The 64,775-nt window shown below is 42.4% G+C and overlaps 1 protein-coding gene across 3 annotated transcripts; it reads right to left on the bottom strand.

Moving 5' to 3' along the window:
* Nucleotides 1-4,980: 4,980 nt before the first annotated feature.
* GRAMD2B (GRAM domain containing 2B) lies at nt 4,981-64,125 on the bottom strand. Of its 3 annotated transcripts, none has more exons than XM_053407650.1 (14): nt 63,918-64,124; nt 17,661-17,783; nt 16,140-16,227; nt 15,325-15,391; nt 14,795-14,898; nt 14,143-14,238; nt 13,032-13,103; nt 12,863-12,943; nt 11,289-11,400; nt 9,910-10,032; nt 8,669-8,759; nt 7,650-7,754; nt 7,133-7,226; nt 4,981-5,192 (listed from the first exon to the last, which is right to left on the bottom strand). In XM_053407650.1, exons 1-14 carry the CDS (start codon nt 64,043-64,045, stop codon nt 5,151-5,153), a joined length of 1,326 nt encoding a protein of 441 aa, XP_053263625.1. In that variant the 5' UTR covers nt 64,046-64,124; the 3' UTR covers nt 4,981-5,150. The 3 variants fall into 3 exon arrangements, with proteins under 3 accessions (XP_053263625.1, XP_053263626.1, XP_053263627.1); XM_053407651.1 differs by lacking the exon at nt 63,918-64,124 and adding an exon at nt 34,117-34,399; XM_053407652.1 differs by lacking the exon at nt 9,910-10,032 and having other exon boundaries at nt 63,918-64,125.
* Nucleotides 64,126-64,775: the final 650 nt, after the last annotated feature.

Genomic DNA, 64,775 nt, shown 5'->3' with positions numbered 1-64,775 from the left:
CTGCTGTCCCGCGCTCCTCCACATTTGAACTTGGCGCGCGCGCGCAGCCTCCCACTTTCCTTCTGACCGTTACACTTGTGTCACTGCTCCCTCTTTCGGGGAGGCTAGCTGGACCTGGCCTTCCCTCCGTTTCCCCACTTCCCGATGGGGGCGTGGTTACCCCTGACTCATCTTCTCTCCCCGCTGGAGAAGCTGGTCCTGACTCATGTGACTCTTCCCCCCCACTGTGCTCTGGTGGGGGAACTGGTCCTGATCCTCCGCTGCTCCCTTGGGAGTCCCCTCTGGTCCCTTGTTTATGGAGTGTCCCCCCTGGGACCCCCCTCGCCCTTACCATAGGCGCCCCCTTCTGGGAATCTTCTGATTCGCTGGAGAAGCTCATGGAATCTCTCGGGTCACTGTCATATTCCCCTACGCTCCCCTCTGATTCCTCTCCTCCGCTCTCTATTTGCTCTCTCCCCTGCTCTTCTGCTCCTGAGCCTCTGACACACACATATACAAAGAATTTACAATCTCATACTACAAAAAGAAAATTAAAGAAAAAACAATTAAGAAAAAAGAAAATACAGAAAAAAGAAAAAGCAGATTTACGTGCATAAAAAAACTTAATCATTCTAATTAATACTTAAACACTTAAAAAAAAGGACTTCTGACAAAACGAATCTTCCAATCATTCTCATTGTACTGTTTATACTGTCGTTGCTTTTTTTGCACAGTTTTATATTCTTTAATATTGTTCCAGTCTACTCCACAAATGGTATTTGTTGTGTTTACAAGTGTCACTCAAGTTCTGCTGATATGGTGTGGTTGGTACAATATGATCTTATATAATCCTTAAATGTTCTCCATTCTCCCAATATTTTCTGGTTCAATACTCCTCTAACTCTTCCTGTCAGTTTTGCTAGTTGTAAATATTCTAACATAATGTCTTATGTTTTTATTGATGATAAAAGCCACCCACAGTCGCTGGGGCAACCCAGTCAGATGGGCAGGGTACAAATAATTATCATTATTATTTAGTCCACCCCCCTGCAAGAATCTCCGCTAAAGCATCCATGACAGATGGCCACCCAACCTCTGCTTAAAAATCTCCGAGGAAGGAGAGTCCATCACCTCCCAAGAGACCGTTCCACTGTTGGAACAGCTCTTTCTGTTGGGAAGTTCTTCCTGATGTTTACCGTAGTTGGAATTTCTTTTCTTGCAACTTGAAGCCATTGGTTGGAGTCCTACCCTCCAGAGCAGGAGAAAACAAGCTTGTTCCCTCTACCATGTGACAGCCCTTAAGACATTTGAAGGCTATCCTATCTCCTCTCAGTCTCCTCTTCTCCAGGCTCAACACACCCAGCTCCTTCAACCGTTCCTCATAAGGCTTAGTTTCCAGACCCTTGATCATCTTGGTTGCCCGCCTCTGCACACGTTCCGGCTTGTCAACATCCTTCTTAAATTGTGGTGCCCAGAACTGGACACAGTATTCCAGGCGTGGGATTCTCTGAGTGGAATTGTCAATGTCCTTTATACAAGGAAATTGAGAGATATAGAGTTATGTTTAAATAGGGTGGTAGCTTTTTTTAAACCAAAGAAGTCTACACGCTATTATCTAGAAGCGTCTTTTGTCTGCTTCTGCTGGGGCTCATGCAGTTTGTTTAAAGTGCAACACACCTGCAAGCTTAAATACATAACGATTAAGTCAGTGTCCAGATCTTGCCATTGCACAATATCCTTACCTAACATGTTTGCTCCCATTTGGACTTACCTTTGCTGGAATGTTGCCATGTAGGACAAAGGCCACTTTCTACACCCAGTCCTGGTTTGCTCAACAGCAGCAAAATGACATCTTGGAAATCCACAATGTGACTTGCATGTGACTTGCATCAGTATGGTAAAACCCAGTCAGGTGCAAGGCATCTTGGGTTTCAATGATGGGAAGGCAATAGCATGAAAAGAAACATGGCTCCCAGGCGAACTCTGTTCCACCTGTAGCCTTTGTGTGACTCAACCTATTTTTTAAAAAATAACTTAAAAATTATGTGCCAAGAAGAGCCAAATTCTACAGCTCTGCATAGCTGTCCCCCCCATTAAGCTGATTTACATATCTTTTGCATTACTCATTCTGTCTTTGATGGCCATGGAAGGGGAAACTAGCGAGACTATTGAGTCAGCAGGCATCAGAAACCCTGTTTAAACTTTGTAGTCCAAAACTCTTGTTATTTTACCAGGTGATGCCAGCACACTCCCAAGCCTGTCCTGGCAAGGTTTTAAAGAGGGAGAGCAGGGATCTTTAGAAGTCTGAATTTTGCTCCCAATGCCACATTCCATACCTTTGCAGCAATTGCACAGAATCCCAGTGTGCTCACAGCTGCTTGTGAGCAGAAATCCTCGAATCCTAGAGTTGGAAGGAACCACGAGGGTCATCTAGTCCAACCCCCTGAAATGCAGTAATCTTTTGCCCAAAGTGGGGTTCAAACCCACAATCCTGAGATTAAAAGTCTCATGCTCTATTGACTGAGCTATCCCAGTAGTCCAATAACAGTATTTGCAATATTTGTCTTCGGAAACCATTTCTCTAAAACTGTGGTTACATAAAATTGCCTGGCATCCTCAAGCATAGCCAGAGGATGTTTCTTCATCCTCTACTCAACACTTTGCAGTGAGGGAGATCTCATCACCTCCCTAGGTAACTGGACCCATTGATGAACTGCTCTTATCGTGAAGAAGTTTCTCCTAAGCTTCAGCAGAAATCCATCCTCCTGTAACTTAAGCCTCTTAGATCTAGTCCTGTCCTTGGGGGCAGCAGACAGCAAGTCTTTGCCCTCTTCTATATGACAGTCCTTTAGGTATTTGGAGAGTGCTGCTAACATATTCCCACTCTCCTCTTCAAGCTAAGCCTTCTCTGTGCCTCCAATGTTTTCCATAGTGCTGACCACCCTCGGAGCCTGCCTCTGAACCCCTATTTGTCAATATCCTTCTTAAAGTACAGCAGCCTGAACTGGACACAGTACTTCAAATGGCATGAGCAGAATTAAGTAGAACTGCTACACCCCTTCCCTGGAAACTATGGTTCCCTTAAAGCAGGTTTTGATCTCATTGGCCTTTTTTTTTTTTTGGCAGCCATTATCACCCTTCTATCTCATGTTCAGATTGTGATCAGCTAACCACGTGCAGAATAAGCTTCAAGGTTAGACACACTTGAATACATACTCGCACACACACTGCAGTTTTAGAAAGTTTATTTTAAAAATGAATAAGTTACATTTCACAGAAATGATAAGGTAGTTTCTCTACTATGTAAAGAAAACACTGCATTTTATAGATCCGAGTTATTTTAAATAATATTAATATGAACCAACTCAACTGGCTAAAACTAATGAATTACCAAGTTTTTCACTGGTAAGGCACTGTGAAGACAGTAGTATGCGGCAGAATATGGGCTATGGATATTCTAGTGGCAAAAAGTGTTGCTGTGTCCTTTGTCCTTCAGTTTCTCAAAAATTTGTTTCCTATGTAAAAGAAGCTTCCATTTTTTCTGTCCTATTCTTAGGGTACTTGAAAATTTCTGTAGAATTTCAGTCAATACAGGGTTTTGAGCTAATTTTAAGGATGGTGCATGTGGAATTTTTTTTCATTCCCAGGGAACATTTCTTCAGCACTCTCCAGCCTCCCTGGCTGCCTGCACTTATTGATGAAAAAGTCCCATGTGAGGACTTACCTCATGTCTTAGCCTGGGCTTTAATTGAAGTGCAGACACCCAGGAAGGCTGCAGAAGTGCAAACTAGTGTTGAGATGGTTTGCGGACTGAAAGACACTTGCAAACACCTCAAAAGTAAGGTAAGCACATCCGAAGCCTGTACCCTTCTCCCAAAAGTATTTCATCAAAATTTCTTTCATCCATTTGGAAATGTCCTAATGCAATTCCTTTTCATATTGATGGGAAATGGTTGGAATAAATGCAGGAGAAATTGCCAACACAGCACTAAAAATAATGGTTCCATCGTAGATCAAAATACCATGGAGTTACCATTAATAATAATAATAATAATAATAATAATAATTGAATTTATACACCATCACATAATCTTTGAGAATTTGTAATCACTAGCTAGCCATTCTTCCAACAGAGTGAATGAAAGCAACACAATTGAATGACAGATTGCAATCCTCAAACCTAGTAACACATGTACCTAGAGTCAATATGATTTCATTTTTTTAAAAAAACCCTTCCTTTGGAGTACTTCAAGTGCATTTTCAAAAATAAATATGGTAATTAGGTGTCAGATATCCTGATACGGAAATTAAGTACATGAAAGCAATTATTAATTTAGGTATCTGCAGACCAGTTAAATGGGCTAAACTCTGCTGGTATATTCCTGCTCCAGTAAAATTTATGGGTTAGGCCCAGACCAAGTTAAACGCACCCATCCATCATCTGGACCAACCCTATGCAACTAGGGTTGTCAGCTTTTCAATTAGCCTTGCTAATGAGCCTTCAAGAACATTCTGACTTGGGGGGTGGCCCATTAGCAATGGACACTCTTCCAGAAAAACTTTACTCATTACTATATTTCTTTGACAGCAGAATGGCATGCAGAATAGGGCCATTTGGCAAGTCTGCACGGAATGTGTCCCCTCCTACCAGTGAAGAACATGAGCAAAGTGGGAACGGTGTTTTGCTCAGCACCTCGCAGAATGAAGCCCATTGGGTCCTGCTGCTTAACACGTTGGTCACGTGCCCAATTTCTGTTTCGGCAAAAAAAGAAAAGTGAAACAAGCTGGGCAATACATGCATGTGAAAGACAAATAACTTTCCAGACATGATTGTACAGCAAATGTTACATCCGCACCAAGCATTACTCTTAGTCACACAATATTAAGTCTGAAAGTCACACAAAAAAAGTAGAATTACTATGGATTTAAGTAATATAACAAAGCACCAAGATCAGTCTTCCCAGTTATTCACAACGTTATAGGTAATAGAAAGGCATCATCCTCTGAATAGAGACACTTTATTGCACAGATTCAAACTTCCACGGTCAAGTGGAGAGTGAAGTTTTTGGAGTCAGTTGAAGGACATAACACCCTGGCCAGCAGAGTCTGATGTCACATTTAGAGTTGCTTATCAGGAAGGAAACGAAGTATGAATGAAGGTAGCTGGCAACTCATTCGCCATCTTCAAGTAGCTTTTGTAAATTGCTTTGGATCTTTAATAAGGAAAGAAAAATACAAGAGAAAGGATTTGGATAAAACTTGCAGCCACTTGTACAACAGATGAACAGCCCAGTGTCATACGCTTTGCTTAACTGGAGTATGTTCTCTGAAGTCAAGGCACTCAATCCAGTTAAATCCAAGCAGCCCGTAAATTAAATTCTATAAACTCTGTAGCAATGGTTTGCACAAACAGTTCTTATCCATCCTCAGGGATGTTTTTAAATGGAGAATCACTGGGGAAAGTATCCTGAGGTCAACTAGCATGCTTTGAGTGCCTCTTCCCCAAAGTCTATGAAGATTCTGTTCGTCTTTGTGTGATGAGTATTTGTTGATGGGCAACAGAAATACCTTAGCAGGTTCCTGTTGTCTGTTTCAGGAGTGAGGAACCTGTGGCCTTTTGAGATGCTGCAACTCACCACTGCTGGCTTGGGCTGATGGAAGCGGAGTCAGCAACATCTCAAGGCCACAGCCTCCCCATCTCTGGTCTATTGCCTCTATACTAGTGAACATATTGCAGAAAAGCAGCAGCAAATAGACAATGTGTTCTGTGGTTTCTGAACCACGTCATCACGTAACTTTTTGAATTTTGGATGTGGAACTATTCTTGGGGAAGTACAACACTGAATAGAAAAGTACTCAGGGGGAAACCTCTCGGTCTGAATTAACTTGATTGTAACTGAGATTTGTACATTGCAGTGTGAAGGGGCCTCCACACCTAGTTTTAGGCGCCGTTCAATCTCCCTGGTAGAGGTTAGCAAGTTCATTTGTTTCGACTGTTAGCAAATGAACCTTAAATGGGTACCATCTGCAGGGAGCAGGAAACTAGACAAGCAAATCTCCTGATAACAAATGGCAGAAATCAAGCCCCTGTCCATTGGAAATACAACATTGTTTGGGAAACAGAGTGACTGATTAAGGCTTTTCTTTTAAGTAGAAAGGCAAGCTTTGCAGTTTGTCATACAAATATGAAGGGCTCGTTTGCACATTGCAAAAGGGCTTAACGTGTTCTGTTCCAGCTGTCCACAAGGGCAAATTTTCTGTCCTCTGTAGAAGCCTCAGTGCCATGGTAACGATTAGAAGCTCTGTGGAAGTCTTATGTTGTGTTTTGCTAATGCAAAATCATTCCCACAAAGAGCCCTTTTATAGTGAGCCGTAAGAAATTAGGAAAATTAATTGTAAATAAAACTCACAAGAGCTTTGGGAGCTAGGGCAGGTATGTGACAGGTAAGGATGCAGCTGCAAAGGAAGAATCTAGCCATCTTAAAGTGCACCTGAGATTGTTCCTTGTCAAGCAGGGCTTGTATCTGCCGCCATTTAAGTTGGCACCAATGCAATCCCCACTGGGATTAGTGCCACTCGGAGCTGCTATGTGGAGCCAATTCTGGAAAAAAGTGAGACTTGCAAGCCCTGATTTCTTTGCACAATTCAGTTTCATATTCCCTTTGACCACCATGGTTTGAAATCAAGACATATATGCAAAGGAAAATGCTTTGCCTGTCATGGTGAGATTAGGCGACTGACAGGTAGGCAGCCCTACCACCTGTCAAAGTAGCCTGTGGATCCAGTTCCCCTAACCTTCAGGTAGGAATTTCCCCCACTACCAAATGGGCTGGCACAAAATCAGTGCTAAGAGTTTGGGAATGGTTGCTAAGTACCATGCCACCCTTATAAACATTAATTTCACTTTCCATGCTCATGCATACCAGCAGCTGTTTCTTAGGACAGGAATGGGGAACTTTTTGCCCACCAGATGTTGTTGGACAACAACTCCTGCCATCCCTGATTGTTAGCCATGCTGTCTGGGGCTGATGGAAGTTGGAGTCCAACATCACAGGTTCCCCATCCCTCTTCTAGGACTTGGAAGGTCTGGCTACCTTGGGAAACTTTTTTAAAAATGCAACAATTCTTAGTTACACAGTTCTCTATTAGTCACCTTTTCCAGTTTGATAAGATTAGCTGTTAGCTCCTCAGAGAGACCAACAATGTTAAGAGGCAGTTGAGATCCTAGACCTTCTTTTATTGGATATCTGAAATGGAGAGTAAATGCGGGGAAAGGGAAGCAGAAGACAATTTAAAAATGCACAAAGGAGATGTCTGGAGTTTTGTGTGATAGTGAGGTAAGCAACTAGAATGAGAATGTACAGAAAGATAGCACTGGATTAAATTTTACAGTTTTACCTCATGTCAGTTAAAGATCAAAACGCCAAAAATAATGTGCACTATGCACATGCAATCGTATACATGTCTATTCAGAAAAAGTCCTATTAAATGCAATGGGAATTACTCTCATGTAAGTGCAGATTTAAAATGACTGCTTGAAGAAGAGAATGAAAGCCTAACTCCAGGGGAGAAACTATGGGATAGATGATGATGAAGCTAGGTCTAGCAGGATGACTATAGTATTAAAAATGGAAAGATAAAGAAGATTCCAACAACAAAATCATTCTTACACGTGGGGATGCGAATCCACATAGGAAGCCATGGTGCCAAGCTGCTCTTCCAGAATGTAGATTTTATATCTCATGTAGAAAGTCGAGAAAATGAGTACACAAACACTGTAGGAGAGGTGGATTGAGGACAAAAAAACACACACTTGATCACCACACACCAAATTGCTGTTACATTCATTTAGCCATGTAACATTATTAGGAATTTAACAGTTAAATTTCCACCCCATTAAGCTGATGTGCCTCAATTTCAGACAGCAAAGCTCAATTGTGCAAGAAGACTTTCAGAGTGACATTGCGGGTATTTTTCCTCAAGTGTTTTCCATTTGGTAATATAAACTCATCCAGATCTTCACTCTTTACAACAGAGGTGACTAATGTGGGGAACTTCAGAATATAATGTTGGACTAGAACTCCCATCAGCTCTAGCGAGCACAGCCAATGGTCAAGAATGATGGGAGTTGTAGTCCAATGACATCAGGAGGGCAGCAAGGTGGCTATGCCTTATTTAAAAGATGCAATGGTGCTTAACCCTCCACTGCTTGCTGCAGCCAGGGAACCAGCTGATATCACCCCAGAAGACTGTATACAGTGAAGCTCTACTGCTGTCTACTCCACCAACCTACATATCTGCAACCTGGTTTGCAATGTTGTTGGCTGTTTCAATTCACCCATGGTCTTTTAAAATATCTCTCAATCTCCTTTCAGTTAGCCTCCAGGAGTCCGGCAAAATGCTTTTAGAAAATCACATAAGCCTATTATCCATATAACACAACTCTGAGCAATTTATAAAGGTCACACATTTTTTGCTTCCATTTTCCGCAATGGAAATTTGTACTGTGGAACATATTCAGATTCTTTACTGGTGTGCAGCTAATGGGGGGGGGGGGGAATGTGCAAACCATTTATTTAGCCACAGGGAGCCCAGCATTCTGAAAGCATCCCAGATTTAAGCCAGCAAAGTTTCCCAGAGTCTTGCTTTTGCAACCTTGCAGTTTGGGGAATGGGTTATATATACTTACAGAATTGCATAGAGAATAAGTATGTGGTTCACAGTCAAAAACTTCTGGTAATTCACTCTGTAAAGGACTCCAAGGATTCTAGGAGGAGGAGCTATGAGAAGAATAAAATATTTATTGAAGAATCTGAAAATGATACGACCAGACACGCTCCATAAGACAACAACTGCCAAATGACTATAGGGTGCAAGTTGACTGTTGTTGTTGTTTCTTCCTCACTAATTAAAAATATTACAATATGTTAATTCAGGTTATGCTCTGAGGCCACTTAATGAAGGGTAACTGGCTTGGTCTATTATGCAATATGATTATGCTCTAAATCAACTGAGCACATTGTTTAGAGTTAAGCCATCAGCACTGGGCACCTTTATACCTAAGGAAGCCTTGATTAAAATCTACAGCTTAAATATGTGGTTAATAGACTGATGAGCTAATGTTCTCAGCCATATGTAAGATAGCATTCCAAACTGTAAGTTGATCTGAATGGGATATTACTTAGAACAATGGGGCAAAGAAAGGAATTCTAGAAATATGCAAGGCTATGATTGTACTAAATGGAGCGGAACCTGCACAGAGCAAGATCTGGTGTCATAAGTAGACTCCAGTTGTAAACCAAAGGAACACATAGCTGGGAGAAGTTTCCAGTTATGGGTGCAGTCTTTGCCCATTCCTTCCTCACTTCCTACCTACAACAGGCATTCTCCCTACCAAAATGCTGATTTTCACCTTTCACTTTTCTGCTTTGTATGTCACATTCTATCGGGAGGTCTGCATATGTGATCATCTCCTGCATCTTTCCAGAATTTTGCCTCAAAAATTAAGATCAAATAAAACTGTGAAAGTCTGTATACATTTTTATTTTTTTTTGCCACTGTGAGCTGGATCCACAAAAATGTGAGAAGAGAAGCAGATGCTAGCTTTGTTTGACAAATACTTTCATATGAGTTAGTGCTATCAGAGGTAGATTCTGTAGCAGTTCTCTGGCTTCTGCTTGGGCAAGAGGTTGCATAAGTTCTTGCACAAGTAGAAGAACACCTGCAGAAGTAATTTCACTTTTCACTCCCAGTGTTCTGCACAATGTGTAATATAGGGAGCCTCTCTGTGAGTAGAAGATACTTTCCTCATATAGAAGGCCATTTCTGGATTCAACCTATGGTCATTTTTAATTGCTGAAATCCAACCCTGCCTGGATCTATCAGCCTAGCCCGCAACACCAGCTTCAAATGGGGATTTGCTCTATTTACCATTTCTTGGAAGATTCCTGATTTTATCATCACACAAATATTTAGCCTTAACATCTGTATGGACAGCCTTTGACTCCACCCTGGAGGTTTTCAGATGAGTCTGGGTCTCAACAACATGGTAATCTGTTGAAGAACAAGCATTTCAAACTAAAAACAAATGCATGCAGTATTGGGATAACCAATGCGGTGTACTTCAGATGTTATCAGATGACAATTCCCATCATTCCCGGCCAGCATGGCCAATTATCAGGCATAATGGGAGTTGTGAACAACTCAAGGCACTGCATAACACCACAAAGTGCAATGCAGGTGCATAAACATTACTGTGAAGTTAGCCTCATTTCAGTAGGACGTGTCTTACATCCATAATTTTTGTGGTTGTCAGAACCATGGATCAGATGCTTAACAACCAGATTGATTAAGATTTTAGTGTAGTCTGCATAATACTTTAGCACAGGATTCCAAGAGGCAAAAATGGTTTGCCTGGATTCTGCACATTTGTGGAGGGTGGGAAGAGAGGAGATGTCCGATGGTGGTGGCTTCAAAAAGTATGAAGGTGTTTGATCAAAACACTGACAACAAGTGGCCTGTAGCTCAGTGTAGTGTACATGTTTTGTATGGTCCCGGGTTCAATCCCTGGTGTCTCTGTGCAGGGTTGGGAAAGGACCTGGCAGAAATCTGGAGATCTACTGCTAGTCATTATGTAGACAACTCTGCGCCAGAAGGACCAATGGTTTGACATGGCATAAAGAAACTTCCAGCGTTCCTGATCAGCATGAATATGTTGAGAAGACATTGATTTGGCCTAAGTAGTCGAAAAATGAATTTGCAACCTCAAGATGAGGCTTCACACAATTATGTTCCCTTGGTGCTACTGAATAGCTAATACTTCAATCCACAGTGTGATTTTACACAGAGCATGTTGGGACTAACCCATTAATTCTCTTGGACAAGTGCCAATATGTGTCAAGCTGTGCCTGACCCCTCCCCTCCATACAATAAAAACCAGGCCTTATATGGACAGGTCTTACATATGTGTTGAAACCACTACAAAGAATTTAAAGCTTTTTGCACATTAAAAAGTACTACATAAACAACAACCACATTTCCCACTCTTTGGCTCCATGCACACCATACTTTTAAAGCATATTTAAAGTACATGGCATCTCCCAAAGGAAGATGGGAAATGCAGTTTACCCCTCACAGAGCTATAATTTCAATTACTCTGAACAAAGCACAGTTCCCAGCACTCTTGGGAGGAAGTAATGAGCTTTAAATGTACAGAGTGTATGTAGCCTCTGGGAAAGTGCTCTAAATTCCTAGATAAAAGGCTGCAGTTTCTGCTTCTGGATAGTAAAGAAACGGTTTATTATTCAAACCTTGGAAGGCTTCCAGTTCTGGAGTTTGAGAACCAGTGCTGCTGGATTCTTCCATCTCTTGTCTGCGCTGTTGGATGATGCCATCCAATTCAGAAAAATCTTCATTGAAATCCTGAAGAAAAGATGCATCAGAAATGTTAGTTAAGAATTAACGGTCTGTTCAATATTCTGCAGCCACCCCCCAAATGTCACTTTCAGTAATATGGATCAATAACATCACAATAGTAACAAATATTAAGCATATCTAAAGCAATGTGGCGCAGTAGAAAATAGAAAACTTAGGTTGCAGTTCCTTAAAGATTTTGATCCGTCAAGTCAAGCTCTCTCAATCTAATCTAGTTTTCAAATAACTGAATTCACCTGAAATTCTTGGAATACAGTTGGAAAGGATTCCAGAGCTTCACCAGATGTTATTTAACCTCTTAGTACAAATGTACTAGAAGTTACATTCTTTTACAATTGGCTTAGCTTGTTGCCCAAACTAGGGCTCTTGGTTAAGTTCTCTTTTCACCAACCACAAGCCTGGGTTCAGATGACCCATTAAGCCACACCTGGGCTTATTTCAGGGCATCATAGAAGTAAAACAAGGACTGGGGAAGGGGAAAGTGGCTGCAAGCTTTTCTCCAGGAACCCACATTTTGGTGTGGTCCTGGAAACCCATGTCTTGAGAACCAGGCCACGGTGAGAGATCTATGATAGCTTTCTGCTCAATTTATATGGAGACTGAAAATTCTGAATAATTATTGCTTTTATACCTGAAGATATTCATCTAAACCTCAAGCTTAAAATCTGGTTTGCCTGGGAAAAGGGCAGAACTAGATCTAAAAAAAGTGTGATCCACCTTACTCAAATACATAAAACACTGATTAGCTCATTTAAGGGGAAAATGCATCTACATTTGATACGCCACATTGAATTCATGAAAAAGGATGTATCTTTGAAGTCTACATGCTCACAATGACATCTGAAAGGGGAAGTCTCTGTGAGCATCTACTTGTCCATGCAATCAAGACTGTGGACTGGTATCAATCATGTGGAAGCCTATGCATGAACAGCTGTTCATGTGGAAGCCTCTCTTTTCAAATCTCTGTACTCATGATGAATGTTGGAATAGAGCCCTAGTGACTTGCCAGAGGTTGACCAGGGAGCTTTACAAGTAAGCAATTAGTGAAGCATTTGATTGCAGTAAGCTTTCAGTAATCATAATGACACCAAGTCTTCAACAATGTTAATAACATCAAGTTCAGAATGTACATGCAGGTGTGCATCATGCATGAAATGGTCCATTAATGCCTTTGTCAGCTCACTGCCCTCCAGATGTTTCTGACTACAATTCCCATCAGCCCCAGCCAGCATGTTCTGGTTGGGATTGATGAGAGTTGTAGTCTGAAATGTCTGAAGAACAGCAGGTTGGCAAAGGCTGGCCAAGAATCGGAGAAAGGAATTTCCTACAAAGCCTACAATACGATCTCAAAACAAAAATCTTATTACTGAAAATTATATTGGCTCACAGCCATTTCATATTGTTCCTCATCAGTTCTTTGCTTTTAATTTTATTAAAAAACAAAACTTACCAGTGGTAAAGTTGTCGGGCGATTTGCCCGGAAGCTATTTTCTGGAGAAGGAAGACTGGGACTGTTGCCAACACTAACATCCTGAAAACACATTTTGAAATGACACCATTTGATCAACTACTAATACTGAGAACACACAGAGACGCACCTGAAAAAGGTTTTCACTCACCTCTAGATGTTGACAAACTGATTTTAATAGCTTGTAAGCAGTGTCTCTGGACAGAAAGGACACGAACATGTACTGAAAAGAAAACCACCAAAATTATTATTCAGCATTTGGGGAGACTGCCATAGCTTGCTTTAGCTAAGAACAAAGGCACATAAAAGTCATTGTGTGTCATCCAACATGGCAAGCTACTTTTTATCATCTGCCTTGATCATTTGTATCCAAGATTGCTGCTGTCAGTATTGAGTTCCCCTACAAGCTGACCACTACTAGGATATCTCAATCCTATGGTCACACTCAGATAAGCCTGCCCAACAGCTGGTTTTCCTAGACATACTTGGAGGGGCAAAATAGGCCTGTATCTCTATTACCACTGATTCAGTTGACATGCTTGCATTCCTGAGGGCCCCAGCCACCACCATACCACATAGCCCAAAAACTATCTTGGTTAGACAACTGCAGAGAATGGCTCTTGGGTGGCTGGATTTTGCTGAGGGACCACCAGTTGTAAATCTCTGCATTACAGGGGGAGTGTTACTCTTTCCACAACGTTGGTTCAGGGTATTTTTAATTTTATTATTTATTAAATTTGTACACTGTCCTATACCCTTAGATCTCAGGGCGGTTCACAACATAGTCACAATATAAAAAACAGAAAATACATAATAAAAGCAACCCAATACCCCCCCTTCCACAACACACTTTAAAAGGGTAACAGATGTCAATCAGCTGAAGGCCTAGTTAAAGAGGAACATTTTCGCTTGGTGAAAACACTTCTTTTGTGTTAAGAGTTCCAGATATTTTCTTGGCAACTGCTCCCTGATGTTTCCAGTAACTGGGGCTAAGGTTGGGTAAAAACATGAGGCGATGAAGAGCAAGCCGTGTGTTTATTTTATTTCATTTTAGTCCAAGTTAGATCTTACTTTTCTTTTCTGTATAAATGCAAAGTGATAATAAATAAAAAAATAAGTAAAAATCTAACCTTCAATAAAAACCAGGACAGCCAATTAACAAGACCAACAGCATAGGAGAAGGACAGGGAAAGGGGAGGAAAATCAAAACAAAATGGGGAATTAAAAGGTGCTAAGAAGCTTCTCCCAAAATGTGCACTTACCCTATCAGAGACTGTTGTTATAACCAGGGCATTTGGCACTAGAAGGGCGGTCTTTGTTTTCTTTATCAGTGTCACTGACAACACAGGTATACTAATCTGAAATGAGATTGTATCAGTTATTAGAGTATAAAGATGGCAACTTGGCTCCAGTAGCTTTTATGTTTACTGAGAAATAACCCATTGTGAGAAAGCTGATTCTTGCATAGACCTGTCACAAAGCAGCTGACACCTGCTTCCTGAGATACTTTGAGATATACAACTAAACATGCAAGTCACACCCTGCTCCATCTCCAATTAAACCCTTGCTTAGAAGGGAAGCAGTATGCTGCTTCCTTAACTCAGCTTCTCCAGAGAGAAACATCTTGAACTGAGAAGACTAGTCAACTTACGTTACCACCACCAGGTGATTTGTGGTTCTTTTTGTAGACCTAATGCTGCATTAACAATTTATATAGTCACTTCTATTAATAAATTCAACATTATTTTACCCAGGGTTGTGGAGTTGAAACCACAGGATCATTTTTAATTTTCTAAATCTACAAGTGTCCCATTGTTTCCATTAACATTTATATCATCACCTCCAACCATATTAAAAAAAGAATTAGGCAAGAATAATCAATTCCAATGCATCATAACACTTGACTTCATTTACCTTAGTGTCTTTGCCAAAGACCTTAGAATGGAAGCAAATCCAGTTCTCCGATATGAATAGCTTCCCTTGGTACAAGATTTCTTTTTGTAACGCACAGGTAAAATCTGAAAGGGTCACAAGTACAATATTATCTAACAGCTGCACTTGTGCAATGCTGTAAGCAATGTATTAAATACCGTCTATGAAATGTAAATGCTGTTATTCATGGAGGGGGAATCACTCTGAAAAAGTCAAATAGTTTTAGATCAAATCCTAAATCTCTTGTAGCTGAACTCTGATCTATTAGGAGAAAGCTGCTCAATACAAGATAGTCGTTGAATTATATTTAGGAAAGAAAACATCTTGGCTATGAACTAGAAGAGACTATCAAAAACTAAACATCCAAATTCACGTGTCAATGGCCAGAAATCTCTCACTAATAATTTAGCTAGTAATAGAATTCCTTGCAAAAACTTTGAGGCATGCCAAAGCGTTAGTATGACAGAAAATTCTATGTAACAAAACAGGAAAAAATATAGCATTCAACTTACTTTTTCTCAAGGGTTCGTCAATTGGGACATCCAGAAACAGCTTGTGAAAGTGAGCATTTGCCTTAAACTAAAGTTGAGGAAACAAATGGATACATTTTGGTTATTGCTGCATAAACATTACTATATACACCAGCTGATGTCTATCTTTGCATTAAGCAACTAACTGTAAGTCCCTTTTCTGCAGAAGATGCAGGAACTGGGGTTATATTATGCTATTCAGGAACAGAGGTACAGTTTGAGGGCCTAATATTATTGGAAGGGAGCAAAGTCCCAGGCAATGGATAACAGTGGCAGTGGAAACAGATTGGGTCAGAGGCCCAAAATGCGACTATTATGTCTGAGGGAGAATTATTTTGATACTTTGCACAAGGTCCAAAAATACTCGAGTTCATCGTTGTAGTTTGGCACAATAATACAGCCAACTTAAACATGCAATACACTTTGCCTAAAGTGGGTATTTATTAAAAATAAAAATTAATACTGGTCTTCATCAGAAGATCACAGGGCAGTTCACAACATAAAAATATAAAATGAGAATACAAAATACATTGTAAAACAAAAACAAACCAAGCCCCCAAACACATTTAAAAGCCCATACAAGAATGTTTAATCAGCCAAAGGTCTGGTTATAGGGAAACACTTTCGCCTGGCAATTAAAGATATGTAATGATGGTGCCAGGTGAGCCTCCTTGAGGAGAGCATTCCACAAACGGAGCCACCACAGAAAAGGCCCACTCGTGTTGCCACCCTCCGGACCTCTTGTAGAGGCATGGCTGTAGGGTCTGGATCCCAAACAAATAGATTCTCTCCAGTACCTGATTTGAGGCACTCTTCTTCCTTTCGGGCTTTGAGACGTTCTTGCCATCTGTTGCCAAGAAGGTATTATCCACTATTGTCTTTGACCTAGAGCAAGGCAACATCCCATGAATATAACACTGTTTTCAAAATGAGGTTTTTCTTTTTTAAAAAGCTCCCAGGCAGCATTTCTGCTGCAGGGATGGGAAGCCTGTGGCCCTCTAGATGTTGTTGGACAACAGTTATCATTCTTGACCAATGGCCATGCTGGCTGGAACTGATAAGAACTGGAGTCCAACAACACCTACCCTTAAAGGTCTCAGGGGAGAGTTCTTTTACATAATCAGCTCACATTTGATACCTGTGTTCACCACACTTTAAAAATAAATAAATCCAGAGAAATAGTAGGTAGATACGGAGCCAATATGCTTATTTTGAAGTTTTCAAATGACTACTACTGGAAGCTTTGCAAACACCCGCTCAGTCACAAGAACCATGCATGTAAATTACACATTTTAAGGAAACCATCACTGAAGTACAATGTAGCCTATGGTGTGCTGGGGAGAGTGGACACCAGGTCATGCCAAGCCTATGACTGAAGACTCCTCCTTTACACAGGCAACATTCATCATATGAGCTCAAATGAATTCAAACCCAGAGCCCTAATTAACTGATAATGGTCCCTTACTGCCATTAATGATGCATAGGAATAGGTTTAGTTCTGCCCTGGTATTTATCTCATCTGGGGGAGAAGAAAGCTAGTTGCTCCATCCATAATGGAGGTTTTTCCATCAGGGAGCAGATTGAGGATGAGTGTAGCTGCATGTAGAGAAGAAGGAAGGAAATACAAATTGGGCAGGGAGGAATGCATTTACAAAAACTATGCTGATGGCAATACTGTGAAATGTATATGCAAAATGGATGTACAGAAAGACGAGTATGGTAATGGCACACATATATTATTACATAGGTGCAGTATAGAATTTTGGGCCAGCTTATGATAGGACAAACTGAAGAGCTGTAAGTCAGTAAGATCTTATGTTAAGAACCCAGAACATGAATATCTATCTAATGAACTGGCAAAACACCAAATCCTATTTCCAGATTTGTATGGCATTGCTACCCTTGTTTCTAATTACTAAGCTACGACTTTGGAGAATTAAGTGAGAAGCTGAAGATTATTTATAGATTGAGACTCACTGGTTACTCATATGATATCAATTTCAGGTTTGTTTATGTGTTCAAGAGAATTAAAACCAGATGTTTAATAACTGAGAGGAAGGGGATGTGTCTGTGGTTAGTTAGGGACCCTCCACTCATCTCTATTTACTACAGTTTGTAGCAGGGACAGGTAACCAGGGCCAGAGTCTGGATCTGGTGGCCATCTGGACCAGCCTTTCAAACTCTCCTGAGCCCCACACCACATTGGCAGTGGTCCAAATGGGACTGCAAAAGCAACATCCTCTGGAACTGTGTGTTTAACAGCTTTCTTTGGAAGTGTTACACTATTGAAAAGTTTGTATATTTGGATTCTTTATTACCGTGAAGTTATAACCTTCTTCTGGTCTTCAAAACATTCAAGATCACTTGGTGATGTCTGTGACAGCCCAGGAGATGGTTTCCCGCTCTTCTTTTTTTCTTCTGTCCCATTTTCACTTTCTGAACTGCAGGAAAAATGACATTTATCATCAGTGCCACTGCATAATTCCTTAAATTCCAAGCCTTCTACATTTTAAAAGCAAACTTTAATAAACAAATAAGCAAATCCCAACCCATCACCCTAAAATCTAATACTGAAATTGTGCACCTGCTTGCCTGTTTATCTAGTTAGGATTTAGCACCATGCTTTCATAACAAATGTAACATTTTTATACCAACTGCAATATGTACACACCAGCTAGTTCAGTTCTCTTGTTGCTAGCTGGAACTTTGCACTGCTGCTTATCACTGTGGAGATTTGCTCCTGCCACCTTTGATCTATTCTGGTTCTACGATCTGAAGCACTTTTAAATATTTATATAATCTAAAATATCAATGTTATCTAATACTGCAGACCTAATCATATTTTAATTGGGCATAATCCAGTTGAAATCAATGGGATGTTCAAAAAGAAATGTGGAATGGGGCCATCATTGTGAAATATAAATATGCTTATTCTTGGGAAACGTGCAATAGGAAGATTTTTTGTCTGCTGCTGCACTGAAGACAACAGTTGTTCTTGGATGTAAGACAAAAAAACAGGAATAAACAAGGCCAGCCCAAGACATTTTGCTGCCTGAAGCAAAAACTAAATAGTGCCCCCTCCTGCTGCAGAAGTCAGACACCAATTCCTGCTTTCATCTATCACCCCCCCCACCCCATGGTGCCACCTTGGCAGGGCAAGTGCTAAAACAATAGCCTTAGAAGTCACAGTGTGCTATCATAGCAGAAAGACCACTGTCTGTATATCTGTAAAGAAAAGATTCTGGAGTTTGTTGTGTGTGAATATTGCCAGTACAAGCAGGATAGAAGGTAAAATGACTTGTGGAAAGACAAATAAAGCAAGGTACTGGGTGTGTTGAAATAAGACGGCTTTGTTTTGCTAGTGTAGTGAACAAATATTGTATCTCTCCCAAGCAACATGAGCTGCCCGTTGCAATTCCCAGCAAAGATCAGAGAAGAGATAGCCGCCTCACTAAGTCTGCAGCCTATAAAGGTTGTCTGCAGCATATAATCACTTTACTAATTTGAAGGAGGGAAGGAGCAGATCCAGACTGAAGTGCAGTTAAGGCAGCAAAAAGCTTGGGATATGCACTATGCTCAGTGCCAATGCATTTATTTACACGGAAGCCTCACTGCTTTCAGTGGAACCTACTTCCAAAAGCATTCTCAGGAATGCATCCTTAAGTACAGCCTTCTTCAACTTTGGGTCCTCAAATGTTGTTAGAACTATAACTCCCATCATCTCTGATCACTGGCTAAACTGGCTGGGGATGATGGAGACTGTAGTTCAACAATATCTGGGGACCAAGCTTGAATAATTCTGCTTTAGTGACTGGTAAAGAGACATGGTAAAATGGAGCATGTTAAATTTTTCTGTTATGATTAAATGAACTTTGGCAGGTTCTGCTTACTTACGGCTTTCAAATGGTCACTCTTTTCACAGTCAGGGTGGTCATTTCAACCAACAGTGACAAAAAAAAAGAAAAAACAACCAACCCATTCGTCTCTTCCTCCCTAACATTTTCATTCAGGTACACTGAGTCAAGTTCCCTTCAACAAAAGAGCTGAAGCTCAAGAATTCATCATACTTGCACTCAATGACAATGAAAAATGATAGAGTGCTGTCCTCTGTAACTTGACAGCTCGCATCCTTTTTTTACCAATAGAAATTGATTCAGTGTTTCTCATTCTCTAGGAACAAAACAACCAACAGTTCAGAATGAGAACTGTCACTGAAAAGCAGCTTCTTTACATTTTCTCTTTCCCCTTTCAGATCTCTTGAGATAGAAAAGCTTTAACAGTTCCACTGGCAGACGGTCTTTCAGCTGTGGGATTCGTAACCCAAGTTGCAAATGGCACAACGTCAAAGCTGAATATTTTCATTCTCACTAGACAATATGATTGCCACTGCTTCAGAGAGCAAGTTTTCTAAGGTGAATAAAATTAGTCTTCTTACTCATTCAAAAGCAAGCCCCATATTGAATTTAATGGGATTACTTTGTAACAGCACAAAGGACTGCACTGAGAGTCAATCATATCCGTGGCATGTTTGTTGTATTGTTAGGCTTGGGTGTTTGTTTGTTTTGAAATCTTGAGATTTAAATTTTTATTGCAAGCTGCCTTCAATTTGATTTTATAACTGGAAAACAAGATAAAAATGTCTTAAAAAATAAATACAGCAATGGAGGACAGGATACAACAGTAATCCTGATGGGAGACATCTAGGAATGCCATGTATGTGGCCCCAAAGATGGGACATAAATGTACAAAATGAAATATTTAAAAACATGATGGCCCCAATCACACCCAATTTGTTTGTGCTTTTTAGAGACCTTCCAAATGGGTTGGAGCTACTTAGTTATACTGCAGACATAAAAAAATAAGTTTATTTTATTTTGAAGGGCTGCAGAGTAGCTTCTTCTTCGGGGACTTCAACTGAACTTTGTGACAATAATTTTCATTAGCATTATGAGAAAGCAGAACTGAGATATTGATTTTTGCTTGATGCTTGTAATGCAACAGAAGTGAACGAGAAAAATCACAGGAAACATACTGTAATTTTAAGGTATGCACTGTGAAAAAGAATGCTTCAACTTTAAGAGAATGCTTCAACTTCAATAACAGTTTTTTTTAAAAAATAATTATCTATTAAGAAGGGTGTTTTTTTTGGTTGTTTGCCATATGATAGAAGTTCATATTTAGGAATTATTATTTTTTTAAAATGAATATTTATTAAAGTTTTAAGGGTTACAGAAAGAAAAAAGAAAAAACACCATTTTAAACAGAAACAATACAACACATCTCAATAAAAGAAAAACAAGGATGAGAAAGAGAGAAAAAAACAAGAAAAAATAAAATCCATTAAAAAAACAAAAAAGAAGAATACGGCGCATCTTCCCATAACTTATCTTTCATTAGCTTATTTCCTTGACCTCCTCACACCTCCCTTTTTTGTATTCTAGTTCGATTATCTGTTTCAGCAAATCCTTTCCATTTTTTAAATTTTTGTCCTGTAATTTATCTTAATATAATGTATCTTTACTTTCCCTCCTTTCACCAATTAACAGTCAGTTTTCCCCAAATCCTTTATAACATTTCTGCTAAAGCCACATAACATCATTCCAACAGCCTTCTAACATTCATTAATTTTGCAATGTTTCTGTAAATAGTCTTTAAATTTCTTCCAATCTTCCTCCACCGACTCTTCTCCCTGGTCTCGGATTCTGCCAGTCATTTCCGCCAGTTCCATGTAGTTCATCACCTTCATCTGCCATTCTTCCCGGGTGGGTAGATCTTGTGTCTTCCAGTACTTTGCAATAAGTATTCTTGCTGCTGTTGTGGCATACATAAAGAAAATTCTATCCTTCTTTGGCACCAATTGGCCGACCATGCCCAGGAGAAAGGCCTCTGGTTTCTTCAGAAAGGTATATTTAAATACCTTTTTCATTTCATTATAGATCATCTCCCAGAAAGTCTTAATCCTTGGGCATGTCCACCAAAGGTGAAAGAATGTACCTTCAGTCTCTTTACATTTCCAACATTTATTATCGGGCAAATGGTAGATTTTTGCAAGCTTGACTGGTGTCATGTACCACCTGTATATCATTTTCATTATATTCTCTCTTAAGGCATTACATGCCGTAAACTTCATACCTGTGGTCCATAACTGTTCCCAGTCAGCCATCATAATATTATGTCCAACATCTTGTGCCCAATATTTAGGAATTATTTTTGCAGCTTCAGGATGATTAGGTGATATAAGGCTGTAAATGTACCACTTGTTGGAATTAGTACAGTGGTACCTCGGGTTACATACGCTTCAGGTTACAGACTGCGCTAACCCAGAAATAGTACCTCAGGTTAAGAACTTTGCTTCAGGATGAGAACAGAAATCGTGCTCCGGCGGCATGGCAGCAGCAGGAGGCCCCATTAGCTAAAGTGGTGCTTCAGGTTAAGAACAGTTTCAGGTTAAGAACGGACTTCTGGAACGAAATAAATACCTGAGGTACCACTGTAACGAAAAAGTCTGCAGACAAGTAGTTACCAAGGCTAGGGTGTTGGCTCCTATATATAAAGAATCTGCTTGATCCACTTCATGTTTGGAAGAGATGACATGATAGATGGGACAAAGTTATGGCTTCTGGTAAAACAACCAGAATTACATTGAAAATGCTTTGCCTTCCACACCTATCTTTGAACTGGCTTGAGAGTGCTGCAGGCTATCACACACCTTTGACCTATCTCTTACTTTTTCTGCTGATGCATAGTGATGCAGAAGCAATGAAGTCACTGAATAGAATCTACTGGATGTCGTGGCGCAAAGCATAGGATGTTGCTGCTTAAGGGCTTGTGTACACTTGCTGGAATCCACATTTTCTCCCTTTGAATTTGACCTTATTAGTCAAATTGAAGTTGAAACCTGCTTGATTCTGTCCAGACCAGCAGCTATTCCCTTTTGTCTTTGTCTGCACCTTACAATCTGTTCGTTTGAATGTGTTAATTTTGCACAACCAGGGCATGAACATAAGAATCAGCTGAAAAATTGTGTCTGCCCAGGAATGGCACACATCCAGGAATTCGGGGGGGGGGGGGGGAGGGGGATCAAGGCAATGCATCCACTGTCGGTAAAGCAGTTTGGATGTATTTTTCAAAATGTACCACTGGAATAGGGAAATCTGAATTTACAGGGGGAAACCAAAGAGACGGGCTGTTTGAGGGTGATGTCATGTGGATGTCATGTGGATGACGCTACTTAAATGGGAATGCAAGCAGCTTAAAGTGCATATTAAAAGCTCTATTCCTTTCTAAGGCACATACACATGGTGGGTGGTGCAAGAAATAAAAGTGGGTGGAGCAATGGATTTAAATTTCACCCCTGTGCAATTCTACACACACCTCTCTATCATTCGTCCAGGGAAGCAAGTCATTATCAGAGTTCAGTGATGCATTCCAGCCCAGGAGGGTATGAAGCAAGACCAGTGAGGCCTGTGGCTTGGGGTGAGAGGTTCTCCATCCCTGCTCCTTTGTAGCAGCCTAAATTTGCTTAGGGGAAGGGATGGAGTAAAGAGCAAGCAATGAAGGAAAAGGGATGAGCAAGGTTGAGGACAGAATCTTGAAGGGGAAGGCCCTTCCTCCCACCCATGGATTCTCTCCATGAAATTTCCTTGGCCTTCTGCTAGCAGCTAGCTAACAGCTAATCAGACGATATCAGGATTAAGAAAATTTTTAAAGAACATCTTTGTACAGTCTAGTCAACAATACTGGAAGTAGCCAGGGCTTTTTTTCAGTAGGAACTCACTGGAACTCAGTTCCGACACCTCTGAGGTGGGCGCCATTGCCATTATAAGAGAACAAGGGAGGTATTCATGGTGCTTCTGGCACCTCTTTCTCTAAAAATTGTGCTGGAAGCAGCATATCAAAACTTACAGATGGGGACAGGCAGGTGTGCCCCTGTGCAAGAATTAAGATCCAATGGAAAAGATACAGACATGTAACCCTTAATTTGTTATTCAAACCTGTGGGGCAAATCCCAGCAATTCTCATTGAAAAGAGACAAGAAAATTTGCATTTGCATCCTGTCCTTGATTCCATTAAGTCAAAACAGCTTGATTTAGACCTGGTTGACCTTCTCCACAAAGAGGCATGCTGTTTTTCACAGTGGAACCTAGCCGATAATGTGTAGATTGTAAAACATGCTGGATTAATCATGCAGAAAATCATGCAGAAGAGGAAACACACACCCCTCCACCCCTTGGTTTATGCACATGTACGCTGAAGGCTTTTTAGCTCTTTGGAATCTCTTTTCTGCCTTTTGTACTATAAACTGGAAATCCATACCTGACATGGCATTTAAATTGGTAAATAAAATAGGGGGTGTCCTTAAAAATACAAAAATAAGTTGGAAATCCATTCCTGAAACCCTGATAGCTCAAAGAATGCCCCTGCTTCATGAAATGTAATCTTCATCCAGCATTGGGGGTAAACAAAATACACTAATGTTTTGTTTTTTAATACAACCCCTGTATAAATTAATCTTATTGCTCTGCATGAGGTAACTTGCTCTTAACCTTCATTAAATACCTTGTAGGATAGGCACCTATTTGTCCAGCAGCTGAATGTGTGAAGCTGCACATATTAACTCACAGATAACTATCATAATTTAAAATGATGACTGAATAATTAGCTCATCCAAGAATGGGAAGACATTTCTTCACTTATAGAGTAAGATTAATGCCAGGATTACAAAAGCTTTTGAAACAGCAATCTATGTGAGCAATTAAAAAAAAAACAACCCACAAAATTATCTAAACAGGAAGTGAAATTTATAACTCATACAAAATAATGAAGTATTTTGTAAAAAGAGGAAATTGATTCATCATGGGTAAATCTTGCTCCGGGATATAACTGTCAACTATTTCCAAAGACTTACATGCCACTGTTGACAGCCAATCTATAATGAAACACTAGCCTTTCACATCCTAATACAATATGTACGTTGCAGATATACTAGTTGGTGGAAACATGCCTACAATGAAGATGCGTTCACTAAAAGTTACCAGTTTTTTTTAACCAAGGATATAAAATTAACAACTCACTAACTCTTTAATTTTAGAAAAGCACCAGGAACTATAAAATCTCTTTTATATTAAGACACCTCAAAAGCATACTAATAATCTGATGTGTGAATAAAAGGAGGACTATTAAAAAAAGGACATCCATATACATTTACAGGAGGCAACAAACTACAAAGCTTTCTTCAAAGTTAAGATTTCAGTGAAATTTGCCCACAATCCAAAATTTATGGATTTTTAAAAATAGTTATCCAAACTATAATGAAGTAGCCTCATGGTTCAGGTAGCAAATGAGAAGACTGGCAGGCTGCATTCCCGTCCAACACAGATGGGGTTGCCTGTTACTGCCACCATCACCATAGCTGGCTGTCTCCCCACTGGCTACTATAGCCACTGTCACCCACAAGGAAGTGCCATCACCAGCACTCTAACAGGGCTCTCCTGAACCACCACTCCTGACTCTGAGGAAAGTTTCCTTTCTCAGAGCAAAGCATTGTGGGGATAGTGGCTGTAAAGATTCCTGGATCCACTTCTACATTGTGAGGGTGGCAAATCTTGGTTCAAATTTAAATTTCAAGATGCATTTGACACTGTCATGGGAAACTAGTGGTGGCAGATACCAATAATGTCTCACTCTGAGGAAGGACCCCATCCTCAGGGTGAGGCGTCCATTCATTCATTGAGGCCCTCCTCAAACCTGTTGCTTTCCCTCCTTTTTCTTAGGGACGATCTAATGTAAAATCCATGGCACTGTCAGTGTATCATTTTGGGTTCCTAGTACAGACTTACAACACAAGCACCATGATTCAATCCAGTGTTAGAAACTCATATATATAAGCTAAACACTAAATGGCACCTTAAACCTAGGTTACGGTCACCACAATGGAATGTCTATGTGCCTGTTCCCGCCCACCCGATGGAAATTATTGGTTGTTGTCGTTGTTATCATTTGTATGACTTTATATTTTAAAGAACGAATCTCAAAGCCGTTTACAACCTATTAATACACCAAACAAAACAATTCAGAATAAAACAAATTCAAGCCTCAAGGAAAATATTTCAGATCCTTCTCTAAGTGACGTTTTGCTTTCCCCAGTCTCCAACCTGGCACTCAGAATTCTCTACACGGTCGCAACTGGACCTGTGCCAGTCACAAAATGAGCCTGGCACCTGGCTAATTTCTAATACTGATCCAATCCCATTCAATATTACAAATCTTGAAAGAAATGTTTCTCTTGTGATTCTTAAATTATATTTTCCACATTTCTGGTATTATACCATGGCTCACAACAGGTCTGACTATATCCCTTTTCAGGCATTCAGACTGAAAAGTGCAAAGGGGCCAGTGGGAATTTATGCGGGGAGTCCCACCCCTTTGATGTTGTTGTATCAGCTGGGCTCATTCCCCAACCAATACGTGATCAGTGTTAGTCTTCAGGGAGCTGTCTTACTTGCATATAGGGCTTTCAACATGGGGGTGGGAACCCCAACTGTCAGTGATATTTTTGTTTATGCTGCTTGACTGTTACATTGGTCTCTGTAGTATACATGTTCAAATCTCTACTGAAATTTATTTTTGTTTCTCCTCTGTAACTCATCTGGTACTGTAGATGAACAAGAATTTGTTTGTTTGCAAGATGGAATACAGGAAGTGACCCTTTTATTTGTGTGACAATGTCAGAGCCAAATTCAGTATCCATTATACAAGCCGATCCTTTGAAACATGCACAACAATTTAGCATGCCCTCTCTCTGTAGGAAAGGAGAAGATGAAACAACCTGAAGGAAACACGTAACAATTTAAGAGATTGGTTTTGTGGAGGTGGTTTCAGGAAATAAGTGGGCAGCTGCTCATTTGATGCACAACACATTAACTACATTATAGACACATAGTAATTAAGCAGCAGGAGTACCTCTTAATTCTTGACCTGGGAAGGCACTATTCATGCATTTACTCATGTGTACTCCTGGCCCCACTTGCAACCTTTGCATGTTGAGCATGGAGATCTGAAAACCTTTGCACAAGCATCTGCTTGTGAATAGGGACTCCAGCTGAGTGACATACCCAGCTGCTTCCATGGATGCCCTCTAGGCAAACAGTTGCTTTCATGAAAGATTCCGTTCAGACCTTTGCACTCGGCATGCAAAAGTGGGGAGAAGCAACAGCGTTACAATGCATGTGCAAGGCTATAATCACAACTCCACACCACCTGCTGCACACAAAAGTCCTACATGTAAGTAAATGCATGACTAGGGCTATACGTGCATCCAAATGCAGATATAAATAAACAACTCATTTAAAAGAACACAAATCAAACTAACAGTGCAATCCTGTGTGTGTTTATTCAGAAGTAAGTTCCATTATGTTTAGGATTGCAGTGTAATAGTTCATGTTTGTTGGGATTCTCCAGACTGAATGGATCAAGGCAGTAGGCAATCTGCTTGAGTGATATATGCAAATACAAACAAAAACAACACCTCAACAAAATTTTTGAAACCAGAGACTCACCAAAAAATGTCAGAGCCAGTGTGGCATAGCAGTTATAGAGTCTGTCTAGGACCTTGGAGATCAGGGTTCAAATCCTCACTTGGATGTGAGGCTCACTTGGGTGACCTTTGGCTAGTCACTAGCCAAAGGTCAGCGTAACCTACCTCACAGGGTTGCTGTGGGAATTAAATAAGGAGGGGTGAACTCTGTATGCCACCTTGACCTCCTTGGAGAAAAATGTGGGATATAACTGCAACAAACAAGATACAGTGGCACCTTGGTTTAAGAACAGTCCTGTTTACGAATGATTTGGTTTATGAACTCCGCAAAACTGGAAGTAGTGTCTTGGTTTGCGAACCTTACCTCGGTCTAAGAATGGAATCCGAACAGCAGAAGGGCACCAGTGGCGGGAGGCCTCTTTAGGGAAAGCGCGCCTCGGTTTAAGAACAGTTTCAGTTTAAGAACGGACTTCCGGAATGGATTAAGTTCGTAAACTGAGGTACCACTGTACTGGTTTCTGTGTAAAACCACACCAGACAGACACTAAAACAACTTTTCTGTCTCGAAACAATGAAGTGAGCCTCTTAACATATAATTAGCAAAAGCTGAGAAGTGTGCCTGTGAGTAATGGGTCAATGGAATCCCATCTGCTCAGCTGACTAATGTGTTCCCATGATCTGCAGGAAATGCACCAGGATAAAGCTCTGATATTCACTGCAGTGCCCTCACACCAGCTCCTGTGACCTGAATGCTAAGGTGTCCTACTCCAGGGATGTGTAATCTGTGGCCCTCCAGATGTTCTCACAATTCCTTGTCATTGTCCATGCTGACTAGGGCTGATGGAAGTCGGAGTCCAGAACCACTGGGAAGACCCCAGGTTCCCCGTACCTGCTGACTGTTCTAGACCAAGAATGGCAGACCAAAATGAGCACAGGCATCAGATCCAATCATGCAGGCAGATGTTGGAGCTCCAAATAAAATACAATGCTCATATGACCTGATTATTTTTAACATAGCAATTATTTAATATAGTCAACATATCACTATAGATGGATAGAATATAGAATATTATGGAATATTTACAGTAAACATTGATATAGCAGTGCAGTCAAGTGATTTAACAGAATTAGAGTGAATGGTTTAAAGAAATTCTAACAAGGACCCTTATGTGTGGAACCCCATGAGCTGAGTTTCCACTTGCTGTTGTTTGACTTTATAAATGGAATTTCTGTGTGTATCTGTGGTGGGGTTGTTTTTTCACAGTTGTTTACTTTTGCTCATATGACAAGAACAGAGCCTGATTCAAAACACTGTTAGTAGGGTAGCAGACTGCATAAACAGCAGAATTTTCCTGCTTCAAATGTTGCTGGACACACGGGGCGGAGGGAAGAGGTTGGCAAGCACTCTTAAGATCATTTGTGCATAAACCAATCTACACGCTACTAGGTTTGTGGAAATATTTGAGATGCAAATATGTATCCTAGCTACTCTCATGTCTTCCTCTCCCTGTTGTTGTTTCCCTTCCCCAACTTCTATACATAATAACATGAACATGGGGAGTTTTGTTTGATTTATATGCCAAATTAATTGTGATGTTTCTGTCCTGGTCTTTTTGGGTGGTAGTGGTTTAGTTTCTATATTGGAAAGAGGACTAGCTCAAATACCAAATATATTATTAACTTATTTCAGTAAGAGTGTCTTCTATAGTGACAAATATTCAGCAAAGGACTGTCTGTGGCCTTTTCATGTGCCCTGTAAGTGGTGCCCCTAAATTTAGATCAATATTCAAAACTCCTATTGTTCTAGGCGCATTTTGCAACAGGGAATTTCACTAGCGCGAGCAGTTTTTGAGCTTTGGGCGAAGTACTGCTCCTAAGATTTCAGATTAAAACTGCAGAGTGGAAGGAAAAGAGGACCCTTTTCTGCTTCCCCACCTCCAGCTACTTTCCAAAGACAGGAGAAGAGACCCTCTTAAGAATATTAGGGAGGTGGGCAGGGGAAGGACCAGACCATGTGAAAAATGAACATAACATTTTAGCTGTAGTTCATTCATTTTCAGCTTTGTATTCTTGTTATTAAAAAAGCGCACCCAAACATTCTGTTGTTCTGCCCATAACCTTGTGATCCTTAAAATATTGCAGGACCACAGTTTGCATCAATCAGACAGCATGTTTAATGGCCAGGGATGATGGGAGTTGTGATTCAACTATGTCTGGTGTGCCACAGGTTCCCTAACTCTGATCTAGATTAGCCTAGAAATTTGCATGATAAAAATAAGTAAACAGCCTGAGCACAAACCTCTGATTATGGGGATGCATCCAGTTACTTTCACATCTAGGGCACAATGATTCCTGACTGCAAGTATGACGAGTTAAAAGGTGTTAAGAGACAATGTAGACTACTTACACTGGATATTTCACATTAGATATAATTTGCCTGCTAATTTTGCCCTCTGTTCAGTTTGGAAAATTTACTTTCAATTTTTATCAAGTATTTTTCAGTTCCTTAGAGCAGGTGTAGTCAATGTGGTGCCCTCCATTTGCTGCTGGATTGCCACCCCTGATCATTCACCATGTTTTCTGGGGCTGATGAGAGCTGGAGTCCAATAGCACGTGGGTGGCATCAAGTTGGCTACTCATGTACATGTTGTCTAACAGTGCAATCCTGTGTACACCTACTTAGAAGTTAAGCCTCACTGAATTCAGTAGGATTTCCTCAAAGTTAGGGATCAGGGAGAAATTCAAATCAGTTCACGTTTAAAGCTGAATTTATCAAATTCCCACTTTCCAAAGCAATACAAGAACTAAAACATAGCCATCTTTCAAAATTTGCAATCCAGTTCTCCATTCCCCCCATGCAATATTAGGAGAAATTGTGCACAGAAATGAATATATTAGTTAAAATAACATATATTTGGAGAAATTGGTGGCAAAAATGTGTGCATTAGTCAAAACTGCATACAATAAATGTGTTTATTTAGGATAAATTCATACTAAAAACCTGAAGAATTTGCATGAGGAGTTTAAAAAAGAAAGTTCGCAAATTGCTGCAGAAATGTACAGAACTGAATTTAAGGTTCGAAAAACAATAAACTGAAATTGACAGATCCTTCCATTGCTACTCTCAGCTAACTGTGCCTAGGATTGCAGCCTAAGTAGGCCATCACTACAGAATGTGCCAAGTGCTGATCAAACTACAAATTGACAGCAGCATGTTTAATATTATTATTATTATTTGCTCCAAGGCGACATAAAAGCTTAGTTGTGTATGTAGTTCTCCACACAACCTGCCAGGAAAAATATAGGAGGAACACAGCCTGCAAGTAAACACCTGCCACTTTAGATGACACCTGGAATTAAACTGGTGATCTCTAGTGTGAGGCATGATTTGCTGTATTTAGAGTTTAAACGCCTACCTCTCTCCACCTGAGGCTGTAACCTCATCTGGACTGGACACAGAGGTGGAAGCCTAACATGATTGACCATAAGTTACAACAACAACAACAGCAGCAGCAGCAGCAGCAGCAGCAGCAGCAGCAGCAGCAGCAGCAGCAGCAGCAGCAGCAGGGCAAGCCACTAAATTTACAAGAAGCTTTGAAGTTCTTCACATTCGCAGAGAGAAACTGACCTTCAAGTGACAGGTTTTTTTACACGGTTAAGTTTCCTGAGACAAATATGTTAGGCATTCATACTCTTTAAGAGCTTTTTTCAGACAAGTGGAAGTCTTCTACATGACAGGTTTTATCCGGATAGAGGAGGAAATGACAAGAGCTAGATAAAAGAAGATAAAAGGCAGAGCAGTAAGCTATGAACCTTCTGGCTCTTTCACCATCACCACTAATCTAGTGCATGCTTGAATAACAGAGTAAACAGGGGACAGAAATTGACAGATGTGATCCTCTACCAAACTCCATTTTGAAGTTATCTTCTTAGAAAACCTGGAAGTGCTGATGCCCCGCCTGATGTCTAGAAAGGTATAGGGATGCACCATTTCGCCCCATCTACATCCAAGGACCCTATATCTCCCCGCCCTGCAAGGATCTTTCTACCACGTCTCCCTTTGTGAGAAGGGCAATCTGGTCTCCAGATCTACACTGCTTCACTTATTCTGGCTGCCTATCAAGATCCACTAATGTTTAGGGCTTGAATTACAGGGGAGCTAGAGATGGATGGGCCCTCTTACATTTTGTGGTTGCTCCTTTATAGGCTGCTTATAGCCTGTGTAGGCATAGGGCATTCATGCATATGCGAGCTACTGTTTCCATCTGCGAATGCATTTGTGCACCTTCTTCTACACACAAGCTCTTTAAATTTCATGTCTCTGAAATCTATCTCAGTGGCTCCCATCTAGTGCTTGATGAGATATATTTGTGCTGTGAGTATTAGAATCTTAATACACTGGCACTACTAAGCCCATCAACTGACCCCGGTGCTAATAATAATAATAATAATAATAATAATAATAATAATAATGGAATACCCCACTCATCTGGCTTTGTTTCCCCGGCCACTCTGGGCAGCTTCTAGCAAACTATAACAACATAATAAAACATTAAACATTACAGGTCTGCCTTCAGATGTCTTCTAAAAGTTGTGTAGTTCTTTATCTCTTTGACATCTGATGGGAGGGCATTACACAAGGTGGGTGCCACTGCCGAGAAGGCCCTCTGCCTGGTTCCCTATAACTTCACTTCTTGCGGTGAGGGAACTGCCAGAAGACCTTTGGAGGTGGACCTCAGTGTTCGGGCTGAATGATGGGGGTGGGGACCCCCCCCAAATAATCAATTATATTGATTATTTCACCATTTCAATTTGTGTGTGTGTGTGTGTGTGTGTGTGTGTGTGTATACAGGATAAAAAACTGACCTATTAATTTGAACTACCTCCATTAAAAGAAATAACACATGGTAGTTCTTCGGAAAACACAATTCAAGATCCTGCTGCAAACAGCACTGGATGCAGTGGGGGTATTTTGCCCCATTGTCCCTGCATCAGTAGCTAGTCTCTCCCCCTGAATTACTCTTCAGCACTCTTGCAGGATGCCCACCACAACATTACAAGCAATACTCAAAGGCTCTCTCAAGGCAGGTTTCTACCAGTCCCTCAAATCCTATCCTGAAGGTTGCCAGACAAGCATTTGACCTAAGCTTGCAGACTAAGGTGTCAACCATGAGTTGTACCAAAGAGACTTTTCCTTGGGTTGCCTGGCAAATGGAATGGAAGTGTGCAAGTCTATTTTATTTGCCTCTTCTAGATACAAGCTTCTGCTGCCAGACAATGTGTTTGGGGCTATCTAAAACAAGAGCACACATACAGTATAGAAACTGTGTGTCTCTTTTTAAACAAAATTAAATGTAGAAACTGTTAAGCTGTTTTTAATGGCAGAACTTAGCCAGGAAACGGCGAATTTATCAAATCCCTCTACTGAACATGCCAAGTAGAGGAGTAGCAACCAAGGCAGAAGGCAGATTCCAGACAATCCTGAATCCCAGCCAGTGCCATATCTCAAATTAAGCTCTGTCGATGATTTAGAAAATTACATCTTACAACTGGGTAGAAATCCTACAGAGAATCCAAGATTTAATTCATAACTTAATTATAACTGAATTAGCCATTGACATGAACGTCAACTATCTAGGACATGTCTACACACGTATTTCCTTTGCTGTCACAGTTTTAAATCAGTGTCCAAATAAACGAGGCATCCTGTTGCATCAATTCAAGCTGCCATACTACCTACCTACCCAGAGCTTTGTATAGTTTAGCTTTCTTACGCTGTGTTCACCTATATGTCCGAATATAAAACAAATCCCTACGATGCCACCCAACCCAATCCAAGCCTCAGTTCTCTATGTAAGAAACAGACCAAGGAACAGCATGTTTGTGTCTATTTATTACTAAGTGTTAAGTGGCGACTGGCAAACGTGTGAGATGGATCATAAATCAAGCCACAGTCTGAATGCTTATCACCTGGTAAATATGTACAGTGCTTATGATGGAGCCAATTTGCAATGAAGAACTATCCAGTGAAAAGTTACTGATTTATGTACATAACATGTGGCAACAGACTGAACCAAACTTAACATAATGGACTTTTACACGCCATCCCACTACAAGCTTGGAGCACCACTGTTACAGTCATCAAACCACCTAAACCACCTTGTTGCAGCCTCTTTGGGGGAGAGCACCACATCCCGTTTCATTGCCGTGACAAATCAAAACCACTCTGTACTAACCAGTTTGGGCAACCTTTTGAACTACACAAATAGCCAGACAGGGCTGTGGCCCCCAAACAAGTTAAATATAAACATTAACAAAAATTGCCAGGACAACCAATTCCCACAAACACTGGCAAAACCAGCATGAGAGCGCTGTGGCTTAGTTCTGAGAAGTTACTTCTGTACAAAGAACACAAATGTCAAGTCAGACAAGTGGCAGAGTAGTCTGCAGAAAACCTGTCCGAGGATTGGAATCCTTTTGCAGAACATCTGAAGAGCCATTAGAATTGCACAAAAACATGAGCAGCATTTGAAATATCAGCAACAGTAGAGAGGCATTAAGGCCAATAACCCAGGATGTATATGCGTTTGTGTGTGTGCTTATGTATATGTGTGTGTGTGTGTGTGTATACACACATATAGAAGCATGTGCACACACCTATATATATATATATACACACACACACACACACACGGAGTGTTAAAATACACAGCATAAAAGGATAAACATAGAGAGGTTTACCATATTTCAAACAGTGAAAATCTGGACAGAAAAGTTGGCAAATTGTTGAGCTGGGGGGGGGCTTTTCTTAGTTTTGCCCAGAGTCATTGACCTTTTTCCTTTTTGGGGGGTGGGGGGCAGAGTTGTTGAGCTCCTTTTACTTAAGTTTTGCGCAAAGTGGTTGCAAAATCGCAAAAAAGAGCTACCTATCATACACCACCATGCAGGGTGTGCGTGTATTTTTAATGGCAAAGTATTTGCATATGGGTTTTTTTTAACATAACTTTTCCATAAAGTCCCCCCCCAAGGTTTCTCTCTCCCCCCCCCAAAGAAAGCGCACATCCCCTTGTGACAGTGTGGCCATGTGTCCTCTCCCCCGCCATGTCCCCCTTTTTCCCCCCAGGGGTCCAACTTGGACTTATTTTGAGCGGCTGTCCGAAGCGTCCTCTGGGAAAAGATGGCCAGCCTGGCGAGGGGAACAGGTGGCTGCAGCTACGTGGTGAGGAAAGGCTACTTACTGGGTCAAGGCAGCTTTTTCCTTTTTAGCGGCGGCCGCCCCGTCGTGCTGGAGGTCAGTCATGAGGAGGAGCACCATTCGGAAAGGGGAAGCCGAACTCCCGTTTCCCCCTTGTCCCCTCACGGCCAACCCACTCCTGGCGGGGGCTAGAAACTTTCGCCCCCTTCCCCTCCTCCTCCCTGCTTCCTGTCACCTCACGACGCTCCGCATCCTCCGAGGAAGAAAAGAAAGGAGAGAAAGAGAGAGGAGGAGGAGGAGGAGAAGTTTCGCAGCCCCGCCCCCCCCCACCGCCCCGCGCGCGCCTCAGCCTCGCTAACCTGAGCGAGTTTCGACCGGTCTCCGTTCGCCACCGAGGAGGAGAAAGGGAGGGAAAGCCCCGCCGAAGGCCCGTCCCATTCTCAACCCGCAGAGCGAGTCCCGGCGAGGCTGGAGGGAAGGAGGAGGAGGAGGAGGAGGAGGAAGAAGAAAGGAAACCGGCCCGACGAGCTCCTCTGAAAGGGAGCTGGTGGCCCAAAACGTGCCCGGGAAGAGCGCGGCAGCGCGGGGCATGTCGGGTATTCTCCGCGCGAGAACATTCCAGAAGGCGGCGGTTTGGCGGGGGGGGGGCGAGCTGTCCCCGTTGGCTGCGGAAAGCCCTCGTGAGGGGAAGGGCCTTCGTTCGGATTTTCCCGCCTTTTTTATGAGGAGGGGGTTGGCGCTTGTGAGGGGAAAAGAAAAATGCTCAACAATTTCTTGGGGGTGGGTCTAAAAATATATAAACCTCGAAGGCTTTCCGGGTTTCCTAGAAAGAAACTAAAGCACAGCCGTTTTGGGGGTTTCCAGAAAAAAACACCACAACTCAACCATGTTGGGGGGCTTCCCAAAAAGAATAAAAACCATCAACAACTTTTGGGGTGTCCTGGTTTTTACTTTTTGAAATACGGCAACCCTAGCTGCTTATTTCGTTCGGTTTAGGGTTGCCGGATTTCCAAAAGTAAAGTTCCAGACACCTGCAAAGTTTCCTTTTTGAAGGGTGCCAAGAAAGTTGATGAGCTGTTTCTTTTTTTTTTTTAAGGAAAGCACCACCAAAATTGGGTACAAACCCAAACCTCCCACCAAAATTGTGATTTTCAACTTCCAGGTCCCCCCCCCCACACCGTGTTTACACATGAAAACCAGGAATTGCCTGACATGTGGGAAGCCTAGTTCCATTTCTGGATTGCTTCCGGTGAAACACATCAAAGCACTTCCACAATACTGTATAAGCATGAGGACATACCCGCCAGTTGCTCCAGCCACTCAGGGCAGCTCCCAACATAATTAATAATACAATAAAACATTTAAAGCAACCTTCCCATACAGGGCTGCCTTCAGATGGCATGGAGGTGGGATAACTCCAAACCCTCCAACATTTCTCGGAAGAAAATAGGGATTTTTGGAATTTTAATTTGGACAAAGATGGGAAGTATTACTAAAGAAACTTGCTTGTTGTCCAAAATTAATGTTACTGAGTATTTCGGATGACGCCAATGCAGATACATTGTCAAGAGAATTTGTCTTATTATTGGCAGCACAAATAGTAATTGTGACTCAGTGGAAAACAGCCCAAAATCTTGCACTATATTCTCACTCTGGAATAAAGCCGTAACGGAGAAAATCACACATTATTTGAGATTTCAATAAGACACTTTTTATACGATTGGGCATTCTTTTGTGACATATAAAGAGGAGCCACCATTTCAACCCAACCCTCATGGCAAATCTGAAGCTATACTTGATCTGATATCACCAATAGTCTTCACTTGGAGTTTGTTATTTTAACTCACATGCAACTCATGCCTATTTTACAGTTTTCCATCTTTGGATATTCATTTGTTGTTATCTGTTGATTTAAAAAACCTTTATCAAAAATAAAAAAAACAAAACAAAACCCTTTACCAAAACCCACAAACAGGCATTAAAAAACATGTTATGTCGTGGGAAGATGTTCCAAAATGTAAGCTCAGTTTCTCCATTCTACAGAGTGGACCTTTTGAAAAGATGCTATCTTCAGGAGACCGTCTCCTGCGGAGTAGAGTAACCCCTTGGATATATAAGGCGTAAGATGATCTTTTCGATATCCTTGTCCAAAGCTGTATAGGGCTTTGTATACCACCAGCACCTTGAACTTAGCTAAACTGGTAGACAGTGCTCACTTCCAACTTGGCTTGAATGACACAATGTCAACAGAAGCATGTGTATTGATGTTGCTCTCAGGCTAAGTGTCATTAGCCTGGTTTCATTGTAAGTCCATTTCTCCCCTGCCCATGCATTTTGCCTCTCTAACAGCTGCTGGAGAACCAAACGCTTTTTAAACAGGTGAATTTCTCCCTTTTAAAATATCTATATGCCAGAAAAAACTTGACCCACTAACTGCTTGTGCACCAGGAAGCTGTGAAGAGCCCTATCAGAAATCAAAATAGGGGCCCTTGTGTCTTTCTTAAGGAATCCACAAGGTTGCATTTTCTGGTTCCCAGCCCCACTCCACTCCTTGATGAATGCCATATCTGATCATGCTACTGTTTCCTGGATTACATTACCTTCAGTTGCTTCAATAACACCAGGTTGCATAGCTTCCACAACACCAGTTTGATAATGCTTGAGGAATTCATATATTGCAAATTGAACTGACCCAGTCCCCAACCTCCTCAGCTAATGTATGAACTGAAAAATAGTTATCCATCAGACTTTTCCTGAATACAGGTGACTCTCTACTTATGCTGGGGTTATGTTCCGGGGATAGTGCCTAAAGCCAAAACCAGGTATTGTCAAAACACATTGGGTTCAATGGCAGGTGGGATTGCTAAAGTCTTTTTTCCCTTTTGATTTTCTTCCCTTTTTTTTTTGCCAAGCCTGTAAAGATGAATGTGCACAAGATAAATGCGCTTAAGTTGCGGGTTACTTCTACTGCAATAGTTCTTTGCCCAAAACATTATGAAAACAACTTTTAAAATGTTTGTCTTGGGATAAAATATATTCTGAAATATATAAAAACCTGTTTGGAAAGTCATATTTGATACATATGTAAATACAAATTATTCTTAATATTTTATTTATTAAAATATTTATAGACCACAATTTCATAAAAAGTGCCTTACGACAAGAATACTTAAAACCACATTGTAAAACCATATTAAAAAGTTAAAAACAGACATTGATTAACCATTGTGGAGAGATTTATTCTTTATTGCCTGGATAAGCTTGGCAGAATAGAAAAGTTTTCAGCAGGTGTTTAAAAGCTAAAGCAATTTAAAAATTTGCAGAAAAATGTGGGCATAGAATGGAATGGACTTATGGCTGAACACATGTGAAAGTGTGAGTAACGATGACAAAATTATGCTCCGCAACGTCCATTGAATGAGACGTGCTCCCAGGAAGGTGACTATAGGACTGCAGCCTTAGACACTGTGATTGTATTAATCTTGGGTAAAACCTGGCAAATCATTTTAATCTTGAGATGGTGCCAGCAGCGACAAACAGGAAGCAGAATCCCCAGTACTTTATTTGCATTACAGTGGTACCTTGGGTTACAGATGCTTCAGGTTAAAGAGCTTCGGGTTACAGATTCCGCTAACTCAGAAATAGTACCTCTGGTTAAGAACTTTGCTTCAGGCTGAGAACAGAAATTGCACGGTGGCGGCACGGCGGCAGCGGGAGGCCCCATTAGCTAAAGTGGTGCTTCAGGTTAAGAACAGTTTCAGGTTAAGAACGGACCTCCAGAACGAATTTCTGAATTAAATCAGAACCAGTGAAGGCGGTGAAGGTCCTGTGTGAGTGCCTGGAGGCTGTTGGAGGATGGATGGCGGCTAACAGATTGAGGTTGAATCCTGACAAGACAGAAGTACTGTTTTTGGGGGACAGGGGGCGGGCGGGTGTGGGGGATTCCCTGGTCCTGAATGGGGTAACTGTGCCCCTGAAGGACCAGGTGCGCAGCCTGGGAGTCATTTTGGACTCACAGCTGTCCATGGAGGCACAGGTTAATTCTGTGCCCAGGGCAGCTGTCTACCAGCTCCACCTGGTATGCAGGCTAAGACCCTACCTGCCCGCGGACTGTCTTGCCAGAGTAGTGCATGCTCTAGTTATCTCCCGCTTGGACTACTGCAACGCGCTCTACATGGGGCTACCTTTGAAGGTGACCCGGAAACTGCAATTAATCCAGAATGCGGCAGCTAGACTGGTGACTGGGAGTGGCCGCCGGGACCACATAACACCGGTTCTGAGAGATCTGCATTGGCTCCCAGTACGTTTCCGAGCACAATTCAAAGTGTTGGTGCTGACCTTTAAAGCCCTAAATGGCCTCGGTCCTGTATACCTGAAGGAGCGTCTCCACCCCCATCGTTCAGCCCGGACACTGAGATCCAGCGCCGAGGGCCTTCTGGCGGTTCCCTCATTGCGAGAAGTATGGTTACAGGGAACCAGGCAGAGGGCCCTCTCGGTAGTGGCGCCTGCTCTGTGGAACGCCCTCCCAGCAGATGTCAAAGCAATAAACAACTATTTTACTTTTAAAAGACAACTGAAGGCAGCCCTCTTTAGGGAAGTTTTTAATGTCTGATGCTGTACTGTTTTTAATATTCAGTTGGAAGCCGCCCAGAGTGGCTGGGGAAACCCAGCCAGATGGGCGGGGTATAAATAATAAATTATTATTATTATTATTATTAATTAAGTTCTTAACCCAAGGTACAACTGTATTGTATCATCAAGTTAAGTGACTTTTTTCACTGCATTAATGAAGCACTGACGTATGCTGAAAAGAATTTTTCAGCAATTTCTCCTCATCCCATACTAGGGTGGATCTACACACAGGGGGAAAAGCACTATAAATAAATCAGAAATTAAATTGTTATGACAAAAGGAAAAAAAATGCTATGTAAAATTGCAAAGAAACATTCTTTGCTCTCCGATGCCATCTGGTTTTGTATGCTTATAACACATTCAAAGCGCTGGATTTTTAAATTTTTTTTTACTAATGTAGCTGAGCCCCTAGTCTGTTTTATTTCAGATTAAAGAATTTGGGAACGCTCTCAAATCCAAAAATAGGGTTTAAGAGGATTGCCAACTTTTCAACAATATTTCATTTATTTATTTCTAAAGCTGGCATCTTACTGACTACCTCAAGAGGTTCCCATGGTGTATTAACATACAGTATTAAAATGGTATGGAATTAATGTAAAAATAAAAATATAATCCAGTCATTTAAAGGAACCAGCACCCAAATCCAGCTGGCAGGTGAATATACTGTTGCTTGTGAATGACTCATTAAACACTTGAAGTTCCTTAAAACACTTGTGTAACTTCATTGAATCCATTGCAGAGTCACGCATATCCTAATGTGCAATTTCCTGTGGCTCGTTTTTCTTGTTCTCCTTGTATGTGGCTTATTCTTTTAACGTGTCAGAACATACTCTTACATATTCCTGTTACATTTATTTATTTATTTATCCTGAGTCCCTGTCTTGCAATAAAATTTATTTCCCCTACATAACATTGAGCAACTACAGTATAATAACGGTATTTCACTTAGCATGCATAAGTCTCCAAAATACTTTTTTTGTGCTATGGTTGCAATGGACAGGGAAAATGTTCGTTCTTCTCCACCATCTGGCCTTTCGGATTGTGATGTCACATTGTTATTCTCCCCCTCCTCCTTCACAAATTGTTCTTTGATGACAGTAAAATGAGAGGCATCTCTGGAGGGGACAGGGTCTCCTTGTTCTGTGATAATAGATTCCTCAAGTCCTGCTGCTCTCAGCTGGGTTTACATTGAAGGACTTAAAACAACTTCGCTTCATTCTGTTTTGCTGTATAGTTGCAATTCTATACACTTGGGGGTGTTATTGTTTTCATTTTGATTATGTATTTTGTGGTTTTATATTTTGATTTCGTTCTGTGAACAGTCCTGAGACCTCCGGGTATAGGGCGGTTTATAAATAATAATAATAATAATAATAATAATAATAATAATAATAATACACTTAGCTCTTAAGCATTCAGCTGAATGTGTGAAACAGCAAGTGGGAACCATCAGCCCTTCACCCTCAGTGATGCTCTTGAATGCCCTTCCCTGCTGATGCTAATTGGCGCATAGAGTTTCCAACATGGGAATGGGAACCTTCAACAATGAGGAAACCCTGTGTGCAGTAGTGCTGGTTTTTAACATTGTGGCATAGCACCCACCCACCCTAATTTGCAATATAGGCCAGGTAAAAAAGTATGAAATATGGACTTTGAACCAGTTTGGGACGATATATCGCCCAGCCCTAACGCACATCATGATTCGCAATATATTGCCAGGTCAGAAATTATGAAAACGATATCATGATATGGACTTTGAACCTGTTTGGGATGATATATCAATATATCGCCTAGCCCTAATGGGCAGGTGAAGCAGCTCCCTTCATTCTAAAGTTGATTATGCATTGGTCAGGGGTGTACCTGGTGCATAGCATCATTGAGGGGGAGAGTTTACCCTGTGCTTTTACCCTTCGCACATTCAGACTGAGTGCCTGTAAAGAGTTTCGCTTGGAAACCCCTCTGAGCTTCATAGGAGAGCTGGGAAGCTGGGCCATTCCATATCTATGAAACAAACCCAACTGAGCTCTTCCTATCCCATGGCGTCAACTGACTGGACATTCAGGAAGGCAGCTACTGAAACCTAGATGGCCTCTTGAAGCCAACATTCAGCCTGTAAGGCTTGCAGTCAGAAGACAGTGCTGGTGACACAGAAGACAATGTTTGGTGTCTGACTGCTAGGAGCCCTGGTCAAGATGCCCCTACCCCCAGCACATTGCATTAGCAAAATTATTTTAATTGTTACAGGAAACAACCTTTACTCTGCACGCAGGCTCAGACCTGGTGCCTTATGATTCCAAGTCAATAAACTAGAGCACAGATGCATAAAAGAGTCTTTGCCCTGGGCCTATCAGAATAGTTTAATTCTTAGTATATTTGCTTTGTCCACTATGGTCCTGCAAAGAACTTTGAAACTTAATAGTCTGCACAATTGTACTATTGGTCCAATAAAACAGATTAGCTAACCCTGCTTTATCTCCATTGTGTATGTATATGGATTCATTGAACTCACATGAAGTCCATCCAAATACCTCTCTTCCCTTAGGAAGCTAAGCATTGCAAGTAATATATTAACAGTCCTTGCAGTGCTCTCTGACAAACAGAGGCTGCAGGCAGCTATTGTGTAGTGTAGTCGGCGTGACATACTCCAACATTTCTCTGATGAAAATAGGGACATCCTATCCCAGAATAATAATGACAATAATTTTATTATTTCAACCGCACCCATCTGACTGGGTTGCCCCAGTCACTCTGGGTGGCTTTCAACTTATATAAAAACATTAAAAAATTTCTGTATACCAGGGCTGCTTTCAGATGTCCTCTAAAGGTTGTGTAGTTACTTATCTCCTCAGATCAGGGGTTGCATAATTCCATACCCTCCAACATTGCTCCAATGAAAACAGGGACACCCTACCATACTCTCCAACATTTCTCTGATGAAAATAGGAACGCCATGAGGAAAAGCAGGACATTCCAGAATCAAATCAGAAACTGGGACGGCTTCTGTAAATCTGGGACTTTCCTTGGAAAACAGGGACACTTAGAGGGTCTGGCATGGTGCTATGCAAATGTTGTTGGATTCCAAGTCCCATTAGGCTCAGTCAGTCTGGCCAAGGGTCTGGAGCGATGGCTGCATCTGGAGTACACTATGTTTGCTACCCCTGCTATACAAATAACTGAAAGCTGGTGAAAATACACAATCTGTGAAAATGCATAATTAATTTGGTCTTTGCTTGTTGGGAATATGCAAAGACTAAATCCCTATGAACGACAAAAGCAGAAAGATCATGCAGATTGCAAAAGCGGCTATCGGTCCTTAGAGAGCTCCTTCTCAATTGCTCTTTGGGTATCCATACTCTGTGTAGCATGGAAGATTCTTGGCTCATTTGGATATTACTGCAGGCCCAATCAATTTTGGACTGCTTCTCATTCATTAACCAGAGGCCGTTGCTGAGGAATGGGCTATGGAATGGGCAGGCTTACTGATGCTGATGTGGTTTTTATCCCACAATGTCTGGAGGGTGTCAGGACATGTGCTTATTCCTGCATGAAGTATGTGCTTCCACTACAGACGACAAAAGGTGTAAAGGGAGAGTCTAAGCCCATTCATCAGACATATTGAGACTCTTCCTCTTTGTGTCTTGCTCATTGCCAATATAAACCTGATGCCCCCCCTTCTTTGGACAGGAGGGGAATGGGCATAGCCAGGATTTTTGGGGGGAAGGCAGGCCTTTTGTTGGGGGGGGGACACAAAGCCTCAGTTAGTCTATGTATTTTTTATTGATTTAAGGAGGGCTGCTACCCCTCCCTGTCCCCCCTTGGCTATTTCCCTGTGCTCGCTCTATGGTTTGAGTTCTCATACATTTGCATTGTCATGAATTGTGTGTGTGGGGGGGGGAGGTAGACTCTCCATATACAGTGGTACCTCAGGTTAAGTACTTGATTCGTTCCGGAGGTCTGTACTTAACCTGAAACTGTTCTTAACCTGAAGCACCACTTTAGCTAATGGGGCCTCCTGCTGCTGCCGCGCTGCCAGAGCATGATTTCTGTTCTCATCCTGAAGCAAAGTTCTTAACCTGAAGCACTATTTCCGGGTTAGCGGAGTTTGTAACCTGAAGCGTATGTAACCTGAAGTGTATGTAACCCGAGTTACCACTGTATCTAAGTTTAATAAAGGGTCATAGAACCATAGAATTGTCAAGTTGGAAGGGACCGCAGGAATATTTTGCCCAGCATGGGGGTCAAAACCCAGAGATTTAAGAGTCAGATGCTCTACCAACTGAGCTAATCCAGCTAGAATAGAATTTAGCTGCTTTTTGGAATATGAAGGGAAGATGCCAGGCCAGTGAAAAATACAGGCTGAACCAGTTCTCCTGTTCAGGAGATTGCTGATAGCAATGCCCTTATGAAAAACACAAGAAAAACGTAAGTACCGGGCCATTAAGAACGATTGATCATGCAGGCGCCGTTCTTCCCGCAGCTGAGAAGTGGACAGAAACAGAAGAATTGAGAGAGGCAGGTTGCCAGGGTCACAAGGGGGCATGATGACATCCCAGGAAAAGAGGGTGTCCTTTTACAACAGAGGTTTGGGGAGCAGGGATTTTCTGGGGAGAAGGAGCAGGAAGAACTCCATGCAGAGACTGAAGGGCAGTAGAAACAGTGGCGTAGCGTGGGGGGTTCAGGGGGGGGGCCAGCCGCACCGGGTGCAACATCTGGGAGTTAGGGTTAGGGGGCGCAAATCCATGGGTTAGGGGGCGCAAATTACTTGCCTTGCCCCGGGTGCTGACAACCCACGCTACGCCACTGAGTAGAAATGCTGGCTGGTTGGAGCAGGCTGTTACAGAGCGATATGGCAATGGTGCTTAGGATGCCTTTCGATCCAATGTTGCCCTGCTGGGAAGGACAAGCCCCTCTGGAGATGTGAACTCTCTGTGTGTCAAGATTCAGGTTCTAAATAGTGTAAAATAAACTATATTTCACAAAGACTTGGGTCTCCACTGTGCCTCATTTTCTGCAAGAAACACAAACCCTGGTTAAGTGCCAAGACCCCTGGAATCCCGCTACTGCCCAGCAGCAATTGGGGTGGCCAGTAACACTATGAATGCTGAATAGGGCATTGATGTCCCTGTTGGTGTTAATAATGGATTAGGGCTAATCAGGTCTCTAAATTAACTGAGTAGTTGAAAAGACTTCGAAGGAGAGTGGGAAACAAGCGTGCAATCCCACAGCCTGTTCTCAGTTTCATATCCAGAGTTATGGATGCACAGCATTTCCATTTGCACTGGTCCTCTGCAGGTACTGCAAAACAGCCACAAGACATGCAGAATTGAAGTGGAAACTGCCATGCCCTGATGGTGATTCTTTAAGAGATGTACAGAAGAGACAATTCAGCCAGGTCAGGCATAGAAGGTGGAGAAGAAGGGCCAAGAACGGCGGCGGCAGCAAGGCTTGGGCAGCGCGATGCCTCCCTTCCCATCAGAGCAGCCCCAATCCCATTTCTACTTGCGTCCAAGCAGGAGGGGGCGGGGATCTCTCAGCTGGGAAGGGAGGCTTCCTGTTGCCTAACTGAGAGATCCCTGCCCCTTCCTGCTTGCACGCAAGCTCTGATAGGCAGCGTGAAGCCTCCCTTCCTAGAAGTTGGGAGGCTGCTCCAATAGGCTGCGTTCCCTGGGGACATTAGATGAAATCCGGGGACATTCCGGGGATGGAATTTGTCCGGGGACTTATTCGTAAATCCAGGGACTGTCCCTGGGAAATGGGGACGTCTGGTAACCCTATCTTAAAGGCTGAACCTGGCAACTTTATATGCAATGCCACCACTTGGAGAATCCATGGATTGGAACCTGTGCAAATTTGGACAAGATGGATTCTTACATGGGGTTCCAGATTTTTGAGGAGTGAAGTCAACGAACTACTCCCCATTCAACGGCCATTAAAAAATTAATGTTTTAAAGGGGCCTTAAGTTTCAAACCCGCAGAGTCTTATAAAAGATAAATAGGAAACTGAGCAGTTGCCAATGCAGATGGAAAATCTTCTCAAACTGTGAGCTTTTATTCTGCGGCAATATCTTGTTACGCAACTACGCAGCTCAATAGTAGCTGTATTATTATGTAGTCTTAATAGCCTATGTATTATGGATGCAGGGAAAACATCTCTGTGAAAAGCCAATGCAGCACAATTGGAAGCCCCTATTCAGTCGAGCAATCCACACCCTAAACGGCCCATCTAGATGATTAACAAAATTGCATCTCGCCCACTTAGCATGACATTGTAGCCATGATTTAGATTAGAATATAGCAATGCTACATACAGGGCTGAACAGTACCCGCTTGAACAAATCTACCATTGTTACATTTTAATTCTTTTTTACTTGTTGTACTGAGATCCGTTCTTCATATTTTTCATAGCTGTTCTGAAATCCTGCATAATTTCGGATCTTGAGGTCTTAACCCATCTGCTCTGAACTTTGGAGAATGTTAGATTGGCACAAAGTCCTGCTTCTCCCCGAAGCCTTCCAACATAGGCAGAGAGTTAGCAACAGGAATTTCTATCATTCGCACAGCACTTTGGAGAATGTTAAGCAGCAGAGCCTCCCGCTCTTTCTTATCTTTGTGAGACTGCCGTCAAATCTGCTTCTTCCCTAAGTGCTTTGTGCATACCAGAGGGAGGGAGCTGGTGGTGAGGCCACACAGCGGAAAGCCAATATTTATAGGGTGATATGTACATGGATAAATTGGCATTTTATATTCAAATCAGACAAGGCAGAATTATCAAGTCAGTCTTTGATAGATGGTTTGTGCCTTAAGGAATAACAAGGGCTTCTGCCAGGATGTTTTGGGGAGGGGGAGATTAAAAACAAAACAAAAGGAGGAGCAGGCTAATTTCTTTTTCTTTTCTTTTCTGAATATTTTATTAGTTGAATATAAGAATAACACATAATCAAATACAAACAATCAAATACAGTTTCCCCCTAACCCCCCCCAAAAACCAGCTCCAACTATGTCCAGGTAATTACGTTAGTAATATAATCAAATAAAAAATTATTTCTACAGTTGCTTGTTTAAAAAATATCATTCCACATGCTCCCATGTGTCTTAGGTCATTTAAATGCATGTTCTGTCTTTGATGCATAGCTAATAAAGGAGGACCATGTTATGTAAAAGTTAAGTAGTTTCTCACGTTGTTTTCTTTCACGTACCCTTTCTGTTAACTTTTCCATCAAAATTAATTCCCAGAAATAAGCATACCAAACTTCATATAGGTTCACGTTTAATGTCCTCCAGTGTCTAGCAACAGCAAGACGTGCTGCAGTTATAAGATGCACAATTAAGTCTTTGTCTCTAAGATTTTGTGAGGCTAATTTCTCAAAAAGAATGAGAAGAAGAAATGAGTACGTTTTGTCTCATCTCAGGTTTTTCAAATGCTAGAAATCTATCGTATTTAAAACATGAAATCTAGAGGTTATGGTTCATCAAGGGAGAGACTAGCTCCACTGTAGACATCTACAGTATGAGGAATAATTTAAGGCAAGCTAAAGGACTATAAAATGCCAGGTATCATTTCTGTAAATTTGTAGCTAATTTTGTAGTGCGTTTCTTCTTCCTCCTGTTGTGGATATATTCTAACAAACTTTCTGAAGTCAAAACCGCAGCATACAGTGCTGGAGAAATGTGATTTTGCTGCACTGCAAGTGCTGCCTTCAGGAATGGCGTTTGTCCCATGCTGCATTTGAAAAACCACTGCACAATGAATGAACAAAAAAGGGCATCATCTTGAAAGGTCTTGATCAGTTTAATTGGGGTCCTGTTTCTTTGCCAGGATCCGAAAGAGCTGCTTTAGGCACATCAAGGGCTCGGGACACATCTGGTGAGATTCTCCGTCCTTTTTTCATTGAACAGCAGATTTCTGTGCTGCATCACACAGACAACCTTTGAAAGTTGCAGCTGCGAAAGTGATTTTCTGTGCCGCATGGGGTATAGACTGTTCCAGAAACACAAGCTGAGCCATCACCACCACCTCTGGCAGGCTGAACACTTTGGTTCTCAGGCATGGTTTTCAAATGGATCTTAAATAAAAATTCTGCCATGCATTTCTAACTTCAAGTGCACATGTTTTCAAATAGATACACACAAACAGGATATTGCAATGTTTGGTCACAGAACTAGGTTTGTTTCCTATTCTGAAGATCGCCTTTCTGTTCTGTTTATATTCCTGGAGCCCGAGGGAGATATAACACAGCTGCTGGCGACAAATTCTGACTTTAACATTTCACGGTTGTTATTAGTTTATTACAAACTGTTTCTAGAAACTAAGAAGCAAACCATAATAGCCAACCGCAACCCAAAAGGCTGTTTAAGGGGATGCCAACTGGTTCCATAGGAAGACCTCTCCTCATATGTTTTCCCCATATATGACAATGCCAGTCATGGTTCTCCTCCACCTAGCAATTATTTTACCTTCCACGTACCGTATTTTTCGCTCTATAAGACGCACCTGACCATAAGACGCACCTAGTATTTAGAGGGGGAATGCAAGGAAAAAAATTTCTTTAAAGGGAGCGCTGAGCAGAGCCTGGGATGCATACAGGCTCTGCTCAGCGCTCCCTTTCACGAGCTGTGTGGAGTGTGTGTGCGGCACTTGCAGGTGTTGCCCTTCTCCCTCCTTGGGGAAAAGCCCCCAAGATGCTCCGCGTGGCTCTTGGGGGCTTTTCCTGGAGGTGGGGGAAGGGACTGAGGGGCTAAGCCAGAAGCTAGAACAGCAAGAGGGAGCACTGCGCAGCGATCCCTCTTGCTGTTCCGGCTTCTGGGATAGTTGCGCAGCCTGCATTTGCTCCATAAGACGCACACACATTTCCCCTTACTTTTTAGGAGGGGAAAAGTGCATCTTATAGAGTAAAAAATATGGTATATGGGATTTCTTACCGTGTGTTTCTCCAACCCGAGATAGAACTCCTGATCCAGGTGGCCTGAATGACCTAGTCCAGGGATGGAGACCCTTTCTTCCTGCCTGAGGGCCAAAGCCCTTCTGAGCAACAGCCTTCAAAGGGTCAAATGCAAAAGCAGGTGGAGCAACAAATGGAAACTCTACCTTTGTTCAGCAGGCTAGTTTCTACACAAACTCCATCCTTCATCCAGGCAAATAAAAGCCATTATCAGAATTCAAGGACACATTCCAACCAGGCAAAAGGAGGGCACAAAACAGGGCCAGTGAGGGGAATAGCCTGGGTAGAGATGATGTTGCTTGGGAAGAGGTATGGTGTTGGAGGTTCCTGAGGGCCAGATACAGAAGCGTGGAAGATCGCATTTGGCCCCCAGGCCTGAGGTTACCCACCCCTGATCTAGCCCTAGTGGAACCTTCTGATGGACAGCCTTCATACCAGGAAGCCTTCAGCAGGAAAATCCTATGGTCTTGTGATGGAGCCCACTCCCATTTGTTTGCCAGGTTCCATCACGTTGATCGCAAGTTCACTGAATTCTGTCCTAGACTATCATACCCCTCAAGAACCCCAATTAAATTGGGTCATCCCATTTTGGGGTTTCGTGCTCATGTGTGGCAGCACTGTGCCCCAAAAAGATGTGTTTGGGGGCTCCATACTCTCGTGTGGATCACGTGGTTTGAGCGGAACCCAGAAGGCAGCCCTGTTTAGGGAAGCTTTTAATGTTTGATGTATTACAGTATTTTAATATTTTTTTGGAAGCCGCCCAGAGTGGCTGGGGAATAATAATAATAAATTATTATTATTATTATTATTATTATTACTATTATTATTATTAAGATGGGAGTCCTAGTTTTTGGTCTGGATACATTGGAGGGTATGTTCACATTGTACACACTGGAAGTCTTTGTATTCTTTTCTCCTGACCTCTTTAGTAGTTTTTTTTTGGGGGGGGCATTCTGCCCCCCTTGGGAAAGACACAGAGTGTTTGTGCACCCGTTTGTTAAATGCTTCTTTAAAGGCCCTGGCAACCTGAGGTCCCCTGTAATAGGCTTGGGTCTGCTTTGGAGTTAGTCCTTAGTTCTTATCCAATTGATATGGAAACACTTTGAACCTCTGTCTACCTGCAACCTTTGTCTCCTTTCTTTCAAGTTAGTGTTGCCCATACCTAACACCTTTCCCAGGAGGGCATGTGACCTATGCTTCAGACTCTCTTACTCACCATAGCACTGCATCTACCAGGAAAAAGCGTTTTGACATCTAGTTCCCTGTTCCTAAAATCATCTCTATTTTTCATTTAGTCTTTTCCTGCCTGGCTCTAATCAACATGCTCTCCAGACCCTAGGCTCCAGGCCTTATGACAGGATGGAACCGTTCCAATGACAGGGAAAAACCCTATTGATTTGTTATGGTGAGCCATAAAAGGTTCATCACACTTCTCCTGAATGACTGCTCCTCAGTGACTTCCCTCCCACTGGATTGTTTCCACTATCACATGCTGTGAGTTGGCAGAACAACCTCTCCTTGCTTCGTTGGAGGACATTCCATTAACAACCATGAAACATTTACTTTACCTTCTCCAGAACAGTCCAGTCCAGTCATGGAGCTCTGGAGGAATACTGCTTGATCAAATCTATCTAAATCTGCGAAACACTGTGCATTGGACTCAAACGCATAGACAAATGCTCTTCTTGATAGGGCTGTCATCCATAAACTGCTCTGCACCTTAGGCATTCCAGATCTCCTGGTTTTGCCTGCCCAGAAAAATGAACACCTGGAGGGGGGAAGGACAGTTTGCTTACCTGCAATTTATGTTCTTTATACTGTCATCTGTGCGCTCCCCTCAGCCTCCTTTCCTGTTTCCTTTCCTTATGTGGGATAGGTAAAGGTAAAGGGACCCCTGACTGTTAGGTCCAGTTGTGGCCGACTCTGGGGTTGTGGCGTTCATCTCACTTTATTAGCCGAGGGAGCCGGCGTACAGCTTCCAGGTCATGTGGCCAGCATGACTAATCCACTTCTGGTGAACCAGAGCAGCGCACGGAAACGCTGTTTAGCTTCCTGCTGGAGCGGTACCTATTTATCTACTTGCACTTTGACGTGCTTTTGAACTGCTAGGTTGGCAGGAGCTGGGACCGAGCAACGGGAGCTCACCCTGTCGTGGGGATTCGAACCACTGACCTTCTGATCGGCAAGTCCTAGGCTCTGTGGTTTAACCCACAGCGCCACCCACTATGTGGGATACTCACAGGGTAATGATAATGGAACTGGGCAGAAGAATGCTCACCCTGTTCTTTCAAGCAGACTTTCTCTAGATGTTGCCCTCCATATGTTGTTGGACTACAATGCCCATCACTCTAACTATTGGCTATGCTGGCAGAGGTTGATGGGAGTTGTAGTCCAAAATTATCATGAATGTACCAAGTTGAAGGGAAAAAAGCTACTTAAAGGCATGCACAAAAGGAGAAGAATGTTCCCTTTGGAAGTAGAAGCAAGGCTTGAGATGTCAGCATCTAGGCTTTTGGCCTAGAAAATGCACAGGCATTACTCATGGATTCTGGAGAAGAGGAACTGATACGTGTGACTGAGGAGACATTAGTTAGATATATGCGGTATTTGAATACCAAGAATACTACAGGAAGAGAGCTGGAGGAGTCTTAACCTTATTCACCATCACCACTCATATCTCTTCAGCAGCACTAATCAAATATATATGAGAAATGAATACCTTTCTCTTCCCTCATTGGCTCCTGATTGTCAGTTTTCAGCTGTTTATCTAATTACTGCCTCGGATCATTTGCCTGTCGCATAGCTGACAATGGTATGGATTTTGGCCAGCCTGAAATCCTCTCATTAAATTACTTAGAAGATCAAAGATTTGCGAATACAGTTGTGTGGAGTAACCACTTGCATAGCAAGAAGGATATAATTTTTTTTTTTAGCGGTGCTTCTGAGTAACTGAGAAAACCAAACCTTTAATCAGCTACACTTCAAAGAATGGATGTGACTGCCAACAGGTAATACAGTGGTACCTCGTAAGACGAATGCCTCGGAAGACGAAAAACTCGCAAGACGAAAGAGTTTTTTGTTTTTTGAGTTGCTTCGCAAAACAAATTTCCCTATGGGCTTGCTTCGCAAGACAAAAACGTCTTGCGAGTTTGTTTCCTTTTTCTTAAAACCACTTGAAGAGGTGCAGTTGTGACTTGACCGTGCTTTGCAAGACGAAAAACTCGCAAGACGGAAAGACTCGCGGAACGAATTAATTTCGTCTTGCGAGGCACCACTGTATAAAAATAAGAGGAAAGGGCACCACACCTGAACTAAAACTAAAACTAAAAAAACCTGTAGTTTCAGCAGAATGCATTGAACATTTAGGGTGTACCTGTTCATGCACTTAATGCCACAGATGGATATGGGCGTTGTTTTCTGTATACCTGAAGGAGCATCTCGTTCTGCCCGGATGCTGAGGTCGAGCTCCGAGGGCCTTCTGGCGGTTCCCTCACTGCAAGAAGTGAGGTTACAGGGAACCAGGCAGAGGGCCTTCTCGGTAGTGGCGCCCGCCCTGTGGAACGCCCTCTCATCAGATGTCAAGGAAATAAGCAGATACAGTGGTATCTCGGGTTAAGTACTTAATTCATTCCGGAGGTCCATTCTTAACCTGAAACTGTTCTTAACCTGAAGCACCACTTTAGCTAATGGGGCCTCCCACTACCGCCGGGCTGCTGGAGCACGATTTCTGTTCTCATCCTGAAACAAAGTTCTTAACCCAAGGTACTATTTTGGGTTAGCGGAGTCTGTAACCTGAAGTGTCTGTAACCTGAAGCGTATGTAACCCGAGGTACCACTGTACAATGGTAACTCTGGGTGCGAATGGGATCCGTTCCGGAGCCCCGTTTGCATCCTGAAGCAAACGCAACCCGCGTCTGTGCATCTGCGCATGCATGGGTCACAAATCACTGCTTCTACGCATGCGCGTGACGACATTTTGAGTGTCTGCGCATGCACAAGTGCCGAAACCCGGAAGTAACACGTTCCGTTACTTCCGGGTCGCCACAGAGGGCAGCCCGAAAATGCTCAACCTGAAGCTATTTCAACCCGAGGTATGATTGTATCTTATTTTTAAAAGACATCTGAAGGCAGCCCTGTTTAGGGAAGTTTCTAATATTTAATGCTGTATTGTTTTTAACACTCGATTGGAAGCCGCCCAGAGTGGCTGGGGAAACCCAGCCAGATGGGCGGGGTATAAATAAATAATTAATTAATTAATTAATTAATTAATTAATTAATTCTCTGTACTGTAAGATCCTGAGAAAATCCATGACTGGCTCTGGTTTCCTGCAGCATGAGTAACTGGCATACGTGTAGCAAGATGAATTTATGAAACAGCATCACATGCTATATATTGGCAGATCACGTTATTCATTCACTTACTCCATTTACAGCCCACCTTTCCTCGAAGGAGTTCAAGGCAGCATCCTCCCATTTTATGGTCACAATAAGTCCCGTGACATAGGAGTGGCTGAGAGAGAAGGTCTGGCCCAAGGTCACCCCGTGATTTTCATCACTGAATGGGGGTTGGAACCTAGGTCTGAGAATCAACCTCCCCCACATGTTGTGGGGGTCGTGGGGTCACATTGCAAAGCCCTGCTTACTGCAGCCAATCCATGCACTGAATAAATCCCAGCAACTAAAGCTTATCCTGCCCTAGAGACAAACCAACCGTTTCAGGAAGCACAAATAAATCTACAAAAATAATATTTTGCAGTATTCTAAAATAGGATAGGGACGCGGGTGGCGCTGTGGTCTAAATCACAGAGCCTAGGGCTTGCCGATCAGAAGGCTGGCGGTTCGAATCCCCACAATGGGGTGATCTCCTGTTGTTTGGTCCCGGCTCCTGCCAACCTAGCAGTTTGAAAGCACGTCAAAGTGCAAGTAGATAAATAGGTACTGCTCCGGTGGGAAGGTAAACGGTGTTTCTGAGCGCTGCTCTGGTTCACCAGAAGAGGCTTAGTCATGCTGGCCACATGACCTGGAAGCTGTACGCTGGCTCCCTCGGCCAGTAAAGCGAGATGAGTGGCGCAACCCCAGAGTTGTCCCCGACTGGACCTAATGGTCAGGGGTACCTTTACCTTTACCTATAAAATATGATTACGAACTGGACGGGGATGTCTCCATCTTTTCAAAAGTATTTTTAGAAGGTTTTTTTTCTTTTTAAAAAAGGAATCTGCCTATGTTAAAATACAAAGAAAACCAAATGTGAAAACATACTTGATACAGAACAATGAGGACCCTACTTCGAATGCCTTTACCAGCAGGAGAATCTTAAGAGGTTTTCAAAATATGCTGCAGGGTTTTGTTTTTTGCTTTTTGAGGAATTTTATTGTTTTATATTGTAGTTTACCCCCGATTAATTGATGTTTGTATGTATGCACATGTATAATATATATATGTATTTACAGAGAGAGACAAAGAATTCATTATTTTTGTAAACCGCTTAGAGCCTGTTTCAGTATTGAGCAGTATATAAATAAACATATGAAACAAATAGGTCAGAATGGTTGGCTGTTTGCTGCAACGCCAGCCAACATGATTAGCCCCCTTGAAATGAGATCAGAGTGCAGCAGAATCGATTTTCACACAGTAAGTCTCATTATTTGGGACACAGGTCAGCTGGGCATGATCCAGACAAATATTGCTTGCTACACCACAGCCATTTTAGATTGATTCTGTCTCCATCCCCGAGTCACAGATACTTCATCATCGTGGAGACATGTCAAGATGTGCACTTGTATAAATGATAGTGCCCTTGCTAGAAACATCTTTTGGGTAAGGCCAAAACAGCAACGTAAACTCTGCTAGATGCTGAAGGTAAAAATACAATCCAGGAAGCAAACCTGATGGACTCTTTTTCTTTCTATCTTTCTCAGGTCACAATCAGGATGATTCCCAAGGGTATCTGTCTGGTGGCACCGTGTGGATAGCTTTCAAATATTATCTGTATAGTTAAATGATCTAGACAGCATCTTAAAAAGCAGAGACATCACCTTGCCAACAAAGGTCCGTATAGTAAAAGCTATGGTTTTCCCAGTAGTGATGTATGGAAGTGAGAGCAGGACCATAAAGAAGGCTGATCACCGAAGAATTGATGCTTTTGCATTATGGTGCTGGAGGAGAACTCTTGAGAGTCCCATGGACTGCAAGAAGATCAAACCTATCCATTCTGAAGGAAATCAGCCCTGAGTGCTCACTGGAAGGACAGATCCTGAAGCTGAGGCTCCAATACTTTGGCTACCTCATGAGAAGAGAAGACTCCCTGGAAAAGACCCTGATGTTGGGAAAGATGGAGGGCACAAGGAGAAGGGGATGACAGAGGACGAGATGGTTGGACAGTGTTCTGGAAGCTACCAGCATGAGTTTGACCAAACTGCGGGAGACAGTGGAAGACAGGAGTGAGTGGCGTGCTCTGGTCCATGGGGTCATGAAGAGTTGGACATGACTAAACGACTAAACAACAACAGTTAAATGATTTCTAGAGTTATATCTGTCTATCCCAGGGGTCGGCAAAGTTTTTGTGGCTTGGGCTGGTTCACGGTCCTGCAGACGCCGCGATGGGCTGGAGAGTGCGCACGCACGCATGCGCAAATGCTATTTCCGGTGCTCCTTCCGGTGCGGAGGAGGCGTGCGCAGCTTCCTATTGGCTGCAGGACCTTTCTGCAGCCAATGGGAAGCCAGCCAGCGTTGCAGAAGGCGGTCCCCGCTCTGCTCTACGCCGGTTTAGCATGGCACACGGGAGCCGACTGAGCAGGTGGTGAGGGTCCCTGAGTGGGCAGCGGGGGTCCATGGGCTGGTTAAACAACCCCCATAGGCCGCTTGTGGCCCATGGGCCTGAGGTTGCCAACCCCTGCTCTATCTGTTATAGGAGGGCTTTTTTTCAGCCAAAACACCTCTCATGTAGGAGCCATTCCAAGAGAACAAGGGAGGTGTTCATGGTGAGTTCCGACACTTCTTTTTCTAGAAAAAGAGCACTGGTTATAGGATCCAGAGCAGGTCAGGCATTTGCTATAATGAAACAGGATTGTTGGGCTATAGCAAATATCAACAAATTAGTGTGCATCTCTCTCTGTGTGTACATGTATGCCTTCATTCAGAGAAATCCAAGTCTTTTGATGAGAAGGCATAGGATAAAAATGCTATATATTGATTAGCAGGGGAAAAGGGGAGCCAAACACGCTGTTTTGATTGGCTATTACGCAACTCTTTCCCAAGGTGGGATTGCAAACGGCGTTCTGAGAGTACTTTGAGCAGCTGGAAGTTGGGGAAGGAAGAGAAAGAGTGACCGTATGGAAGAGTTCACCCTTAACTAATATGTAGGGTCCGTGTCTTGTAGTTTAGGGGGGAAAGCAACATAACAAAGAGATCTACCAGGAATCAGAGGACAGGGTTTTTCTATTTTATTTTGATTACCTGCTCAGCTTGGCTGTCTGCGTGCAGAATTAAAATTGTTACTGCTAGAGAATGAAATACATGGCTGAACGTGCTTTTCTAGTGCGGTTTGGACAAATTCAATTCCCCTTTTCAAGGTTAACAGCTTTCACGGCAACAGCCAGGTTACCTTTTTATACTTGAGGGTACAGGGTAACAGAAGGAAATTCATTAAGTGGTGGAGGTAGACTGGTATATATCTCATTCCTTTCAGGATGAGATGTGATAGTCCCAAGACTGGCAGAAGGCCCAAAGAACACTGCGTTGCAAACTTTACACAATCCACTTCCATAAGTACCTCAAGAACGCTGACTGTCCATAGACTGTCCAAGCGCTGTACAGAGAATACGCCATACAATACAGTCATACCTCAGGTTACAGACGCTGTGTGATTTTGGGTCGTGCACCGCGCTGAACCTGGAGGTACTGGAACTTGTTACTTCTGGGTTTCAGCGCTTGCGCACATGCAGAAGCTCTAAATCATGCTTTGTGCATGTGCAGAAGTGGCAAATCGCAACCCACGCATGCGCAGATGCGGTGCTGCAGGTTACGAACGTGCTTCCCACACCGCTCACGTTTGCAATTCGAGCATCCACTGTACTTTAAATAAACCACAAGCAGATCAGAGTCTAAGGCTGTGTATGCACTAACCCATCTGTAGCACAAAAATGCGTTTTTTTAAAAACAATCCAGAATTATACATGCTCATCCTCAACATATGCCCCAGGTCATGCCAAGCGAAATGAGACAGGAATAGCAGGATTTGCCCAAGGGCCAAGAGGATTCTTAGGTGAGGGTGCAGATAGCTCAAGGGGCGACTGGGAGAAGCATTTTAAAACAAGTGGGAGGGCTGTGTCCAGTGCTTTAAAAAAAAAAAGTTTAGGGGTACTCTCATTTTGACTCAAGAAAACCACCATTTTATAGCTCAAATCGGGAAAAATGAATATAGTAAATGGACAAAAGTACAAAGATTCACAAAATGTTTAGGGCTATGCGTACCCCTGTGTACCCCCAGAAAAAAGCACTGGGTGTGCCATGCACTGGGGTTCTTTTGCTCAAGCTTAAGCTTAGCTACCTATATATAAAAATATATAAAAGGATGTCACATAGAGGAGGGAGAAAGGTTGTTTTCTGCTGCTCCAGAGAAGCGGACACGGAGCAATGGATCCAAACTGCAGGAAAGAAGATTCCACCTAAAGATTAGGAAGAACTTCCTGACGGTAAGAGCTGTTCGACAGTGGAATTTGCTGCCAAGGAGTGTGGTGGAGTCTCCTTCTTTGGAGGTCTTTAAGCAGAGGCTTGACAACCATATGTCAGGAGTGCTCTGATGGTGTTTCCTGCTTGGCAGGGGGTTGGACTCGATGGCCCTTGTGGTCTCTTCCAACTCTATGATTCTATGATTCTATCCTAGCCTCTGCCAAGGTATCTTTTGAGCCTTCAACTTGTAACCTGAGCTGATGCAAAGGTCATGTGCTAACTTCCTTGATACAACTCTCAGGGTTTCCTGAACAGTGAGTCCAAGTCTTTTGTCTGAGGGTAGGAATCAGGACCTTCTAGATCCTGCTGTCCACAAGGTGTGGTTACTTGACATTGAGTTGGAAACCCTTCTCATGATTAGGTCACCCATGCCTTTTCCTTCTTACACATGCCCCAAGTGGTGGTGGTATATAGGTGGTATATTCCCACCTGTAGCATCAGTGGGCAGGTGTGCCCATTTCAAAAGGACACACCATGGGGTAAAGCAACGAGCTTTTATTTTCACAGCGAAACTAGTTTTTTAAGAAACACTTTTCAAGAGCAAAAATATGCAATAGAACTAGATTTTGTGTGGACTACGATATAAAAAAGCAAGCACTCAATTTCTATCGGTTCCAGAATAAAATGTTGTGCGGCTGCAGCCTCTATCAAGATAGCTGGTGCCCATTTTATTTAGCTCCACTGAATTGCCTGCTGCTGATTCAACACAAAGCACACAGAAATGATTGCACTTCTCAGTGTTATTGGCAGTTGTTGATATTCAATAGCTGATTCGAACGAGACATCTAATTTGGGAGGGGAGATGGAATATTTGCTTCTGTACAATTTCTCACATTTGCGACGTCAGCAATATCAAAGTGTCTCATCAACAGTTTGATAGCATTATGTAAGGGTGCCAAAGTTCTTGCTTACGGAAGCTTCACAGTGCAACCGCGAAACTGATTCCTGCTACCTGTGAAGCAGGCTTAGATCTCATCACAAAGTTGATTTGAAGTGCACTAGAAAGTGCCAGCTCCAGCATTTTTGGGGTGTGAGGAGAGGGGCTTGGGCAAGGTACCCCCAGTGTGTCTGGTAACCTGGGATATCCAAATCAAAAAATCTTTTGGTCCACATCTCATCTTTTGGGTGCTATGGCAGTACTGTAGGTTGGTGAGCTAAACCACATTAGCTCTAGAGATGGGATAATTTGCCTATTTCCAATCCACCTTGGGTTACATACGCTTCAGGTTACATACGCTTCAGGTTACAGACTCCGCTAACCCAGAAATAGTACCTCGGGTTAAGAACTTTGCTTCAGGATGAGAACAGAAATTGTGCTTTGGCGGCGCGGCGGCAGCGGGAGGCCCCATTAACTAAAGTGGTGCTCAGGTTAAGAACAGTTTCAGGTTAAGAACGGACCTCCGGAATGAATTAAGTACTTAACCCGCGGTACCACTGTACTGTCATTTTAATGTATTTTACTCAGTTCTGTTCCATGGTTGCATTACTTAGGGTTGCCATACGTCTTGGACATAGCTGGTATTTGGCCTTCTTAAGCAGTGTCTGGGAGAAAAATGGTTAAATGTCCAGGAAAATCCAGACATATGGCCACCCACGTTGGGAATGTCGATTCTGGTGAATTTAATAATAAAAAAAGCTCAAAAAACTCAAAAAGTTCAACAAACTTTGTGTCCAGATTCTTTCTTTTTGAAATAAGGCAACGCAAATGTACATTATACATTTTTTTTAAAAAAGAAACCAGAATGCACATATAAATGCATACTATTTATATATTTAAAGCCCCAAGAACTGTTAGAACAGCCAGAAAATGACAAAATCTAGTTGAAAGCGTGATTCCCATCTGCACATTAGTCTGAGAGGTGTGGATTGGTTCATTTCATGTAGGAATGAATAAAGATCAAATTCTCCATGCACCCCTATTTCCGTCATATCTACTATGGTAGTGAAAATGAAGCTTGTGTGGGAAATGTAAAGAAAAATAAGGTACTTTCTATCATATCTGGTGGACCTGCCCCAAGGTCATAGAATCATAGAATCATAGAATCATAGAGTTGGAAGAGACCACAAGGGCCATCGAGTCCAACCCCCTGCCAAGCAGGAAACACCATCAGAGCACTCCTGACATATGGTTGTCAAGCCTCTGCTTAAAGACCTCCAAAGAAGGAGACTCCACCACACTCCTTGGCAGCAAATTCCACTGTCGAACAGCTCTTACTGTCAGGAAGTTCTTCCTAATGTTTAGGTGGAATCTTCTTTCTTGTAGTTTGGATCCATTGCTCCGTGTCCGCTTCTCTGGAGCAGCAGAAAACAACCTTTCTCCCTCCTCTATGTGACATCCTTTTATATATTTGAACATGGCTATCATATCACCCCTTAACCTCCTCTTCTCCAGGCTAAACATGCCCAGCTCCCTTAGCCGTTCCTCATAAGGCATCGTTTCCAGGCCTTTGACCATTTTGGTTGCCCTCCTCTGGACACGTTCCAGTTTGTCAATGTCCTTCTTGAACTGTGGTGCCCAGAACTGGACACAGTACTCCAGGTGAGGTCTGACCAGAGCAGAATACAGTGGCACTATTACTTCCCTTGATCTAGATGCTATACTCCTATTGATGCAGCCCAGAATTGCATTGGCTTTTTTAGCTGCCGCGTCACACTGTTGGCTCATGTCAAGTTTGTGGTCAACCAAGACTCCTAGATCCTTTTCACATGTAGTGCTCTCAAGCCAGGTGTCACCCATCTTGTATTTGTGCCTCTCATTTTTTTTGCCCAAGTGCAATACTTTACATTTCTCCCTGTTAAAATTCATCTTGTTTGTTTTGGCCCAGTTCTCTAATCTGTCAAGGTCGTTTTGAAGTGTGTTCCTGTCCTCTGGGGTGTTAGCCACCCCTCCCAGTTTGGTGTCATCTGCAAATTTGATCAGGATGCCCTTGAGTCCATCATCCAAGTCGTTGATAAAGATGTTGAATAAGACCGGGCCCAAGACAGAACCCTGTGGCACCCCACTAGTCACTCTTCTCCAGGATGAAGAGGAACCATTGATGAGCACCCTTTGGGTTCGGTCAGTCAGCCAGTTACAAATCCACTGAGTGGTAGCATAGTCAAGACCGCATTTTACCAGCTTCTTTACAAGAATATCATGGGGCACCTTGTCAAATGCCTTGCTGAAATCAAGGTAGGCTACATCCACTGCGTTCCCTTCATCTACCAGGCTTGTAATTCTGTCAAAAAACGAGATCAGGTTAGTCTGACATGACTTATTTTTCAGAAATCCATGCTGACTATTGGTGATCACAGCATTCCTTTCCAGGTGCTCACAGACTGTTTGCTTAATGATCTGCTCCAGAATCTTCCCTGGTATTGATGTCAGACTGACTGGGCGGTAATTATTTGGGTCCTCTCTTTTCCCCTTTTTGAAAATAGGGACAACATTTGCCCTCCTCCAGTCTGCCGGGACTTCGCCTGTTCTCCAGGAATTCTCAAAAATGACTGCCAGTGGTTCTGAAATCACATCTGCCAGTTCTTTTAATACTCTTGGATGCAGTTCATCTGGCCCTGGAGACTTGAATACATCTAGACTAGCCAAGTATTCTTGTACTATCTCCTTAGTTATTCTGGGCTGTGTTTCCTCTGCTGAATCATTTGCTCCAAATTCTTCAGGTCGGGCATTGTTTTCTTTATCGGAGAAGACTGAGGCAAAGAAGGCATTGAGGAGTTCAGCCCTTTCTGTGTCCCCTGTTTGCATTTCACCATCTTCTCCTCTGAGTGACCCCACTGTTTCTTTGTTCTTCCTTTTGCTACGAACATACCCATAAAAGCCTTTTTTGTTGCTTTTAACCTCTCTAGCAAGCCTGAGTTCATTCTGTGCTTTAGCTTTTCTGACTTTGTGTCTACACGTGCTGGCTATTTGTTTGAATTCCTCTTTGGTGGTTTCCCCCCTTTTCCATTTTTTGTACACATCCTTTTTTAATCTTAACTCAGTTAAAAGTTCTTTAGATAGCCACCCTGGCTTCTTTAGGCACCTTCCATGTTTCCGTCTCATTGGTATTGCCTGAAGTTGTGCTTTTACTATCTCCCTCTTAACAAACTCCCAGCCATCATGAACTCCCTTTCCTTTTAGTATTACTGTCCATGGGATCTCACCCAGCACTTCCCTAAGTTTTATGAAGTCGGCTTTCTTAAAGTCGAGAAATTGAGTCCTAGTATGCTTGGCTGCTCCTTTCCGCTGTATAGTAAACTTCAGAAGAGCATGATCACTCGCGCCTAATGATCCTTCCACTTCTACCCCACTAACCAGGTCATCAACATTGGTTAGGACCAGATCTAAAATGGCTGTTCCTCTTGTAGCTTCTCCCACTTTCTGGACAATGAAGTTGTCTGCAAGGCCAGTGAGGAATCTGTTTGACCTTATGCTCTTGGCTGAGTTTGACATCCAACAAATATCCGGGTAATTGAAGTCCCCCATTACTACTATCTCCCTTCCTTTTGCATGCTTGGCCATCTGTTCCAGGAAGGCATCATCTATGTCCTCCGTTTGGCTTGGGGATCTATAGTAAACTCCCACAATGAGGTCACTGTTATTCTTCTCTCCCTTAATTTTGACCCAAATGCTCTCACTTTGGCTTTGAGGTTCTAAATCTTGGATCTCTTCACAGGTATACACATCCCTGACATATAACGCCACTCCTCCTCCTTTCTTGTCTGGTCTGTTTCTCTGAAATAGATTGTATCCCTCCATTATTACATTCCAATCGTGGGACTTATCCCACCAGGTTTCAGTGATGCCTATTATGTCATATTTAGTTTGCTGTACCAAGAGCTCAAGCTCATCTTGTTTATTTCCCATACTTTGCGCATTAGTGTACAGACATTGAAGTCCATTAATCATTCCCCCGTGTCTCTTATTTAAGGATTTTTTCCTCCCACCACTAGGTCTGCGTGCTGTTTGCTCCATTCGGTCTATGACATTTGGATGATCATCTTCATCAATTGATAGACTCCTACCTTCAGGAGCACTGTCTCCCTCCCCCACATTAGTCAGTTTAAAGCCCTCCTGATGAGGTTTCTGAGATTTTTTGCAAAAACATTCCTACCAACCGTTGTGAGGTGCAGCCCATCGCTTGCCAGAAGTCCATCTTCAAGAAACTGCATTCCGTGATCTAAGAATCCAAACCGTTCCTGTTTACACCATTTGCGAAGCCAGTTGTTCACTTCCACTATTTTTCCCTCTCTCCCTGGGCCACGTCGTTCAACTGGGAGGACAGATGAGATGACAATTTGTGCATTTAATTGCTTCAATTTCCTGCCCAGAGCCTCGTAATCTCTTTTGATCTTCTGGAGGCTATTGCTTGCAGTGTCATTGGTTCCCACATGAACCAAGAGGAAGGGGTATTTGTCAGTGGGTTTTATGATTCCTTGCAGTCGTTCAGTTACATCTTGGATCTTAGCCCCGGGGAGACAGCACACTTCCCGAGACATCTTGTCAGGCCCACAGATCACTGCTTCTGTTCCCCTCAGTAGGGAATCCCCTATCACCACTACACGCCTCCTCTTAGGTCTGGTCGGGGTTCTTCCGTGAGCTGTCCGTTCCAAGGTCGCCTGCACATTCCCTGAAGACTGCCTTTGCTGCTCGTCTTCATATACCTGATCGACTGTAATGAGGGAGAGATCCTCAAATGGAGTCTGCTCTTCGTCTTCCATGCTAGGGGAAAGGACCTCAAAGCGATTGCGTATTTCTAAACAATCAGAGCGAACCCTGGGCCTCCTACTTCTTTGAGTCACGTTTCTCCATATATCTGGCTCCTGTGTTGGTGAACTAGCCTCCTTCTCAGGGGAGTCCCCTGTCTCCTCCTTGGTGGAGACGGTGTGCTCTGTTGCTTCCAAGAAGAGCTCCAGCTCTCTAATTCTTTGGAGCGTAGCTACACGTTCCTCCAGTTGCTGGACTTTGTCTTTTAAGAGGGCAATCAACATGCAATTGCTGCAGGTAAAGCTGCCTGCAACCTTTGGCAAGATGGCAAACATTGCGCAGGAACCACAGGCGACTGCAGCTGTTCCCTCACCCTCCATCTTGAGAAGGTGTCGTTGGGGGTGACTACAGCGGTCCTCCATCATAAAAAGCGTGAAGACAGGACAAATAAATCCCCCCAAATAAACCTATATCTCCCCCAACAAACGTTTGAGACTAGCTCCCCTAAATCTAAAAGATGGATCAAACTGCGCGCGCCGCTAGGCGCGCGCCGCTGCCCTACAAGCTCTGACAAGCTCCTCCCACAGCTAATCCCCTACCTCAACAGAAGCCCTGCCCCCTCTGACCTTTGCACAGAGAAAGCAGCTAATCAGCCACAAGAAACTCACACAAGAAAACCCTTTTTGTTCCTTCTTCAGCCGCTGCCCTACAAGCTCTGACAAGCTCCTCCCACAGCTAATCCCCTACCTCAACAGAAGCCCTGCCCCCTCTGACCTTTGCACAGAGAAAGCAGCTAATCAGCCACAAGAAACTCACACAAGAAAACCCTTTTTGTTCCTTCTTCAGCCGCTGCCCTACAAGCTCTGACTTGGTGAAAGACTTCTGGGAGAAGATTTATAATGAATTGAAAAAAATGTTGAAATATAAATTTATTAAGAAACCAGAGGCCTTTCTTTTTGGAATAACAGGTCTGGAATTGCCCAAGAAAGATGTTAAATTATTTTTGTATGCCACAAGTGCTGCTCCAATTTTATTAGCTAAGAATTGGAAAACACAAGAAGTACCAACGGTGGAAGATTGGCAGATGAAGATGATGGACTTTTTGGAGCTAGCCGACCTGACTGGAAGAGTCCGTGACCAGAAGGAGGAGGAGTACCAGGAAGAATGGATGAAATTTAAAGACTATTTAGTTAAATATGTTAAGTTAAACTAATTGGAAAAACTTGCAAAAACCAGATAGGCTTAGGATTTAAATATGTAATGTGATGAATCAATATGTTTAATGCTGAATTGGAAAAAAAGAAAGATGTTAAGTGATTAAGTTAATTTTTTAAGAATGTTGGATTTGGAAAACCGTTAAAATGGTATACATTGAAATTCAACCAGGGGGACACAAGGAAGTCACTTAACAATGTAACTAAGTTTGATTTAATACGGTGGAGGTTTATGTTTGTTTGTTTATATGTCTGTTCGTTTATTTATTTTTTTTGGAAAATTAATAAAAAATGAAGCTTGTGTGAATCCACTTTGCGTCTCATAACTGAGACTGAACTCTCTAAAACTGCCGATTAGATTAAATGGGGTGTGCCACAAATGCTTGCCTCTATTCGGTTATCCCAAAAGTGACCCTAAACATTTTAATTATGGGGTCTGCCTTTACAGAATCCGAGCTTGGCCGGGCCTGATCCTCGATGCAAAACTGAAACTTCATTAATGTCCCAGGAGAAAAGTATCAGCTACACTGAGTGACCCACTTGGAAGCAGAAGATAATAATCCATTGTGTCATCGGTAAGGTCATAATTATAAACCATTAGGTCAAAATACTCATGAAACGATTGGAAAGAATCTTTTAAACATACCTGACGAACACCGAACCAGTACTCTCGGTCGCGCTGAGGGGAGGAGGGTCATCGCTTGACTTGCGGGAGCGAGACCGTCGCTTAAAATGCAAATCCAAGTCTTGTAGATCATGCATCTTCTTAACCATTTTAACAAAATTAAATGGCCGTTGGAAAAAGAATAAATGCTTCTCATCTGTCCCCAGACATATCCTTCCACAGCGCAGGTGTTTGCTGATATTTGACGTCGATTTTTATGCTGAACCTAGTTCAGGAAGGAGTTTTCTTTATGAGTTAATAAGTTACTTATTTGAACAATGTCACATGCCTCTTGTGTACCTGTCTGAAGGCAGCCTTATTTACTTAGTACTAAAACCTGGGTATTAGTAATACTAATATACCACTAAGGTGGCTAAGAAATCGAGCTATTTAAACATATATTCCTTTGGTAAACGAAGCAGTATTTGAAAGCTGTACTCTTGCAACATGGCTCATTAATCCGCTTTTATACTGAGCGGCATTGCTAAACACAGTTTGCCAAATTTGTGCAGTAAACTGAGTCTGGGTAATGGAAATGGGTTAAGTTTCTAAGCACTGTTAAATCCTGCCTCCCACTGAACCCTGCTAAATCCGCTGATTTTGGTGAGATCAAGGCTAAGTAGCAAAGTACATGTTGTATCAAAGCTTGGCGCAGGGCTGGGGAAAACCCCTACCAAAGAATTTGAGGAGCTTTCAGAACTCAAGGTCAGACTCAATAAGATACAGGAAATGCACAATTGGATTCCTCATTGCTTTCTTTTTTTCCTTAAGAGCAGCCCTGAGTTGGAGCCCTTCCTTGCTTGCCATTTCCCAAATTCCAACCTTTCCCAACCTTGGGTC

The sequence above is a fragment of the Podarcis raffonei genome, chromosome 11 (assembly GCF_027172205.1).
Source record: "Podarcis raffonei isolate rPodRaf1 chromosome 11, rPodRaf1.pri, whole genome shotgun sequence".
NCBI classification, from domain to species: domain Eukaryota; kingdom Metazoa; phylum Chordata; class Lepidosauria; order Squamata; family Lacertidae; genus Podarcis; species Podarcis raffonei.
This window is presented reverse-complemented; position numbering and strand designations above follow the sequence as displayed.

Bases quoted from the DNA above. Each gene is read 5' to 3' on its own strand.
- GRAMD2B (XM_053407650.1), bottom strand. From the start codon at position 64,045: ATGGTTAAGAAGATGCATGATCTACAAGACTTGGATTTGCATTTTAAG. The intron at 17,784-63,917 runs GTATGTTTAAAA...TTTTTCCTGCAG, and splicing joins ACTGGTTCGGTGTTCGTCAG to TTCAGAAAGTGAAAATGGGA. The intron at 16,228-17,660 runs GTAATAAAGAAT...GCCTTGCTCTAG, and splicing joins AAGAAGGTTATAACTTCACG to GTCAAAGACAATAGTGGATA.